Source organism: Lycium ferocissimum, chromosome 9 (assembly GCF_029784015.1).
Source record: "Lycium ferocissimum isolate CSIRO_LF1 chromosome 9, AGI_CSIRO_Lferr_CH_V1, whole genome shotgun sequence".
Classification (NCBI taxonomy): Eukaryota; Viridiplantae; Streptophyta; class Magnoliopsida; order Solanales; family Solanaceae; genus Lycium; species Lycium ferocissimum.
In genome coordinates this window covers 61,130,588-61,202,539 of record NC_081350.1, presented here as the reverse complement: position 1 = coordinate 61,202,539, position 71,952 = coordinate 61,130,588, and the positions used below count along the sequence as shown (strand labels likewise).

The following is a 71,952-nucleotide window of genomic DNA, read 5'->3' as shown; positions in this document are numbered from 1 at the left end:
AAGAAATTCCATTGGAAGTGAACTAGGGATTTGGCTCAAGTGAAGTATTTCCACTCAAAGCTCATTTCTACACTATCTAAGGTAAGTTTTATGATCATTCCATGTTGTTTAAGATATTGAGAGGTTGAAAGACTTAGATTATGAAAGGAAATAGAAAATGGGTCACAAAGATGAGAATAATGAGATTTTGGGTAGTAGCTTGGAATGAGTCATAATTCTTGATATGTTGTGATTATGATTATGTTATAAATGATATTAAGGACATGGGATAAGCATTATATTGTGAATAAATGTAATAGTACATTATGACCATGATTATGGATAAATTGAAGTGAAAGTGTGAAATGTGGATAATATGGATCAATGAAGATTGTTGGTTATAATGTTGTGAATGTTATTATAGATGTTTAGGAGTTGATATATGATATGAGGAAAGTCGTATAAACAAAGGAAATGCTGCCCAATTTTCTCTAGCTTTAGTAAGCACGTTCATATAATCGATTAGCTAATGTTAATACGAACTCTCTTGAAGGTAGAAACATAAGCATTGAAGGAGAACGATCAAGCGATAGAATAGTTAAATGAAAAGGTATGTGAGGCTAGTCCCTTCCTTCTAAGGCATGACTCCCATGGCATGAAATCTCCTATTTTCCCATGACTTTGTTACATTACGGTAATTATGAGCCTATGATTATAAGGAGCTTAGCATGAAATACAGAAACGAGATATGTCATACGTTATGATAATGATAATGATGATGAGTTAAGCTAATGATTCTAACTGTGATCCATTGATGATGCTTATTGTACACACTCACCTTATATGCTAATTCCTTCAAGGTGAGGCAGAATGCTTATGAATGCTCCATAATGGAATCGGGGGTTCACGACCTTATGTCACCCCGAGAAAGTATAGTTATCTTCGAGTTTCTATGCATGCATTATGATGAGTACATGATGATGATATTACCTCCTATATGGTAGGGTAGACACGCCTAGGGCGGGCGGCGAGGCCTACATGTCTAGATGGCATGGCGACACCACCAGTGGGCGGCATGAGATGTTTACACCCGGACGCGGAAGGCACAGACGCACGAGCTAATGATGATCACACCGTACCTATATAGTCGGGCGACTTATATAGATATGCATACATGATATGATGATGTATATGAAGTGAGTTAGCATGTTTTATTTCTATCGAATTGGGTGATCATGTTCTGAGTTGTTCTTCATTGATATCCTTCTATTTCATTGATGTATTATTGTTGCTTATGCCTTATATACTCAGTACAATGCTCGTACTGACGTCCTATTTCTTTGGACGCAGTGTTCATGCCCACAGGTAGACAGGGAGGTGATCCAGATTCATAGGAGCGATCAGCAGACTTGAGAGCACTCTATTGTTCCGGAGGTGCCATTGCTTATGATTTTGTGTATATATATTTTGGCACGACGGGGTCCTGTCCCGTCCATATGTCTAGTACTCTAGTAGAGGCACGTAGATACGTATGTGTGGGTAGTATGGTCTCACGATTTCCTCATTGTATATGTATTATTTTGATAGCCGAAGGGCTTATGTACATAAAGGTAAATATGTTTCAAAATGGAAATGGTTTTCTTATAATTTTGAGTGTGAGAATAATGAATGAACGTAGAATGAGTATGATGAGTATTAGAATGAGTGGTGCTCAGTGGTTAGCCCTGGGTACCCGTCATGGCCCCTAGTCGGGTCGTGACAAGTTATCATTCCAGTATCCAGATGGCCCTGTATGAAGCTTTATATGGCGGAAGTGTAGGTCACCTATTGGATGGTTCGAAGTGGGGGGAGACTAAGTTAGTAGGGCCAGATATGATTCAGCAAGCAGTGGAAAAAGTCAATCTTACCCAGGATCGATTGTTGGCAGCTCAGAGTCATCAGAAGTCTTATGCAGATAATCGCCGACGAGACTTAGAGTTCCAAGTTGATGACTAGGTATTCCTAAAGGTGTCGCCTGTAAAAGGCATTATGAGATTTGGTAAGAACGTAAACTTAGTCCTCGGCACATTGGACTTTATAAGATTGTAGGTAAAGTGGGACAGGTGGCCTATGAACTAGACCTACCATCAGACTTAGAGTCAGTCCATCCGATTTTCCATGTATCGATGCTTCGTAAGTGTATTGGAGACCCTTCCAGAATCGTACCTATTGATGATGTTCAGGTCACCGAGCAACTACCGTATGAAGAGGTTCCCATTGCTATACTAGATAGGCGGGTTTGGAGATTGAGGATTAAGGATGTAGCTTCAGTTAATGTCCTTTGGAGGAACAAGAATATGGAGGAGATGACTTGGGAAGCTGAAGAAGATATGAGATCCAGGTATCCGCACTTATTTCCACTTCCAGAGACATCATTTCCTTTAGGTGCATATCGTTCCATTTCGTATGATTACTGGTCGTGTGAGGCTATTATTTTTATTGCTTGTTGTGGCCCTATGTGGCGTTATCTATTTTAGGTTGTTGTAACAAATAGACAAGAAAATTGAAAGTCAGTGGACACATTTGTTTTTGGCCTATCAATTGATTTTCCACGACTTAGGCCTCATTTATTCACCAAAATAAATCTCTAGTGACCTTCTAATCTCTCTCAAACATCCATAAACATCCCAAATCAAATCAAGAGAAGATCAAGCCATAAATCCTCAACTAGTTCATAGAAAGTGTTGGTTCTTGCTTCTAGATGAAGTGTGGTCAATAGGCTTTGAGTAAGTTGGCGTGGCTAAAGTTCTTCGAGTATAAGGTACTTCATCTTGTTTCTTATGTTGAGTTGATTTGAAGATTAAACAAGTCTTATAAGTGAAAGCAGTCATGGAGAAAAGTCATAAAGTGTTGTGTTGTAGTTGATGGCTATGGATTGAATTAGAAAAGAAGTTTTGGATGGATTTGAGCCTAGTTTGAATGTAATTTCTTGGGTATGATATAATTAATGTTGTTATTGATGTTTGGGAGTTGTTTTGGAGTTTGATGGAAGTAGGTGATACAGGAGAAATGCTGCCCAAATTTCGTTAGCTAACCTAATAGCTTAGTTTAATCTTATAAGCGTTTCAATGACTTAACTTTAGTATAAATCATCTTGAATGTGGATTTGCAAGCTCAGGAGGATAGACATTGAGAGATTAAATAGAGGACTAGGTATATTAATGTTGTCCTTTTCTTTCTTAAGGCATGATCATATTGATACAAAACTTATACAAATGATGTCCAAAGTGATTCTATTCCTAGAATACTAGAAGCTCATGTCTCTTGATGTTCTTATTATATTATGGATTCTTGTCTCATATAAATTGATCTTGTCTTATAGTTGTTGATCTTGTTTATTGTTGTTAATCTCATCTTATGGTTAATGTCCCTTCAAGATGAGGTACGCTGATGAGGATAGTTCCATAATGATAATCGGAGGTTACCGACCTTATATATATATATATATATATATATATATATATATATATATATATATATATATGTAGCTATTTTCTGACACCAAGCCGCGCTATATTCGGCCGTGTATAGCACCTATTGTGCACACCACTGCAGTTAGATAGGGATAATATCGAGCCTATATGGCCGAGTACGGATGACAAGGCCTATTAAGGCCGGGTACTATATTATGATATATGTATATGTATGAATTTTTTTTTAAAGGAAAGCATGATTGGCATCCACCTTAAGAGGCATTCAGACGTACAGGTTATTTCGCTCATCTCATATTGTTTTCATATATTTATATGTTGTTATTCATGCCTTACATATTCAGTACATTATTCGTACTAATGTCCTTTTGTTTGTGGACGCTGCATTCATGCCCGCAGGTAGACAGGGAGATGGTACAGACCCTTAGACTACCATTTCAGTGCTTGTACAGGAGCACTCCACTTGTTCCGGAGCTGCAGTTCAGAGTGGTATGATTCTTTTGTGCATATGTGGACATGGCGGGGTCCTGTCCCGTCATTACCATGTTGTCTCTATGTAGAGGCTCGTAGACAGATGTGTACAGTTACTTGTCCTATGACCTTCTTGGTCTATATTTTGTATATCATTTGGATAGCCTTGTCGGCTTGTATACATGAGCACAGTTTAATGACGTAAGTATGTATGTATATATATATATATATATATTGGCATGTGTCCCTTACAGTTTATGACATCTATTAGTTAGTATTATGGCCCACTCACGTATGATTATGAGATGCATGTATGTCATGAGGTGCTCGGTAGGTTAGCTCCGGGTGCCCGTAATGGCCCTCAGGTTGGGTCGTGACACTCATATATAAATTGTTAAATATTGAACATATGTATATTTGCCCGAGGGCACGATCTCTCATGTATACGTATACTTGGCCAAGGCCATAGACTGACGCACTTACTTGGCCAAGGCCACTGATTTGTGCATTTATATTGGGCCGAGACCCTACTTATTATTAACTCAGTTAAATCATGTGATTTCATATTCAGGACAGGGATTACCTATTACTTTACTTCTCTTGTTTAGTTTCAGTTTCAGTACATTTTCTCTTTATTGATTTGGGTTGCCCTTTCCCGAGCACCCACAACTATTAATTCTTTCAGTTGGTTTTACATACCAATACAATTCAAATGTATTGACGTCCCCATTTTCCCGGGGCTTGCATTTCAAGATGCAGGTACAGATTTACTGGGCGACGGATCTACTCGTTAGGGTTCTTGTATCAGCTGCTTGGTGAGCCCCAGTTACTTCGAGGCGTTATCCTATTTTTAGTCATCACAGTATTTCAGGAAGTGAGGTATGTCGGGGGCCTTGTCCCAGTAAACAATCAGTACTTCAATGCTCTTTAGAGGCTTCATAGACTATTGTCGTAGTCAGTTAGAGTCACAGGCTTTGATATTAGCCATGTTGGGCTACAGTTTATGTCTTAGATTTATATCAGTGTTTCTGCACTTATGATTTATGTCATTAAGACTTTAGTAGATCAGCGTTAGTTCTATGTTCGTATTTAATACATTTTGATATCACATATAGATTCAGCCAACTAGTTGGTTCGCTCAATCACATGCAGTCAGGCACCGAGTGTCGTGTTACGCCCAGGCCATGGTTCGGGACGTGACAAAACTTGGTATCAGAGCACTAGGTTCAAGTGCCTTAGGGAGTCTATGAAGCCGTGTCCAGTGGGGTCACTTTTATGCGTGCGTGCATGCCATATATGTAAACAATTGACCACCAAGACATTCAAGATTATCTCACTTCTTTCATACTCTAGATCATGCAGTTAGAGTTGTACCTTCAAGAATTCTTCTAACTCGTGCGTATTACGTATTTCAAAAAATGCCGGCAAAAAGGAAGCACACCAAGAGAAGGTCAGCCACTAGATAAAGGGCTACTGTGGATGCTGCCCGAGAAGTGGACTCTCAGGCTTAGGGAGTCAGCACCAGTGCTCAGAGAAGTGTGTCGGATTCAGTGTCTCCGACTGCACCCCTACCTGCTACTGAAAGGCCTACAGAGGTCTATACTCCAGTTCCGCTGCCCAGTTCTACTGACATGGATGTTAGGGGAGTTTTCCAGCTGCTCACCCAAATTATTGCTACACAAGCTCACGATCAGGGAACGGCTCCTAGCACAGGTACTTATGGGAGGTCGGCCAGCTCCAGGACCTAGGAATTCCTGCGTATGAAGCCTCCAATGTTCACAGGGTCTAATAAGGTAGAGATTCCACAAAATTTCATTGATGGGCTATAGAAGGTGTTCATGTTATAAATGTTACCGAGATAGAGGCAGCAGAGTTGGCAGGTTATCGGTTGCAGGATATTGCTAGTATTTGGTATGAGTTGAGAGAACAGTCCCAACGGGAAAGTGCGTCTTCTGCGACTTGGGATGAATTTATGCATGTTTGGCAAAGGCCTTCGAATTCAAGAGGCTTAGGTAGAACAATATGAGTGTGAATAAGTACTACCAAAAATTTTTTTCTTTGGCTAAGTATGTTTCACAGATGGTCCCCGATATGAGGGCCAGAGTTAGGAAATTTGTGTTGGGTCTTACACCCGAATTGTATGGGGATGCTAATACCACTGCCGTAACAAAGATATGAATATTACCAAGATAGTTGCTTTCGTACAAGGTAGTGAGGACAGAATGAAGGAAAAAGAGGCGCAGCAGAAAGAGAAAGATAGGAAATTTAATAAAAGAGCTAATTCTGCAGGTAACTTCAATCAAGGAGGTGGAAATCATCGGTTCTTAAAGAATAGGTCATCAGGACCTGCTCTCTCTAAAACCAGTGCCCCAGTTCTGATGTCCAAGTTTATCAGAGAAGTAGAATTTTGGAGCAGCAGGCTCACAGTCACAGGCCAATGTGGGCCACTAAGGTCCTGCACACCTTGTTTGCAATAAGTGTGGAAGGAGGCACCCAGGGGCGTGTCGTTCAGGCATGGACGGTTGCTTTAGGTGCAGTCAGCAAGGACAATCTTTAGGGATTGTCCATTAGCAAGGCAAAATACTGGAGGTGATGTAGCTCAGTCCAAAAATTTAGCAACTCCTCGCAATTCTCAAGCCCAAGCAAGGCGTGGCGCAGCAAGGTCCAGTAATACGGGCGGAGGTCAGAACCGCTTGTATGCACTAGCTGGTCGTCAGGATATAGAGGCTAGTGCTGATGTCGTCACAGGTATGCTAATAGTCTTCACCTTTGATGTCTATGGTCCTATGGATCCCAGATCCACCCTATCTTATATAATCCCTTTTATTGCTAAGAAATTTGGGATAGAACTAGAAAAGTTGCATGAACCTTTTGAAGTGTCCACCCCAGTTGGAGAATCAATTATAGTTAGATGTGTGTATAGGGATTGTCCAGTTGGAGTCTATCACCGCAGTACTAAAGCATACTAAGTAGAATTAGAAATGGTAGACTTCGATGTAATCATGGGCATGGATTAGTTGGTGTCATGTTATGCCACAATGGGTTGTAGAAGCAAAATAGTAAGTTTCGAGTTTCTCGGTGAACCAGTTTTAGAATGGAAGGGTAATGCAGTGGTGCCCAGTGATAGGTTTATTTCCTATCTAAAAGCCCGAAAAATGATCTCAAAGGGGTGTATCTATCATTGTCCGAGTCAGGGATGCAAACTCTGAGGTCCCATCACTCCAGTCAGTATCAATTGTTAAGGAGTTGTAAATCTTTCCTGAAGATCTTCCCGGAGTTCCTCCTGATAGAGAGATTGACTTTGGAATTAATCTACTCTCGGTACTAAGCCAATAACTATTCCGCCATACATAATGGCTCCAGCAGAGCTAAAAGAGTTAAAAGCTCAGTTGAAGGACTTCTTAAAAAAGGATTTATTAGACCAAGTGTCTCACCTTGGGGCACACCGGTCTTGTTTGTCCGAAAGAAAGATGGATCCTTGCGCATGTGCATTGATTACCATCAGTTGAACAAAGTTACCGTCAAGAACAAGTATCCTCTTCCCAGAACATATGACTTATTTGATCAATTTCAGAGTGCTCAGTGTTATTCCAAGATTGACCTCATATCAAAGTACCATCAGTTAAAGGTTAAGTAAGTTGATATTCCGAAGACCACTTTCAGGACTCATTATGGGCATTTCAATTTTTGGTGATGTCGTTTGGGTTGATGAATGCACCAGCAGCTTTCATGGACCTTATGAACAAGGTTTTTAAGCCTTACCTTTATTTATTCATCATTGATTTTGTTGATGACATTTTGGTGTATTCATATAGTGAGGTTGACTATGCAGAACATCTCAGAATAGTGTTGCAGACACTTTAGGATTATAAGCTTTATCCGAAATTTTCAAAGTGTGAATTTTGGCTGAAATCAGTAGCGTTTCTATGCCATGTTATTTCAGGGGAAGGCATGAATGTGGATTTTCAGAAAATAGAAATAGTGAAGAATTAGCCCAGACCTACCTCAGCGTCTGATATAAGAAGTTTTCTGGGTCTAGGGGGCTATTATAGGCCTTTCGTAGAGGGTTTTTCCTCTATCTCAGCTCCGTTGACTAAATTGATTCAAAAGAAAGTCAAGTTCGAATGATCAGATGCTTGTGAGCGAAGTTTGAAGTGTTGAAGGCAAGGCTGACTTCTGCTCCAGTTTTGACACTGTCAGAGGGAACCGAAGGGTCTGTGGTGTATTGTGATTCTTCAGGATTTGGTCTTGGGTGTGTTTTAATGCGGCACAGTAAGGTAGTAGCTTATGCATCTAGGCAACTTAAGATTCACGAAAAGAATTATCTGACTCATGACTTAGAGTTAGCAGCTATGGTTTGCGCACTAAAGATATGGTGTCACCACTTGTATGGTGTTCACGTTGATATTTTCACAGATCACAAGAGCCTTTAATATATTTTCAAGAAAAGAGAGTTTAATCTCAGACAGAGGAGGTGGCTCGAACTGCTAAAGGATTATGACATGGATATCCTTTATCACCCAGGGAAGGCGAATGTTGTAGTCGATGCTCTTTGTCGGCGTTCTATAGGAAGTTTAGCTCACGTTGAGGCAGACAAGAGAACTATGGTGAAAGAAGTCCACCGCTTAACTAACCTAGGAGTTCGAATTTTGGACTCTGAAGATGGTGGAGGAGTTGTTCAAAATAGGGCTTATTCCTCCTTAGTAGCCAAAGTAAAGGAGAAACAGCTTAATGATCCCTACTTATTGCAGCTGAAAGAAAGGATTCATAAACAAAAGACGATGGCTTTTGAACAAAGGGGAGATGATGGTACCAAGGTACCAAGGCAGATTATGTGTTCCAGATGTAGATGGTCTCAGAGAGCCCACAATTCCAGGTATTCCATTCACCTAGGTTCCACGAAGATGTATCGTGACCTTAAGGAGATTTATTGGTGGAACGAAATGGAAAAAAAAACGTAGTAGATTTCGTGGCCAAGTGTTCGAATTGTCAGCAGGTGAAAGCCGACCACCAGAGGCCTGGTGGCTTGGCTCAGAACATAGAAATTACCATTTGGAAATGGGAGATAATAAATATGGATTTTATAAGGTTTACCTCGCTCATTTTGGAAGCATGATTCGATTTGGGAGATTGTAGACCGACTTACCAAGTCAGCGCATTTTTTGCCAGTAAAGACCACAGATTCAGCAGAAGATTATGCCAAGTTGTACATTAGGAGATCTTCTGATTGCATGGGACTCTATTGTTCATTATTTCAGATTGTGGTGCTTAGTTTACAATGAACTTTTGGAATTCCTTTCAGAAAGAATTAGGCACAAGAGAAAACCTCAGCACATCTTTTCATCCTCAAACACTTGAGGATATATTGAGGGCATGTGTCCTTGATTTTAAAGGTAATTAGGATGATCAATTACCTCTCATTGAGTTTGGCTATAATAATAGCTATCACTCTAGTATGAAGATGGCACTGTACGAAGCTCTGTCTAGGCAAAGATGTAGGTCGCCAATTGGTAATTCGAAGTCGGCAAAGTAGAGTTTCTAGGACCAGACTTGGTTCACAAGGCTATGGAGAAAGTCAAATTGATTCAGGAGCGGCCGATGATTGGGTGTTTCTAAAAGTTTCGCCCATGAAAGGCGTTATGAGATTTCGGAAAAAGGGGAGGCTTAGTCCCTATAATATTGGGCCATATAGGATCCTACAAAGGATCAGGCAAGTAGCTTATGAGTTAGAGTTACCACAAGAATTGGCTGCTCTGCACCCAGTGTTTCATGTATCTATCTTGAAGAAGTTCATGGGGGACCCATCTCTTGTTGTTCCTATAGAGATCACAGGGGTCAAAGATAGCCTGTCTTATGAAGAGATTCCAGTGGCTATTCTTGATCATCGAGTTTGCAAATTGAGAACTAAGGAAATTGCCTAAGTGAAAGTCCTATGGAGAAATTAAAAAGTTGAGGAGACTATGTGGGAAGCCAAAGAGGACATGAAGTCCAGGAATCCCATCTCTTCGAAAAGCAAAAAGAAAGTGTTGAAGGTAACTAACCTTTTCATTCAGACGTCAAGCTATAATTTCCATATTTTTAGTATTCAGTCAGTTCAGTGTCTAAGCTATTCAGCAATTATTCAGCTCAACATTCATGTATTCATACGGTTCAGTTTTCATATATTCATTCCGTTCAATACTCATGTTTTCTTTTGTCAGTTCAGTACCGCATTTTTGCATCAGACACTTTTAAGATCTAACGTTAGCCATATTTTATAACCAAAACCATCATTCAAGGACGAATGATCCCAAGAGGGGGATAATGTAACACCTCAAGTCTTCGGGGTAGTGCTTGACTCGTTCTAATAGAGAGTGTAACGGAATTTAGAAGGTTGCATGTTTTCACAAAAGTGGCCAAGGGGCCTACTTCAAGAAACCATAACCCCTTGATTAGTTGAGAATTTGGAAAAGCTTCCTTTATAAAAGTTGTAGTATGTTGAAATACCCTTCCATCCATATAAAGACCAGGCTAATCGGATATCAGAGCAAGAAGCGTTACAAAAGCGCTGCAGGAAAACAGCCACTCGAGATGGCCATGCGTAGCGCACTAGGCGCTGCACGATGGCTATGCGTCGCCCAGCCAAGGTACAAAAAGTGCCTCTCTGACCAAAATTCTGCACATCACCTAGCGATGGGCGTGCGCACGGGTCCATCATGGATTGGTTGGGTTTCGGGTCAAAATTTCAGATTTTCGTATTTAACTTATATTTAAGGATGGGGGTTATTTCCTTAACTCCCTAAAGCTCAAAAATTACCCTAGAGACATAGAGAATAAGTCTCAAGCCTGAAGAACCCTCCAAGGTAAGTTCTATGATTCTAAGTTGAATTCAAGTCCCTAATCCCTTACTAATAATGTATAATTCGAGGTTGAATTATATATAATAATGTATAATTCTCAAATGAGGAAAAATTAATCTACTCAAATGTCAATCCAAAAAAAAAAAAATATTATTAACTATCTCATTTATAAGTATAGTGAACTTTCATTTACATTATCAAACTCACTGTCACTTTCTTTCTCAAAACCTTGATCTTCTTCTGAAGATAATGGTGCATTTGAAGATGAAGCGATGAAACTCACATGCTTCATGCTACTAACTCTTTCATCATATCTTTATTTTTGCATTGTTTTTCTTGCAATTTAGAATAAGTTAGCGTTAAGTATGAATTTGGGATCTAATCATCTCATTGATTTTTTTTTCCCGATAAAACCGATGATGATTTCCTTAATACTTTTACATACTGACCTATGGAGCCTGCAACCCTTTCTTTTGTTCTTTCCATCAGCAATTTGCACCCAAATATCCATTTCACTTAATTGAGAAGGTAACCCTACCATGAAGTCCATATTAATCGTCTCCCATTTTCACAATGGAATATCAACATTCTGTGTCAATGCGTTGAAACTCACATGCTTCATCAGTGCTGGTAACTCCTTCATCATGTTTTTATTTTGACATTGTTTTTCTTGCAGATGAAAATACGTTAGAATTAAGTATGAATCTGAGATCTAATCATCTCATCGATTTTTTTTCCGACAACGCCGATGGTGATTTTTTTAATACTTTTAGATATAGACCTAAGGAGTCAAGACCAACAACCCTTCCCCTTTTTTTTTTCTTTCCATCAACAAATTGCACCCAGATGTCCATTTCACTTAATTGAGAAAGTAACTCTACCATAAAGTCCATATTAATTATCTCCAATTTTCACAGTAGAATATCAATATTCCATCCCAATCCACCAGACTTCTGGTATTCAACCTTTACCTATTGGAAATATACGCATCCAGACATAAATTCGGCGATTTCCATTTTCATATTATTCCCCATATATATTTCTTTCAAGTCATGATATATTTTGATGGACCCTAGGTGGATTGAGTACCTCGAACTGTGAGGTTGATCAATCATAATCATCTTTGTAATAATATCTACGACTTGAACAAATAATCAATCTTAATACCTCAAGGTACCATCACCTGTACTTTCACGATCTAAATCTAGTACTTAGGTCGTGATCAACACCCAACAAGCCTTTATCTACGCTAGGTGAATCGGTCCTCTGTACATTTCTTGAAAGTAACCACGTCCTCTTCCTCCTCTTTGTCCATGAGTACGACCTTTGACTTTTGGTGGTTCTTATTTCATTGTTGAAGTTGTTACCTTAACTTCACAACCTCTTCCTCGTCTATTCCCTCTATACCTCTTTTCACCTCCGTATTTTTTAAAAGGATGCCTTGATATATTTTAAGATGTTGCTCTAGAAGCTCTTCTTGTCTCTTGATCTTTTCCCCGTGAGCTTGTAAAGACCAATCATAGAACTATAATGAAATATACGATCAACCAATATTTATCGAATTTGAAAAAGAGTCAGAAGAAATTGTTCAAGTCTTTTTATTTGATTACCCTCCAATTACTCCACCGTCATAAAGTCTAAATCTTTAGACTCTTCAATAGCACACACCATATAATCACATTAAGTGTTAAAGAGCAAATTAAAATATCTTTTCTACCACACGTACATCGTCTATTTCCTCCTTGTATATTCTTAATTGGTTTTCAGCATCCATCACTTCTGGATAGTACTTCGAGTGCCGAAACTCACCCGTTCCCAATCCTACTATACCAGCAAGTCCCAAATGCTATTGTTAACTTATATGAGGTTTCAATATGCATACACTATGAATGTCGTGGTATTGTGTCTGTGAATCCCTTCTTTCAACTCTGCAAAATAAATATCCTCATACTGACGAGAGACTTCACTTGCTCAACTAATGACGAATGAGCTCCATTTTGTACCATCACTTCACCATCGTCAGCTTCAACACCAAATACGCCAAGCTACAGAGCTTCCTCATCATGCGTTGCTCGTGCGCTTTCAAGTACGCTAAGCTCTTACATTAATGAGGGATAGTTTGGTAAGTATAAATTTAAAACATACTTTCGTCTTGAATTTTTTTTCCGCATCAGACGTGTATAACTTTGTCCCAATAACAGAAAACCTTTTTCCGCTACCGCTCAAAAACATTTTTTTTTTATTGGCCAAACACTTCAAATAAATTTTTTCAGCCTCCTTAAAATTGGCCAAACATGCTAGGCATATGTTTGATTTAAGACAAACCGACTTAGTAATTTACTAAACAAATATTTTAACACAAAAGCTGTCTCCTTCATTACACATTTTAGTGGGGACATCTGTATTATATCATCAGAAACAGTGGATAACGATAGAATAGATATTACGTATTCTACTAGATCTACCGACCTAAAACACCATTTATAGTGGTATTTCACTAATCTAATTCTTATATTCTTATATATAATAATAATAATAATAATAATAATATATCCTCTGATTTCTTTCCTCCAAATTTCGTGTCAAAATCAAAGGGAGCTCGATTTTCTTCCCAAGGTAGAAATTCTATTCCATATATTTTATGTTTCTAATAACAGTTTTTATTTTATTTTTTATTTCCTTTTTAAATGTTAACTGTTGTTTGAATTATTAGGGTTCATTTGTGTGTTATGCTTGCTATGATTTATTTATCCGTCTTGAGGTATTAATTATGTATAATTAATCTCTTTGTGTTACTCTTTAAGCTCTCACCGTTTTAGGGTTTTGATTAATTGTGTATTTTGTGGAACTAATTTTCTCTTTTGGACCATGCACGTCCATTATTAGTATTCTAGGATATTCCTTTTTTGGCACAGCTTAAGTTTAGTGAGGACACGTCCCTATATAGGAAGGTATGAAGGTCGAGGATTATGGTAGAAGAGTAGTAGGTAGCTGAGTGTTGTCATTTGTGGGTCTTATTTAGTACTACTCTCTTTGTTTTAATTTGTTTATCTGGTTTTGACTTGGCATAGAATTTAAGAAAGTAAACAAGACTTTTGAATTTTGTGGTCTTAAACTAAAACATATGCAGAATGTATCAAAATGACTCTTAATCTTGTGTTTAAACATGCTATGTGAAAAGTTGGAATTAAAGAGTTATCAAAAAAGAAAAGAGACATTCTTTTTTAAACGGACTAAAAAAGAAAGTAAGACAGACAAATTGAAACGGAGGGAGCATTGCTTAGTATTCGCGTAATATCCTATTCTTCAGTTTTTACTACTGCTTGTTGCTTCATTTGCTTTGTGTATTTTGCTGTTGTTATTTTCCTTTCAATCCTGCTTTTATTACACTTCTTGTGTGCCGAGGGTCTATCGGAAACAACCTCTCTACCCCACAAAGGTAGGGGTAAGGTCTGAGTACGTCCTACCTTCCCGTACCCTCACTTGTGGGATTACACTGTGTATGTTGTTGTTGTGAATATTCCTTTTTTGTTGGGAATATAGTTTGAAGTTGGAAGCTTCCTTCTTTTTCTCATGTATCCTAGTTTGGGAATAGTAAAGTTCAATTTGTTTTAAACTTCCTTAGTTTTTCTGTACATGCAACTTTTAAATATTGAGTTTATTTCATTGATTGAAATCTGTATTTTGTTGAATATGTAATTGGAATGCTTTTATGTGGGCAACATCCAAATGTGGGAATTAACTTATATATACCAATAATGTAAAGAAACTTTTACACTACCCGTTGTTTTTTAACCAATTATTATGCAGCTTATTTACTTTATTTTCTAGTTACTAAATTATGCTTAGTGTAGACACTTGCTGATGTAGGTAACATTAACCTTTGGTGCTAAAAGTTATACATTGTTAATATATAGAAGCAGAACTTTTTATTGCGAGTCTATTTAGTATTAGATGGATTTTGAACCGTGACCATTCTTCAAGTATTGGAATTTAGTCCGCTATTGTGATTTAGGCTAAAACACTTCTCTACATTTTGAACCACACTAAAATAGAGTTGAAAATTCTATTTCAGCAATTGTTATTATACTTTTATTATCCTTTATGCTAATTGGATTAAGTAGATCCTTTTTGTTAGATGCCTGGATAGAGAGAAGAAAATGATATGTTGTGGATGTTGACATGCCTACTTAGTTCTTTGTATCTTCCATTTTGTTGATTTTATTTTTTATTTTTTATGGCACAATGCATGTAAAACTGCATTCGTACAATCAGATGATGTTAGAATGACAACTGTCTTCCATCGTATGGATGTCCACTCATCCTTTATACTAAGAGGCCGTGTGATGATCTGATGTCATCATTAGATTTGGATATACATATCCTTGCACATTATCTCAATTCTGGTGTGTTTAGCTTTCACCATTGTTGTTGTAGGTCATTTAATAGGGGGATAAATTTATGATAAACATACTTTTGTCTTGATTTTTTTTCTTTTTTGCGTCCGCTTCGCAGAAAAAATAGATGTTTGTAACTTTTTCCCAACAGTAAAACTTCTTCTGCTACTGCTCGGAAGTATTTCTTTTTTGTTGGCCAAACACTTCAAATAAAATTTTTTAGCCTCCTGAAAGTTAAGAATTTGAGATATAGGCATGGGAGAGGGGGAAATATATTTGATTCTAGACAAAACCGACTTGGTAATTTACTATATATATTTTTTAACTGCAACACTGTCCCCTTTCATTGCACATTTTAGTAGGGACATTGTATTATCATCAGAAACAGTGGATAAAGATAGATAGATATTACGTATTCTCTCTCTTCGAGACCTATCACGATCTACCGGCCTAAATCAGCATTTATTTCTTACTAATATTTCACTAATCTAATTCTTATGTATTAATATTCCCTGATTTTTTTCCCCCCCAAATTTCGGTTCGAAATCAAAGGGAGTTCCATCTCCATCTTTTCTATCATCTGTGTTCTCTTCTTCCCATCAACAGAAATTTATATTACTTATATATTCTGCAATAATGTCAATTGCTGTGTGAAATATTAGGGTTCATTTGTGTGTTATGTTCGTTATGGTTTGTCCGCCTTGAGGCATTAATTATGCATAATTAAGCTCTTGCCTCTTTAGGGTTTTGATTAATTGGGGATTTCGTGGAACCTGTATAGCTTTACTGTCTGGAACTAATATTCTCTTTTGAACTCTGCTTGTTCATAATCAGTATGATATAATGGTCAAAAACACACATGAACTATCAATTTTTCGCGAGTTTCACACCCCAACTATCAGTTGTTACTTTTCCCTACCCGAACTATCACCATCTATGTATTAAAACACACCTAGTTGAGTAGATGGTGATAGTTCAGGTAGGAAATATCCAGGTTTGTTTTGATACATACCTAAACTTGAGGTGTATTTTAATACATAGATGGTGGTAGGTAAGGTATGAAAAAGGAACAACTGATAGTTAGGGTGTGAAACTTGCGAAAAATTGATACTTCAGCCTTCGGGTGTGTTTTTGACCATTATCTCAATTAGTATCACAGAATATTCCTTTTTGGCTGGCAAGTATAGTTTAAAGTTGAAAGCTTCCTCCTTTTCTCATGTATTCTGGGTTTGGGAACAGTAAAGTTTAATTTTCTTTTAGACTTGCTTAGTAATTCTGTACATGCCACTTATCACTGTTAAATATTGAGTTTATTTCATTGAATATGTAATTGGAATGCTTTTATCTGGGCAATATTTAATTGCTTCCATGGAATTAACTTGTATATATCAATATTGTAACGAAGCCTTTACACTATCCATTATTTTTTAACCAATTATAGCAGGTCATTTACTTTATTTTCTAGTTACCAAATTAAGCTTGCTGTAGGCACTTACCTGGTTGATCTAGGTTGTATTAACCTTTGGTACTAAAAGATATACATTGTCAGTAACTCAGTATATAGAAGCTAAAGATTTTGAAGCGTGATGATTCGTCAAGTATTGAAATTTAGTCCGCTATTGTGATTTAGCTAAAACGCCTCTCTACTTTTCAAGCCAGACTAATATTTAGTTGATTTTTTATTTATTTCAGCAATGGTAGTATACTTGTTATGATCCTTTATGCAAATTGGATCAAGTATTTGTATTCCTGATGCTCACCTTTCTTGGAACCTCTCCTATGGCTGGTATTGAATTCGAAAAGTAGATCCTTTTGTTAGATGCCCGGATGGAGAGAAGAAAATGATATGTGTTATGTATGTTTACAAGCCTCCTTGATTCTTTGTATCTTCCAATTTTTGTGTGTAATTCTTTTTTTGTATGGCACAATGTGCGTCAAACTGCCTTCATACGATCAGATAATTTCAGAATGACAACTGTCTTTCATCATATGGATTCCTCTGATCCTTTATACTGAAAATCCGCATGATTATGATATACATATACTTGCGCATTATCTCAATTCTGGTGTGTTTAACTTTCACCAATGTTGTTGTAGGTCATTTAATAGGGATAAAACATGTCCCACCAACCAGGAGATGATGCTGAATATATGGCAGATGAATATGAAATGGAAGATATGGATGATGATATGGATGATGAGATCCACGGCAGAGACATGGGTGGCTCTGATTCAGATGTAGATGAGTATGATTACATGGTCTGTGCCCCTCCCTCTAAATCTATTTGTTGCATTTATACGGACTTGTTAGATTGCTGTAGTTGTGGTGAATGTTAAATGTTTTAACTTCAATATGTTATTTGTCTACTTGTGGATTAGAATAATAAAATGCAAGATACCTCTGCTGCTGAGGCAAGGAGAGGCAAAGATATTCAAGGGATTCCCTGGGAAAGGCTTAGCATAACCAGGGAGAAATACAGGCAAACGAGATTAGAGCAATATAAGAACTATGAAAATATTCCTCAATCTGGGGAGGCATCAGAGAAGGTAAATGTGTTTGTAATTTTCCTACTTTGTCAGCTTTGTGCACAATGCTGATACTGGGGTTTTTGTGTCATTTTGCTTTGTCAACAGGAATGCAAAGCCACAAACAAAGAGTGTTCGTTTTATGAATTTAGACGTAATTCACGATCTGTTAAATCAACCATTTTACACTTCCAGGTAACGTACTGGCCCTTTTCACATTTTGCTTTACTTTCGGTTTCCTTCATTGTATGCTAGGGGCTAGGCCTTTACGTGGGAAACAAAGTTCACACCATTTTTAAGATGATGTTTTTGTGGATTTACTGGCATAAAATCTGGATGTCAGAACGACAGGGATGAGCTCGTAATGTGTCTGTACCTATATCAGATTTGGTCTGCTGCATGATACTGTGACCCTTGTTGAGTCAACAAATGAGTTAAATTTGCATGTGTCTTATTAGCCTATACTTGTAATTAAAGTGGATGCTTTCTGGCAAGAACAAAACCTGTCCTGAAGTTTTTTGTTGTGTATATGTAGCTGAGGAACTTGGTCTGGGCAACTTCCAAGCATGATGTGTACCTTATGTCTCATTTCTCTGTCCTTCACTGGTCATCCGTGACCTGCGCCAAAAACGAAGTTCTCAACGTATCAGGGCATGTAGCACCACGTGAGGTGAGTTGTGTAGGACATGGAATCTACCAAACATTTATTGTGAGACGCATTTAGTTACAACCTTCTATATTTTCTTGTTTCTTTTTCCATTGTAGAAGCATCCTGGAAGCCTCTTAGAAGGATTTACGCAGACACAAGTCAGCACTCTTGCAGTGAAAGATAACTTGCTTGTCGCTGGGGGATTTCAAGGGGAACTTATTTGCAAGGTATGTCATTTCCTCTTTTCAATGGTTTCTTCATTTGTTTTTCTCGGATTAACTTTTGCCACCCGCAATGGCAGCATTTACTGTTCGCTTTTTGTTTGTGTACTTGTTTCTTTTAGAGTAGGATTAGATTTAAGATATATTTCTGTTGATTTAAGTCGATATATGGTTGCTAGACCCACACATTCATCTGATAGTAAATAGTACTTATAAGGATGTTTTTGTAGTAATTAAAGATATGATATAACAATGTAAAAAATATCAATTCATTCCGCTGAGTTTACTGCCTCGGTCTTCACCTTCAGAAACTGAAACTAATCAACTGAATTTTAAATTCTTGAAATATGCAGTATCTTGATAGGCCCGGAGTTTGTTTCTGTTCCAGGACAACATATGATGATAATGCCATCACTAATGCTGTTGACATTTATAACACGGCCAGGTATTGTGTTTATACTGCATACTGTCTAAACTCACTATCCTTAGTGAGAATGGAGCTAATAAATATGTCTTTTGCTTCTCAGCGGTGCACTACATTTTATAGCTTCAAATAATGATTGTGGAGTTAGAGATTTTGATATGGAGAAATTTCAACTGTCCAACCATTTTCGTTTTCCATGGCCAGTAAATGTAAGTTTGTGCCTTGTCTCCTCTCTGCACATGTGTGTGTATAGGATCATGGGCGTGCTTAAATGCATCTCTTATAGTGGACATTCTCAAGAATTTCTCTCCCTAAACATCTTATTCCATTCGACTGGCTACTTGCGTTAAATGATGCATTTTCTATCTTGATCAACCCTTTTTGTGGGGCTATTATCTTCATTTTGTATATTAAAGCATTGTTTACTCTGTTTTCCCATTTTATGATCTTAGCATACGTCGCTGAGTCCAGATGGTAAGCTTCTCATAATAGTTGGGGATAATCCTGAAGGTATGTTGGTTGACCCAAGGAATGGAAAGGTAAGTGCACATTATTTTCCCCTGTTGTGATGCAAATCATCGACATCCAATGTCTGATTACTGTCAGATAATGAAATTCGCAGGCTGTTGCACCTTTAAGTGGACATATAGACTACTCATTTGCATCAGCATGGCATCCTGATGGCGTAACTTTTGCAACTGGGAACCAGGATAAGACGTGCAGAATATGGGATTTACGGAACTTGTCCAAGTCAGTCACTGCGTTGAAGGGTAACCTTGGAGCTATTCGGTCAATCCGCTACACATCTGATGGCAGATATATGGCTATGGCCGAGCCTGCAGATTTCGTCCATGTTTTTGATGTAAAAAGTGGGTATGAGGAGGAGCAACAAATTGATTTCTTCGGTGAGATATCCGGCATCTCTTTCAGTCCTGATACAGAGTCGCTGTTCATTGGAGTTTGGGATCGGACATATGGTAGCCTCCTTGAGTTTGGACGTCGCCACAATTATTCGTACCTTGACACAATAATTTAAGCACTCCAGACTGGTTTGGGTGTGTGTGTGTTCGTGTCCCCTTCAAGTGGTTCTGAGTTCTGACACAACTTTGTAAACCAGTAGCATAGAGGTAGTAACAGATTTAGGTGTATATTTTGTTACATTGTGCTCTATAGGTATGTCTCATAAGGTGTTGTGGACCGTTTCGGTATAGGTATGTCTCATAAGGTGTGGTGGACCGTTTCGAATGTCAATATAAGAAGGAATGGCGGGATGTATAGAACGCTAGCTCCAGAAGTGAACAAGAAAACAAGGGTGGTTTCCTTGGGCAGACTACAAATGTGATCTGGTTGGGAATGCCATGTGTGGGCTTTGAGCATTTGGATGTTCATTGCATTTGTCAACTGAAGCAATTGAGAATTGTATTGAATATTGACTTTGTTAAGCGTATGCTGGTTTACTATCTTCAATAATGTATCAACCAATTGCACATAAATAAACTTAGATGGGTTTAGCAATTTCAATTGGCATTGTTTGAAGTGAAAACATGAACTTGGCCATACGTGATGCATCAGATTTGAGGAACATTAGTCACAATTGAAGTGAGGCCTCTGTTTTCTTCTAATTTTCTTATCTGGTTATGAACCATGGCTACGATTTTTAAAGTGGTTCACATTAATTTCTGAAATTGTTATTTTGCCAAATAAATAAGTGGCCACCAAAATTTCTCCATTTATTCTTGTTTCATACTGATATTGAAGTAAGTGATTTTTGTATGTTCCTTCCTTCCGTTTTTCTTCGATAGCGGCTGAACCAACTCCTTTGAGTTTCTTGAAATAAATTTTGGTTTTATGAATCGACGCAAAGGACAGTGATTCGTCTAAATTGATGTCACAAAGGACGGTGAATTTACAGATTGGACTGATTATTTGTCATTGTGGGAGAATTGCTTAACTAAAATATCATGGACACAAGGAAACTTATGTTGTCGATTATCGGTGTAAGACGAAGTAAGTGTGTGTAGTTGTAGTTCATACTTCTTTGTTCAGCGCTGTTACTGCCAAATATTTTTTGCGTTATTTGTTGTCTAGACATATTCATTTGTTCTTTTGGTGTTTATGGAGGAGAAATGTGGCGTCACGCCCCAAATTCTTGGTGAGACGGACTGACACGCAGTGTCTTAACTTTGATCGAGCAGATCAACCTTACATACATCCTTACATGAGACACAGTCATTGTCCTTCTTCAACCCTGACTGTACAACCTGAGAGCGGACATTCTTTCTTTGAAAAATCTGTTAGATGTAAGGCTGAGGACTAAACCCATCACTTTTTTTCATAAATTAAGGAAGTACCTGCCAGCAACGATATATCAAGGACCAAACTAACTGACCCTAATACATTAAGGACCATTTTGATCATTTTCTCAAAAGAAATACATTACTTAAGTAGGGTTTTTTTTTTTTTTTTTTTTTTTTTTTTAAGACCTTATAAAAGCAACTGTATCAGAAGGCTTTTTTCTGACATGGATAATCACTACGCAAACTCACAAACTGTACTCGATTTCCATCAACTTCAATGAAAGATTCAATATTGCCAATCCCTACCCTTCCACCAGAACTCATCACTGAAATTCTCTCGAGGCTTCCAGTGAAATCCCTCTTACGACTCAAGTGTGTTTCAAAATCTTTGCTCGCTTTAATCTCTAGCCCTGAATTTATCAAGACCCATCTTTGTATATCCACTAATAACAAAGACTACGCCAACCATAGGCTCTTGCTTAGGTATAAATGCCTTTTGAAGGACTGTTCTCTTAGGTCTGTACTTTATGAGTCTGTTATGGAAGTTTCACACTTGAATTATCCCATGACAAACCAACGTAAAACTTTTTGGACTGTTGTGGGTTCTGTGAATGGATTGATTTGTCTTTCCAATGAGGCCAATGTCTTGTGTTTATGGAATTCATCGATTAGAAAGTACAAGAAATTCCCTGATTTTATAACTCATTTGAGGGTCCGTGTCGTATATGGTTTTGGATATGATGAGTTCCATGATGATTATAAGGTGGTGCGTTGTGTTTACTATGATGGCAGTTGGCCTAGTGTCGATGTCAAAATATATAGTCTAAAGGATGATTCTTGGAGAAGCATTTGTTATGCTCCTCCGGATGGGGTGCGATTATGGGGTTCCGGTATGTTTGTGAATGGAAAGCTTCATTGGGCTAATAATACTGGTCCTGTTCGGGATAAGGGTTGGAATATTATTTGTATTGATTTGGCTGATGATAAATGGGAAAAGGTTGAGCAACCATGCTGTGGAGAAGAAGAAGGTGTTTTGGTGCTGGGAGTGTTGGGAAATAATCTTTCTGTGATAAGTAAGGATAATCATCTGAGAACCCACATAGATGTGTGGGTTATGAAGGAGTATGGGGTTAAAGAATCTTGGACAAAGATGTTTACCGTCAAGTGTCCTCATAGTCCTGCGTCGTCAGTGTTTAAGGCTCTCTTTTTAGTTTCAAATAAAGATGAAATTTTGCTTATGTTTGGACAAAATTTCCTTTTGTACAATCTGAAGGATGGATCAATCAAATATCCAAAATTTAATAAGTTTGTATCTGGTGTTGTGAAGGCAATTTACGTAGAAAGCCTCGTTTCTCCTGTTTTACAACACGAACCAAGGACACAATATGAATGAAGGGTGCAGAAGCTCAAATGGGCGCAATTTTTTAAGTAATGACTTGAAAGAGCTCCACTTTATATATTTTTAGCACGAGGGCTGTTCAATTTTGTTTTTTTCGTCAAATATGGAAATAAGACATTGCATATTTAAAGGACACATTTACATTTCATTTGTTTGGAGATCTTATTTGTCCTTTTACTTTTTACATATTTCCATGAAAAAGCAACTTTTACTAGACTAATTATTTGTTCAATATTGGCATGAGATGTTTAAATGGAGTAAGCCTGGACACCACCATCATTTAAAGAAGAAAGGAGTAACATGGTTAGCCAGGATTCATATAGCGGACCCCATCTTGTTTGAAATTGAGGCGTAGCAATAGTAGTTGTTGTTGTAGTTTCAGGTTTTTCCTTTGCAGCTATTACCGAACTGTTTATTTTGTTCTGAACTTGTTTTGTTTTTTTCCTGCAGCTAATCGGTAATAACTAACTGATTATTGTCTTCAGTATCATCTTCTTGAGTTCTTATTCTCTTACTCATCTGGTCAGTCAAAAGATGAATTAATCTTCTTTCACTTAGGCAGTAACATTGACATGAGCAAGAGTCCTTAAGTATCGGTTGAACATTATTAGGAAGCCAATTTAGCTGCTATGATCATGAGTGTGGGTGTGGGTACGAGGAACAGGAGAATATAGGATAAAGAGATTTTGCAAGTTTATCTAATTGGTGCAAGAGAGGGTTATGGTTTTATCCAACTACTCTCTTTGAGCAGCATGATCATGCGTATCAGCACTAGTACTCCTTGTGACTTGTTTTTATCTTTAAGTTCTTTCTGATATTACTAATAGTCAACATATACCGATTGAAGTTGCACCTGTTCTGCTGTGTAGACATCAGAGAAGTTAACTATGGTGTATTTGTTCATGGTCATTTCTTAAAGTTGAAGGGAAGCACTAAAGCTTGTCTATTTTGCTTAAACAAGGCAAGCAGTTTCTGATGAAAGTAATGTTTGCTATATGTTAACACAAACTTGCGTGGGACAAACCAGAATGTGGTGCTTCTCTACATCTACAGTGTTTTTACTTGTCATTTGACATACTGTGAGGTGCTTTGTTAATTGCTATGTAATAATGTACTTTGTGAAGTGAAAGCTAGCTAAGAAGCTGAAACCTATGTTGTTCCGACTCTTTCAAAAATGTTGCCGCACCAGTGTCGAATCCTCAAAAAGTACACTAATTTTGAAGTATTTGAGCTGCACTCTGTGGCATTTTTGAAAAGTCCAAGCAGCATCGGCTGAATACAAACAAATTATCAAGAAGTTGGAACAGTAAAGATTTCAATCATTAATAATGACGAACCAGCATTCTTCCTTCCATCAACTGTGCTAGTTATTAGCCTCTGCTAATACAGAATGAACAAGCAGCAAAATTATTTTATTAATCTTTTTCTTGTTAACTGTTCATGTTTCCAGAGTTTTACGGTTCTATAAATTGCAGCATTTTATAAGGCTTACACTCTGAGGTGAAGCACTTAACAAGCACCACAAAGATGCACAAACGCCTGTTTTGGAGAGCAAGCAAATGCCAAAAGTTATATTATTCTCAAAAGAGTCTTGGGCTAAGATTTTAAAAGATCAGATATCTCAATGATCATTGGAAGAATTTTGCAAAAGAAGCAACTTTGATGACAGTTTTAAGCCAAAATCTATACTAAAATTATAATCTGGCCGCTTGTGGAAGTCGATCAGGGGATACAACAACCATGAAAACTGCAAACTCTGTGATTATGTCCAGTCATTTAACCATCAACTTGTAAGAGTTTTGTTGTGTGAAGTCACCAGCGCTTGTTAGAAAATATTAGAGATAGTAACACTAAGAAGAATGTTTAGTTATCGATCAAGCACAAAATACTTGAAAATAAAATAATTGAGTTTTGGAATAGGAAAAATCGGTTCAACACAAGCTTTGGAAGACGCTGATTTCATAAATAGATTTTCGTTGCTACCTAGGTGCAAATAACAAAGTGACGTCATTCTCCCAAGATACAACGAACAGCTCAGAAAATTTCTAATATGCACTCAAATAGAAGTTTTGGAAATTCTTAAACCTCTCAACTGATTCGGTAGGAATTTAGAGTGAACAAGGAAAATGGGACTCTTGAAGAGAGTGAAAAGATGTACTACATTTTTTAGTGTAGAATTTCTGCAATGAGATCAATATTTATAGAGACTGATCAGATGTGTTCTTTTATAATAATTGAACATATTTTTTCCTGTGTGTCCTAAAACAGGTTGGACGCACTTTTTCATAAATTAAAAGAGGTGTTTTACCAAAAGGCACATTAATTTTTGAATCACTCAAAATAAATCAACAATTCTTCAGTCTAACTGGTAAAAGTGCATCGCATGATTGTGATAAGAGGTCAAACCTTATCGTAAACAAAAGCTTGCCGACCCATTATTCATCAAATTTCGAACGAATGCCAACTTGTCCTGTGGATATTTTTGGCCCAAGCAATAGCATTGTTACTAAAACTAACCGGAAAAGACACTATTTGTTAAGTTAAAATTCATAGAACAGTAAAGAACCCGTCGATTGGTGCGATTCCCCTTCTCCCAAAACTGTTCTACCTAAAATCTCTAGAATTTGGTGCTGATGATCGCTCGTTTAATGTTCACCCCAAGCTCGCTATCCGAAAAGTTCAATGTTTGAATTGAGGTTCAAACGGTAAAACTTATCTGATTTTACTTAATTTAGAATTTTTTTCTCGAATAAATTATGATTTGTTTAGAATATTATTAAAGATTTCATCGAAAATTTACAGCAACTTGCCAAATAAAGGCTAACGGAAGAAAAAAAAGAATAGAGGTATGATATGCATAATAACTACGATTGGATTTAAAAAAAGCATAGGCCTCAGGCAATTTGCCAAAGAAAAAAAACTACTCGAATAAAGAGTCGAATTAAGACAGATACCGATCAGAAAAAAAACTACTCGAATAAAGAGTCGAATTAAGACAGATACCGATCAAACTAAAGGTATTAATTAAGCATAATAGGCCTTTTATTCATGGAGATAATTGCATTTTGGTTGAGTTATTAATATAATAAAAAGGAAAATAAATATGGTTCTTTTGTAATGTGGTAATAATATGTTTTGTTTCATGACCAAAAGAAAACGCAAGGAACTCTAATCACAATGGATATGTGGATTCCATCAATTAATCGTGGAAGGATCTGATGCTCAAAGAATTGATGTTTTAATCGAAGGAAATACACATGAATATTAGGGAAACAAAAACGGACAAATATTTTAAGTTTTTACAGAGATAGACTAGTGAGAAAGATCATATTGTTTTTTATAATTTAAACATTTCATTCTTTTTATTTATGTAATAAAGGAACATAAAACAATCGTGTGAGAAAGATCATATTGTTTTTTATAATTTGAATATCACAATATCACATTTAAAGTATGTCCAATAAAAATATGTCATTTTATGTAAAACCCTAAAATGATTTATTCAATGGTAATACTCCTATAAAGTCAAACCTCTCTATAAATTTCATGGCTGCTATAATGAGGTGCTGTTATGTAAGTATACTGTTGATGTTTAGATATCATATAGCTGTTATAAACAAAAGTGCACAAAAAATATTTTTCTGTACTTTTTATGTTATAAACAAAAACAAAATACGTATTAATTTAAATTCTCAATCATATTTCATTAATTAAAAATTGAAAAGACAAATAAATTAAATCTAAGGAACATATCATTTAAAATTAACTGAAAATTTAAATACTTCAAGTTTGATGTAAGAATTTTACAATTGTAAGTTGTTTAGTAAATTCTAGTCTCATAGTGATAATATAACACTTGAATTGATTTTAACATTTTGCAAGACTAAATCAGAATATTATGAGAAATATAATTTTTTTCCTTTAGATATTCATACTCGAAATTTACTATGTGTATGCCATAAATAGTGATTACTATAAATAATTTAATATGTTATTTTTATACATAATATATATCTTACAAAATATTATTATACAATATTGAGTATGACTATTGTAGAGAGGTAAATGGCCAAATGAGCCCCCAATGTTTGGCCGAAATCCCAACTGGACACTCAACCTTTGCGGGGATGCTATTACCCTCCTGGACATTTTAAAAGTGGAATATATACACCCTTAAAAAGCTACACCCACATATGTGTCGGTTGTGTGAAGCACACGCGCTTAACACGTGTAAATATCAATTAATACTTTTTTTTCAATTTTTTTTTCCTGATTCTTTCCCTTTTTTGATTTATTAATCTATTTTTTAATTTCTTTTTCTTTTTCCCCGCCGGAGCACCACCTCCAACCACCCCAATGTCATTTCAGCCCCAGACACTTGATTTTTTATTACACAAAAAGAGGGCAAGATCAGGTTTTATAAGTATTCTTTTACATTTTCCTCTCTCATTTCGCTTTCTCTAACCTCTCTGTTGCCACTGCCAAAGAGCTACCGTGCTGGAGCTCCGGCAAACTCCATCTCCCCACCGCCACCGCTGCCCCTTCTCTCTTCTCCCACCTCCGTTCTCAACCTCTTCCCCTCCCCTCCGTTTACCACTGTGCCCCACGAAAAACGGCCATGGCCGACTGAAATTAGTGAGAACCGATCAAATCTGGATGGATTTCTTAAGATCTGGCCGGATTTTTGGTTCTTTAAAGACTAATTGAATTATCCTTCATCAACTAAAAACCCTAATTGAATTATTCACATAATAGCAATGGCATCACAGAAGAAAGAATCGAATGGCGTCGCTTTACTGTCTATCTACGGCGAACACGAAGATGACGAATGGAAGAACATGAAGAAGAAAGGGAAGAAGATGCACTAATCTGGTATAACATTGTTTAGCTATCTACTTATCATAAAAATGAAATGAAAAAGGGATGGAGAACCAGATAATATACATTAATTTTAGCTAACTTGTTGGAAATCCTTTTGATCTGGTTGAAAATTTTGTTCCCCAGAGATGGTTGTTAATGATCGGATTTCTCCCAAAAAAAAATAATTTCAATTTAAATTAAGGGATTAAAGAGATAATTAATTAAATCTAATTAATTGTATATGTACGAATTAAAAAACAACACGTGTATGAATTAATCGCTTTTTTAAACTTATCTTTTGCCTCTCACAAACACACTTTCTTTGCCACCTCAGCGTTTAGGGAGCAACATATTCCACTTTTAAAATGTCCAGGGGGGGTAATAGGACCCCCGCAAAGGTTGAGTGTGCAATTGAGATTTCGGCCAAACGTTAGGGGCTCATTTGGCCATTTTCTCGTAGTTTTACAAAGAGTGTACAAATGTAATGAATGCACTATTGTTATAGGTAATATGTTATTATAGAGAAGTAAAATATAACATGAAAAATCGATTCTGGAGAAAATCAGATCGTTAGAGTGAAATATTGTTTAACAAACGACAATTATAGAGAGGTTTGACTGTAAATGCTACTCTTTCTTCCAATTTATGTTATACAGTTCAGAGTTGGAGACTCAAAAAAGAAAATATTTGACCACAAATTTATTCATATGCCTTTTAAATATTTTATTGTTAATTATTTTGACTTATTGTAATTTTATATATTTTCTAAATAAGTAAATTAATTTTCAAAAAATTTAAAATTGTATGTCTGAATTCACGATCAAAATAAAAAAAAAATTGACTCTCTGAAACCCTAAATGTACAAAAATTGGGACTAAGGAGTAATATAAAATAATAAATAAACTCAATAGCCAATTAATATTGCCCTGAAAATCAAGAATCTCGTAGTCTTAGAACTGCAGAACTCAGGAATGGAATATGAAGACTTCCATCAACACCCAAAACGAAGCAAACCTATTAACAATTCTCAACTTCCATCAACTTCAATGAAATATTTAGACTTTAAAATTCCTTTTCTGCCAGCAGAACCCATCAGTGAAATTCTCTTTAAGCTTCCAGTGAAATCCCTCTTGAAATTCAGATGTGTTTCAAAATCTTGGCTTTCTTTAATCTTTAGCCCTGAATTTTCCAAGACTCATCTCAGTATATCTGCATAACAAGGACTATATTCACCATAGGCTTATATTGACGCAATACAAGTTTGTATATACTACTTCAAGACATGAACACCAATACAATCTCGAGAGTTGTTCTCTTAGTTCTTTACTTAATAACGACTCTCACCCTGTGGCATTTGACTTGGATTATCCCATGAATAAACCCCACAAAAATGTTTGGGTTGTGGGTTCCCTCAATGAATTGATTTGTCTCGCCGTTGGGTTTACTGACTCGTTTTTATGGAATCCATCTATTAGAAAGTTCAAGAAATTGCCTGATTCTAGACCTATCGGTAGACCTATTTGTTTCAAATATAGTTTTGGATATGATGAGTCGCGTGATGATTGTAAGATAGTAGGTATGTTTTGTTACAGACTTGGCAGTTCGGATCATGTTGATGTCAAAATATATAGTCTAAAGAGTGATTATTGTAGAACTGTTGATCTGGATTTTCGGGCGTGATATGATTCATTAAGACAGGTAAGTTTGTGAATGGAAGGATTTACTGGGCTAATAATTATGGTCGTGATTTGCATAAGGAGTGGAACATCATTTTTATCAATTTGGCTGATGAGAAAGGGGGAAAGGTGAAGCGGCCATGCTATGGTGAAGGATATGGTTTTTTGCTACTGGCAGTGTTGGGAAGTGATATTTCTATATTTTGTAATAATCAGAGAACTCACCCAGACGTGTGGGTTATGAAACAATATGGGGTTAAAGAGTCTTGGACGAAAATATACACCATCAAATATCCTACTTATCTTGAGAATTTCTTTTCTTCTGTTGTTCCTTCAACACTTTGCATGTCAAACAAAGGTAAAATGCTGCTTCTGTCTGGATCAACTTTTAGGACATACAATCCAAAGGATGAATCGATCAGATATACAAAGTTTGGCAACTTTAGTACCAGTATTGCACCAAACATCTACATTGAAAGCCTAGTTTGTCCCCTTTCGCAAAACGAACCAAAATCACAACAAGATTGAAGGTTGCAAAAGCTCATATGAATGACAATGGTGTAGCTAATGACTTGGCAGTGTTCAACCTTATACATTTTTCTGTTCCTTTGTCAAATATAGAAAAGGGCATTTCATATTTTAGGGACATCTTTATACCATATCTGCTTGGAGATTTTATTTGCCCTTTTCCTTTTTACGTATTTCCATAAAATAAATTTTTGTGACGACAATTATTTGGATGTGTTGTTTGGTGTCTTCTACTATCAAAGTAAATGACTTTAGACATTGTAGCTCTTTTTGAGCAGTGTTTAAGGGGACGTATCATGACTTAAGAACAGAGTAAGAACAAATAGCATAAGAGCGCCAGGGATATAAAAAAAAGGAAGGACGGAGACCATTCCACAAGAGTGAATTGAATTAGCAGCGGGTGACTAAACTACATGGATTTATATTGTTGAGCCAATTGAACTACCTTGATGGCAACCTGGTAGTCCTTACTCCTTATTATTGATACCAGAGGAAATAGAACTTCACCTTCTCCTCGGTGGATTAGATTAGTCAAAGGACTTCCTTTAGCTCTAAGAATAGGGGTCTAAGGAATTGGTGGAAAATCCAAAAAATGAAAATCCACTCTAAGAACATTGTTGAAAGAGGAGAGTCGGTCCTGCACACTAAGTCATGAGTAAACCTAGGCGCTTCAAGACCAGCCTTTCACTCATGGTCGATAAATACGCCAGTAACACTAGGTTTAGCCTTTGCTAGGATATTATTTGATCTAGAGCCCTCATTACTAATCCTCTTTAAAGTGAAACTTGATCAGGAAACAGGAATCATGTAATTGAATTTAAGGTTTAGTATCTTGTTTTGGTGCTTTTTCCTTGTTGCTTACATCTAAACTGTTTTGAGTTGTCATGTGACATATCATGAGGTGCTGCATTAACTGGTATATGCTTTTGAGATTTTAGGAAGCTGATGTCAATACTTTACACAAATATGCCCTTACCGCCCAATACTTGGTCCAAATTTGTCCTTATTTTAACTGCACCCGAACCTAATTAGATGATTAATAAGAGAAAAAGGAAAAATATGCCATTAAAGTATGCAAAATTGAGCAGATATGCACTTTATTAGTAGTTAATATTTTTTTAGCATGTACAAATATAACCTTTTTTTTTTCTACTCATTTTATGTAACACCAAATCCGAACACTAATTTCTAAATCTGAATGTAAATATTTTAGATTAAGTTATATTGTTACTTTTTACATACTAATGGTGTAAATAATATATCGAAGTAACAGACGTTCATATCTTTGGTGCTGAAAATTGTAATTTATAAATATATTTTTATTTTGAAGTTTCCTGATTTTTTTACTATCCATTCACGCATTCTCTACACAACACTTGTATCCTAAAATAAGGACGAGATAGTTTCCATCATGTTATTCCGAAGAGAAAAAAACAGCGGAGCTTGCATTAAAAGTTTAAGCGGCAGCTTTAAGAGAATTTCATTGGTGAGATCTGCCGCAAGAATAGGAAATTTAAAGCTTGAATCTTTAATTGAAATAGAAGAAAATAGAGCACTTCCAGTGGGTTTTATCCATTTTAGTTGTCAATCAGAGGCGTAAAGTTCCTCAGATTCCATTGTGCAGTAGAATATTGACCTTTTGGAGAAGACAATAAGGTGTTTGATGTTCTTCTATGTAATTGTGCTCTGAAAATGTATCCTAATTATACCATCTCCAAAAGATATTTTATATATTTTTTTCCAAAAAAAGATAAATGTGGTCCTTTTCTTTGGTAATAGTTTCAAAATGGTTCCTTAAGTATCCTTTGAACATTTTTGCCCTTCAAATTTCCCAAAAAATGAGCTATATTATTTTTGCCTCTCTGAACTATATTATTTCTTATTTAAATCCCTACTAGAGCACATTTATGTTTTTGCGTGAATTTCACACTCAAAAGAGTCTCTTTAATTTCACCATTCAAAAGAAATCTGATCTATTTCTTTTCGAAAAAATGATAAACGTAGTCCTTTTCTTTGGTAATAGGTTCAAGAGAGTTCCTTAAGTATCACTTGAACATTTTTTGTCCTTCAAATTCACCAGCGTGTACCATAATTCCAAGGAACTGATACTTCGACAATGATTTCCAAGAAAAAGTTGTTATCGGCCAAGCTGAAGGCCGAGACCCTCTGGTCGGTGACTTCCGGTTCAGAATCTGGACGACCATTTACCTTACGTGAAAGCTGACTACGGGTAAGTAAAAATCAATGCGATCGTCCCCAGGGAGGACGAAAGAATTAGCTCTCACCGAATGGGGTATTCCTATGTTTACACATACCTATTTTTTTTATGATAATAGTGAGACTGTGGATCCGGTCATCCTGTACATCTATAGGCACTACAAGGTCCGGAAGGCCCAAGTGGGACCATCCATTTGGAGGGCGGTTGCTAGCCTCCGATACTTCGCCACCTTGACCGATGTGGATTTTACCATTGACCACCTGATCCGACTGTACTCTCGAAGCTCTTCCGGGAAGGCGTGATTAATTTGGCCAAAAGGGGTTGTAAGGCTATCTCACCAGCCTAGATGATGACCATGACAGGGGTTGGACTAAATAATTTGGGGTTGTTGCCACAATTGATTTACTCTCGGCCGGTAGCTGATCCATACTGGAGCTGTGGAACACTACTCGTAACCTTTTCGCCGGTGCTCCCGATAAATCAATCTCTTTTCCCTCGTTATTTATCTTCTAGTAAATTTATTCTTCCATCCTCAGCTACTCCTTAGGAACTCTCAGAGATTGAGAGTTACGTTAATTGGATCAAGAATATTCTGGATATCTCCACTCTGGAGTCTCGGACATGGAAGGAGCTCTCCATAGACCGCAACTGGATGCCTAATGACCATGGTAACTTATCGCTTCACAACATAATCATTTCCATTCCATTTTTTATCAAACTAGAGATGGTTTCCCATGAGGTGCACGGGACCAACATTAAAATGCACATGAATTTCACGAGTGATTTCATCGGTAGCTTTAAGAAAAGTTCATTGGTGAGATCTGCCGCCAGAATAGGAAATTTAAAGCTTGAATCTTTAATTGAAGTAGAAGAAAATAGAGCACTTCTAGTGGGTTTTCTCCATTTTAGGCGTCGATCAGAGGCGTACTCTCCCTCAGATTCCATTATGTAGTAGAATATTGAGCTTTTGGAGAAGACAACAATGTGTTTGATGTTCATCTGTGTAATTGTGCTCGGAAAATGTATCCTAATTGTATCCTCTCCAAGAAAAAGTTGTTGTTATCGGCCAAGCTAAAGGTCGAGACTCTCCGGCTGGGGACTTCTGGTTCATAGAATCTGGCCGACCATTTACCTTATGTGAAAGCTGACTGCGGGTAAGGAAAAATAATGTGACCGTCCCCAGGGAGGACGAAAGAATCAGCTCTCACCGAATGGGGTATTCCTATGTTTACACATACCTATTTTTTATGATGATTATTAAGACCGTGGATCTGGTCATCCTGTACGTCTACGCTGTGCGTTACAAGGTCTGGTGGGCTTATCCATTTGGCGGGTGGTGGCTAGCCTCTGATACTTCACCATTTTGACCGACATGGATTTTACCATCGACCACCTGATCCGACTATACTCCCCGAAGCTCTTTCGGGGAGGTGTGATTAATTTGGCCAAAAGGGGTAGTAAGGCCATCTCATCGGCCTCAATGATTACCATGACAGAGGTTGGACTGAATGATTAGGAGTTGTTGCCACAACTGATTTACTCTCAGCCTGTACCCGACCCATACTAGAGTGGTGGAACACTACTCGTAACCTTTCGTTGTGTTCCGGTAAATCAATCTCCTTTCCCTTGTTATTTCTCTTTTGGTAACTTCATTCTTCCATCCTCAGCTACTCCTTGGGAACCCTTGGAGATTAAGAGATACGTTGATTTGATCCAAAATGTTCTCGATGTCTCCACTCCGGTGTCCGACACATGGAAATAGCTCTCTATAGACCACAACTGGATACCCAACGACTATGGTAACTCATCCCTTCACAACATGACCATTTCCATTCCTTTTTTTATCAAACAAGAAATGGTTGCCCATGAGGTGCAAGGGACCAACACTAAAATGCACATGAATTTCACTAGTGATTTCACTGTTAGCTTTAAGAGAATTTCATTTGTGAGATCTGCCGCCAAAATAAGAAATTTAAATCATGAATCTTTAATTTAAGTTGAAGAAAATAGAGCACTTCTAGTGGGTTTAGTCCATTTTAGGTGTCGATCAGAGGCATAATCTCCCTCAGATTCCATTGTGCAGTAGAATATTGAGCTTTTGGAAAAGACAACAATGTGTTTGATGTTCTACTGTGTAATTGTGCTCTGAAAATGTATCCTAATTGTAACATCTCCAAGAAAAAGTTGTCATTATAGGCCAAGTTGAAGGCCGAAACTTTTTGGCCGATGACTTCCGGTTCAAAATTTGGCAGACCTTTTACCTATCGTGAAAGTTGACTGCGGGTCAGAAAAAATTAGAGTGATCGTTCCCACCCCTGGATGAAAGAATTACCTCTCACCGAATGGAGTATTAGTATGTTTACACATACTTATTTTTATGATGATCATTGGGATCGTGGATCCGGTCACCTTGTACATCTACAAGCACTAGAAGGTTCTGCTAGCCCTAGTGGGCCTATCCATTTGGAGGCCAGTGGCTAATCCTTGATACTCTTCCAGCTTGACCAATGTGAATTTTACCATCGACCACCTGATCGGACTTTACTCCCTGAAGCTCTTCCGGGGAGGCGTGATTAATTTGGCCAAAAAGGGCAGCAAGGCCATTCTCACCAGCCTGAATTATGACCATGATAGAGGTTGGACTGAATGATTTGGGGTTGTTGCCACAACTGTTTTACTCTTGCCCGGTAGCTGACCCCTACTTGAGCAGTGGTACACTACTCGTTCCCTTTCGAGGTGTTCTCGGTAAATCAATCTTCTTTCCCTCATTATTTCTCTTTCGGTAACTTCATTCTTCCACGCTCAGTTACTCCTTGGGTACCTCGGATGCTAACGACCCAACCCCGTGGGCCGCGACTAGCGCCCGAACTGGGCACCCATACGTACTATCACACAAGATGCACGTACCTAACGAGAAAATCAATAAGATAATTACTCAATATTTTAGAAAAATCGGGCGTAGTTTCCTCTCGTTTTTCCTACCAACCAAAAATTTACCTGCGCTAAAAATACCAACAAAGGCCACACACGGCCATCATATTACATAAATACATACATAGGCGGCGACGGGGGGGCGCGCGTAAATAACCGCCCAAACGTATATCGCATACATATACCGTACGAGACGGAACTATAACCCACACTTATGTCTACGTGCCTACATACACAAACGAACATACGGATATATATATATATGACGGGACGGGGGCCCCGCCGTGCCACGAACAAATATACATGAACATAGCAAAGAGCCGTGGCCACAAAATGGAGCTCGGGAACAAGGGAGCTCTCTCAAAATAGGTCGAACGGGGACCTAAGCTTCGGCGGCTCGCCGGACGTATATCCGCACACGCGGCATGAACGCGACCCCGAAGAAAGGGGTCGATGCAGAGATAAGGTGCGAGTATGTAAAGGCAAGAAACACAAATATATAAAACCGTAAACCGAACTAGACTATATCGAGCTAAGCATAGGAGTCGGGACATCGAAACTTACTGTGAAGCATGTACCATATATACCCACATCATATCATTAAATCCGTATGCACATATAACGTACCCGGCCCTCGAAGCAAGGGACTCGGTAGATAATTCATGCAAACATCATGTATGTAATCATATAATCGTGTGCATATGCGGTACCCGCCCATCGGTGAGGGACTCGGTAAGTAAATCATATATGTATAAATAGCGTACCCGGCCCTTCGCGAGGGACTCGGTGAACAATGCAATAGTATGTGCACGATTTCATACCCGGCCCGGGACTCGGTGGAAGACATAGCATAACATGCACGGCAAAGTGTAGTGAGAGGTTATACGTATAACAAGTAATTAAGCGTGACTCTTTTCCAAAACTCGGGGACCAACTTATATTCATCGTCATTTAAAAGCGCATAAACATTTCAAGTTGACCGGGATTAATAAGTAAAAGTTATGAACTTCCGCGAACACTTTACGTATCAAACATATCATACAACTCAAGGGAACCATCAAACAACTATTGTATAGTAAATAAGACAATAGCCAAAGCATTCCCTTCAATAGAATTGAATGAATAGTAGCCATTTTCAATCTCGTATAATACGTTTCATAGAATTAGGAAGGGGTCCCCGAGGCGTGAAATCAAACCTACACATTCCCTTCAATGAATTGAATGAATAGTAGCCATTTTTCTCGGATTTCTACCTTACGGACGTCTTACGCTCGCTTTATCTTCCAATACCGTTTCGTCAAAAATGCCAAGAAAATGGTCACCTTTACCTCACGGACGCTTACTATTCATAAGAATTAACATTTCAATCTGAGACTTCACGTTTGGCTACCGAAATTTCGCAAGTGAGCGGCACTTCCCCTATATATATAACATCCCGAGAATCATCTCGGCCCAAATATCAACAACAACAACCAACCAACATTACAATCTGACACCAATAATCGCCATAAACACATATTAACACATATAGTCTTTCTTTCCACATAATGTCACAACTTCTAACTTCCAACTTCATACTTCCAACTAGTATCACATTTTCATATTCACGCACCAACTCAAAACCATTCAAATCATATTCAAGAACATTTAAACAATTGACGCAATATTTCTAATCACAACTCAAATGCTCCAAACCACCCGAGAGATTAAATCTCCCAAAACCGACGGCGACACTAAATACACATTCTTTCCTTCCAAATTCATGATTACATCATTAATCCACACATTAACAACACAACATTCATAAATGTAAAAATTACATAAAATCACATAAATTCTCAAATCATGTAACCAATATAACATCATTCTAAGTCATCAAACTTGAAATTTTTCCATATAAAATCCATAACGACAACACGAAAACACTAACAACAATTTGTTCACCCAAGAATACCTAAAAGGGCCATTCGGCCAACACACTTTATTACACAAGGGATGATTTCATTCTTTTCTTCACACCACAACAAATAAAACATGCCAACTAACATGATACATGAATATACCACAATGTCTTATACCTGACGGCCCACTCCACCATGCACGGCCAACTTCAACTTTTCTCCTAACATAATTTTCTTCCATTTTAGCATACAACAACACATATACATCAACCATAACACAAGGAAACAAGATTAAACTCACCTTTCTTCTTCAACTCTAACTTAGCCAAGGTTAACGTTGAGAAAACGAGCGAACTATCTTCTAGAAATAACAACGCCACGTCGCTAGCACCCTTGAATTAGTAGGTTTGCATGAAGAAATGAATTTTTCGGTGGCTAATTCTTGGTCCTCTTTTTTTTTCCCCATGGCCGAATTTGCTTCTTTCTTTTTTTTCTTTCTTTAGTTCTTGAGTTCTCTAGAAGTATTGGCTAAGTGATGAAGATGACTTAGTCATCTTTATAAATATAACACATGTTCCTTGTGGCCTTGGCCCACCATGCAGCGGCCGGCCACCTTGCCTCAAATTTCTTTTTTTTTTTTTTGAATTTCAACTTTCCCAAAATAGTCCACTTACTAAAAATGGAAAAAGTTCCTCCATTGTTGTTCTAACCTTTCCGAGACATTAAAATCATACACAATTTAAACCTTTAAAACAATCGAAAGTCTCTCGGGATAGCCTTGCCCCTAACCTCTCATAATTCGCACAAGTTGTCCGTTGTTCAAAATACGGGATATAACATCCCTTCCCCCTTAAGAACATTCGTCCTCGAATGTTCAATTAGTCTTATAGAGTCTTAGGGGGTCTCGGAGGTTCACTTTCCTTGTCACCATAATACGATCTCACTTGCATCTTATTGATTATATTTTTTTAGATTGAACATCGTCTTATCAATTAGTGCCTCCGATGCATCGCGCATTGTCCGCGGAACCGAACACTTTCCCATTAGTATGGTCACGCACGGTATTACTCACTAACCTTCTATACACATATATAATCGTTAGCACCCCACTCGCAAAAGATCCTCCTACTAATGCTACTCGACCCCAACTCCAATGCTGGACGCACGCACTTCCTTTTCCTTTACCCGGTTTATTTCTCCGGACTATGTGACCTTTCCAAATTTTTGCACCTCGCTCGGATATTCTAGATCCCCTTTAGAATACTCTAAGCTTTCCCATAGCTTCTTATGACTCGTTGTGAAACTTCCGGAAACTTCCAGGGGTCACCCGTCTTAAAATTTCCTCGCCCTAGCACGCTTAACTTCAAAACCTCGATGGTATACGATACTCTAACGTAAGTATAATCGCGTTCAGCTCACTATAGAACCTTTGTCACGTAATTTGGAGTAAAATACTGTCTTGACAGGTTTCCGGACGTCTTCGCCGCACAATTACCGTTTTGCCCCTCTCTCGATTTTCCTATTCAACCACACTTATGAATATTACCACTTTCCATCCTAGACTGTGGTCCGTAATAACAATAACACACGCTTAATCCTTCTTTGTTTATAAATACCGATTACTAACCCTCGAGTTTTTCCATCCCCCACCATTACGCACAATTATATCACGCACACACATATATAAGAAAATAAATTCTAGTAAGGATTCATGTACCCGTAGCCGCGTACGGTAATACCTCCGGTCTGTTCACCGCTAATGCGTACAAAAGCGGTTCGATGGACCCGGAACCGGGGCTCCGCCGCGACCTACCTGCGGCCGGCTGGCCCCCGGTGTGCCTGTCCGTAGGCGCATAGCGGCCCCTGAGAGGGACGAACGGGCGACCGACCCGATGGGCCAGGCCACCCGAACCCTCCTATGCGGGCACTCCCTCGCATGTGCCCCGGCGGCCCAAAGAAAAACGAGGGCACCGGTGCCGCGGCAGCATTCCCGAAGCCAAGGGCACCTTGACGAAACCGGGGCGACGGGGGCCTCGTCGGCCAGGAACCTCTGTCCGTACGGCAGGGTCTGAACCTGCGGAGCTCGGACGGGCGGGCCTGCACGTCAAACCTCGCCGATCGTGAGGGTGCGCTGTGCTGGTGGGCCGAATACCCGGGTGCTCTGTGGTGTCCCGCCTCGTAGATCCCGAGTACCTGGCGACCTAGCCCTCTTGGGTGGCGCCTATCATCGGTCCGGTCGGTGGCGCCTGGTGCGCTCACTCCGTCCATGCCCGGGCGTACGCACCGTGCTCGCGCGATGTCGCGCCCGGCGAGAAGCGGCTATCGACATACGCGTTGTCAATCAAATAGTCATCAACCGGCGGCATGCTCTTGGTGTGCTCGATCGGCCGTATAAAAACTGCTACAACGTGAGGAGCGTGTCGCTAAGAGTCAAACTCCGCATCTCTCGCACGCTCTGTCTGCCATCTGTCTCAAATGTATAACCTTTGTGAATCGGCGCGTCTAATCTCGGGGGGGTAGAAAATGGGCGAGAAAAGCCTCCGCGAACTCATCCCACACGCGGCCGGGGAGCCCCGCCACCTCCTAGATAGCTCCCAAGACCATACCAATTGGCCGCAATGTCGTGCGGCCGATGCGACGCGAACTCGCCGGACTCGGTCTCGGAGGCCTTAACAAGTCGCAACGTGCGTCGCATCTCTCTCGACAAACTCCGAGGGTCCTCGGGCTTTGACCCGAAGAACTGCGGCGGATTGCAAGTCGAGAAAATATCGGGCCCTGCTCGTCGTCGCGTCCCCAGCCAAAATCATCTCCAGCGCCCTCGTCTGGGACGTCCCCGCTGCCGTGCGGTCGACGGCCCATCAGCGTCCCTCGTGGCCACGGCCTCCGCCTCGGTCGCGGGAGGCTGAGGCTCGGGCACTCGAATCTCGGGGGCGGGCGGTGGGGCCGCCTCGTGCCGCGAGCTGGCCGTCGCTTCCGTGCTCCTCGGACGGTGATGGAGTGGCGAACAGCCGGCCGACCGGCACATCCGGCTCGGGGCGGCCATGGGCCGAGTAACTCTGGGCCGACCGGCCTCTCGCTGCAACTGTAGTCTTGCCCTTCTGGGCAATTGTCGCCTTTCTCGGTGGCATCGCTGAAAACATAACAGATTATTAGAACAGAAGTCATCCTAATAACACCGCTCTATCGCACGATCTAAGATCAGAAAAAAAGACAGTATCCTAAATGTCCTGTAGCCTCCTGTTTATAGATGTGGTGCACAACACACCGATAAACAAGACTCTACTAGACACGGCTGCGTACATTCCGAGGACTGACCGCTCTGATACCACTTTTGTAACGACCCAACCCCGTGGGCCGCGACTAGCGCCCGAACTGGGCACCCATACGTGCTAACACACAGTAGCGCATACGTTAACGAGAAAATCAATAAGATAATTACTCAATATTTTAGAAAAAAATCCGGGCAGAGTTTCCTCTGTTTTTCCTACCAACCAAAAATTTACCTGCACTCAGAAAATACCAACAAAGGCCACACACGGCCATCATGTTACATAAATACATACATAGGCGAGCCGGCGGGGGTCGCGCGGTAAATAACCGCCCAAACGTATATCGCATACACATATGCGTACGGACGGAACCATAACCCACACTTTAATGTCGCGGTGCCTCTATACACAAACGAACATATGGATATATATATATGACGGGACGGGCCCCCGCCGTTCCGAACAAATATTCATGAACATAGCAAAGGTCGTACCAAAATGCGGGCTCGGGACAAGGGAGCTCTCTCAAAATAGCCGAACCGGGACCCTAAGTCGGCGGCTCACCGGACGTATATACACACGCGGCATGAATGACCGAAGAAAGGGGTCGACGAGATAGGTGCGAGTATGTAAAGCGATAGAACACAATATATAAAACCGTAACCGAACTAGACTATATCGAGCTAAGCATAGGAGTCGGGACATCAAGACTTACCTGTGAAGCATGTACCATATATACCCACATCATATCATTAAATCCGTATGCACATATAACGTACCCGGCCCTCGAGCAAGGGACTCGGAGATAATTCATGCAAACATCATGTATGGTAATCATATAATCGTGTGCATATGCCGCACCCGCCCTTGAGAGACTCGGTAAGTAAATCATATATGTATAAATAGCGTACCCGGCCCTCTGGTGAGGGACTCGGTGAACAATGCAATAGTATGTGCACGATTTCATACCCGGCCCGGGACTCGGTGGAAGACATAGCATAACATGCACGAGCAGTGTAGTGAGAGGTCATATGCATATAACAAGTAATTAAGCAGACTCTTTTCCAAAACTCAAGGACCAACTATATTCATCGTCATTTAAAAGCGCATAAACAGATTTCAAGTTGACCGGGATTAATAAGTAAAAGTTATGAACTTCCGCGAACACTTTACGTATCAAACATATCATACAACTCAAGGGAACCATCAAACAACTATACATAAGCATTCCCTTCAATAGAATTGAATGAATAGTAGCCATTTTCAATCTCGGATTTCTAGAATTAGGAAGGTCCCCGAGGCGTGAAATCGTTTCACACGACATTCACAAGACATGCCAAAGAAGGAAGGGGTCCTTTACATACCTTACGGACGTCTTACGCTCGCTTTATCTCCAATCCCGTTTACAAAAATCTGAATAAACGGTCACCTTTTCAATTCTTATTCATAAGAATTAACATTTCAATCTTAGGTTCACGTCTTTGGCTACCGAAATTTCGGCGGCCTTCCCTATATATATAACATCCCATCTTTAGAATCATCTCGGCCCAAATATCAACAACAACAACCAACCAACATTACAATCAACTCAACGACACCAATAATCGCCATAAAACACATATTAACACATATAGTCTTTCTTTCCACATAATGTCACAACTTCTACTCCAACTTCATACTTCCAACTAGTATCACATTTTCATATTCATGCACCAACTCAAAACCATTTAAATCATATGCAAGAACACTTTAAACAATTGACGCAATATTTTTAATCATCCGATAAATGCTCCAAACCACCCGAGATTGTCTCCAAACCCGACGACGACACTAAATACATTCTTTCCTTCCAAATTCATGATTACATCATTAATCCACACATTAACAACACAACATTCATAAATGTAAAAATTACATAAAATCCACATAAATTCTCAAATCATGCCATAACCAACATAACATCATTCTAAGTCATCCAACTTGAAATTTTTCCACATAAAATCCATAACGACGACACGAAAACACTAACAACAATTTGTTCACCCAAGGCTACACAAAGGAGGCCATTCGGCCAACACACTTTATTACCCCAAGGGATGATTTCATTCTTTTCTTCACACCACAACAAATAAAACATGCCAACTAACATCGATACATGAATTATACCACAACACATATACCCACGGCCCACTCCACCATGCACGGCCAACTTCAACTTTTCTCCTAACATAATTTTCTTCCATTTTAGCATACAACAACACATATACATCAACCATAACACAAGGAAACAAGATTAAACTCACCTTTTCTTCTTCAACTTCTTAACTTAGCCAAGGTTGGTCGTTAGAGAAAACGAGCGAACTATCTTCCGAAATAACAACGCCACGTCGCTTAGCACCCTTGAATTAGTAGGTTTGCATGAAGAAATGAATTTTTCTATGGCTAATTCTTGGTCCTCTTTTTTCCCCCTTGTGGCCGAATTTGCTTCTTTTTTTTTTCTTCTCTTTAGTTCTTGAGTTCTCTAGAATTATGGCTAAGTGATGAAGATGACTTAGTCATCTTTATAAATATAACACATGTTCCTTGTGGCCTTGGCCCACCATGAGGTGGCCGGCCACCTTGCCTCAAATATCTCTTTTTTTTTTGAATTTTCAACTTTCCCAAAATAGTCCACTTACTAAAAATGGAAAAGTTCCTCCAAGTGTTTCTTAACCTTTCCGAGACATTAAAATCATACACAATTTAAACCTTTAAAACAATCGAAAGTCTCTCGGGATAGCCTTGCCCCTAACCTCTCATAATTTACACAAGTTGTCCCGTTGTTCAAAATGCGGGATATAACATCGGAGATTGGGATATACATTGATTCGATCCAGAACATTCTGGATGTCTCCAGCCCGAGGTCTCGGACATTGAAGAATCTCTCCATAGACTGCAACTAGATACCCAACAACCATGGTAACTCATCCCTTCACAACATGACCATTTCCATTCTATTTTTATCACACTACAATTGGTTGGCCGTCATGTGCACAGGACTAACAACAAAATGCACATGAATTTCATGAGTGATTTTACCGGTAGCTTCAAGAGAATTTCATTGATGAGATCTGTAACGACCCGCTTGGCCGTTACGGTACTTTTGACCCAGTTGACCTTTTCCCGAGCTTCGTTAGCATATATTAGACTTGCGAGGACGAGTGGTATGATTTCTGAGGTCATCGGATGAGTATTAGATTGGTTTTTGTGAAAATAAGCCTTTTAAGAGAAAAATATTTGACTCAAAGTTGATTTTTGGGTAAACAGACCTTTTTTGAAAATTCGTCAATTTCGAGAGGTCCGGATGGACGTTTGTAACTTGTGGGTATGTTCGGTTAGGTTCCTAAGGCGCTCTGGTGCGTTTTGGGACTTGGGTAGGAAAGTTAGTCTTAGGCCATTAGGGGTTGACTTGGTCAGTGAGACCTCTTTTGAGAATTCCGAGTGCGCGGGTGAGTTCATAGTACGTTTTTACATATGTATGCATATTTGATTTGTGTCCGGGAGGTTCCTGGGTGGTTCCGAGTGTCGATTCCAAGTTTTGAAAACACTAGAAATTTCTAGTGTCTGGTGGCCACCATAGCAGTGGGGTGACCGCCATAGCGATGGTTTGACCGCCGTAGCGGCTGACAGATCAGTTTCTGATTTAAATGCGGTATGGAAACCTTTATTCCTCCCATACCTAATATTACATTTCATTAGCATCTTGGAGGCGATTTGAGGAGAGTTTGGTCAGATTTCTCATGAGGGTAAGTTCCCTAGTCTCAATTCCTTTCATGTATCTTTCCTAAGTAAGAATTTATGGTATTAAATTTATAGAACATGAAGAATAAAATAGGTCTTTTATGGTTTCTTCTTTAAAGGGGTTGAAGTCTTTCTTGAGGAGTTATAATTGATGAATTTTGCTAAGTTAAGCATGGAATTGGTTATGGTTTCTTCTTTAAAGGGGTTGAAGTCTTTCTTGAGGAGTTATAATTGATGAATTTTGCTAAGTTAAGCATGGAATTGGTTGGATTAATGTTGTTAGGCTCGAATTTATCCATTGATTGGGATGAAATTGAAGAGGGAAAGTTGGATTTTATGGAAAATTCCCATAATGGATTTTAGACTTCCTAAATAGATATTGTTGATAAAATTGGCTAGTATAACCTTAGATTCTGATTTATCCATTGCGTTAAGCATAAATTTTTCCATTAGTAGAGGTTAATTCATGAATTGGAAAGTTAGGGTTTATACCCAAATTTGGGATTTTCACTTTAAATACGAATTTAGCTTAATCTTGAGTTAATCTAGGAATTGATTAATGGGTTTTGATCATCTAGAATTGAACTGCATGATTCACTTTCAAATTTCCTGTTTTACCCTTGTGGGCCCGTTTCCCCAAATTTCATAAGCTAAATTTGACCTAACTAGAAGCTATGCAGTATGGGTATCATTCTTCATGATTTCTAATCTAGATTATGTTATAACTATACTTTGAGAGCAAAAGGAAGGGCAAGGCTTTGTTGGGCGGTTCGTGACTTGTATTCGGCCTTTGTGTAGGTTATGGCTTACCTCCTTGGTTAGACTCCGGTTAGCGACTCATATGTAGTACTAGGAAATTGTTGGAGACATCATGTGAACCTTCAGGCATAAGGTTTGGGATGGAATTCTTAGGTTGGTACTATTGTGTGACTTGTGTGTTCGGGCTCGTGGCCAATTAGAATCTCTAGGTTTATGCTTGGCTTTTCATATGTAAATTGGTGGTTTCTATGTATTATGGGAGACTATTTGAAAGGAAAGGATTCATGTGATATTTGTACTATGATGGCTGTCTTTGTGTGAATCGACTAGAATTCATATGTTATTTGTGATATCCTCATTGCATGACATACTTTCTCTTATCCATGATATATCTGTCTTGATCTTGATATTGGAAGATGGTGATGATGGAGGTAAGTATGATTCATGTGACATTACTACATTTCGTAGCCATCTCTATGCTGTGTGATACAGAGTGGCTAGTGAGGAGTTGGATGAGTCATTCTAGGCCGTGTGATACAGAATGACAGTACATGAACTTAGCGGTCCCCCATGGGTCATGGCTATCAAGAGGTGGATATCGTCCCCCCCGGAGGATGTGTGTATCATTGCATTGCATTTCATTTACATACACATCACATGTTCTTGTTGTTGGTTGGTTTGATACTGATCTGTTGGTGATTCTTAGTTATAGTGATTGTTACGGTTTGTTCAGACTTATGGAATATTCGTGGTGAGACATCGGTTTTGGTATTGGAGATGCATTATTTGGACTTATTGACTTGTATCTTTTTGTGAGGATGCTTATCTTTCGGTTTTCTTGTTTTCATATGTGATCTAACTATTGTCGGCCTATGAGGCCTACTCAGTATGTGTTGTTAGTACTGATGCTACCTTACAACACTCCTTTTTAGGGTGTAGATTTTGATACAGGTTCCCTTTCCATTTCCAGAGTTTTGAGGGTGAGCTATTAAAGATCCATGCAGCCCGAGACTCTATCTTACTTATTGTCCCATTTCTATTTTGAGACAATATTTATATTCAGATGATATATTGACTATTCAAACTTGTAGTGGCATATTAGTAGCTCTTGTACTGATCAGACTAGGTTTTGGGATATTGTTTATCTTCCACACCTAGTATTTGTATATTACATCAGACTTATCGTATTATTCTTGGGAGTTTCATTTATTTACTTATTGTCGGTTGATTGAATAAGGGACGGGTTTGCCTACTAAGGTGGGAATTAGTAGGTGCCTGCACGTTCCCCGAGTTGGAGTGTGGCAAGATCTGCCACTAGAATAGGAAATTTAAAGCTTGAATCTCTAATTTAATTAGAAGAATATAGAGCACTTCTAGTGGGTTTGCTCCTTTTTAGGTGTTGATCAGAGGCGTAATATCTCTCAGATTCCACTGTGCAGCGGAATATTGACCTTTTGGAGATGACAACATGGTGTTTGATGTTCTTCTGTGTAATTGTGCTCTGAAAATGTATTCTAATTATACCTTCTCCAAATGTGTTTTTTTTAATCTATTTCTTTTCCAAAAAAATGGTAAAAGTGGTCCTTTTCTTTGGTATTAGGTTCAAGAGAATTCCTTATGTATCACTTGAGCATTTTTGTCCGTCAAATTTGCCATCTCGTTTCATAATTTCAATGAAATGTCACTTCGACAATGATCTCAACAAAAAGTTATTGTTATCGGCCAAGCTGAAGGCCGAGACTCTCCGACCAGTGACTTCCGGTTCAGATTTGGCCGACCTTTTAGCTATCGTGGAAGCTGACTGTGGGTCAGAAAAAATCAAAGTGACCTTCCCCAGGGAGGATTAAAGAATTACCTCTCACCAAATGGGGTATTCGTAAGTTTACACATACCTATTTCTTATGAAGATCAATGAGACCGTGGATCTGGTCTTCATGTACGTCTACAGGCAGTAGAAAGTCTAGTTGGTCCATCCATTTAGAGGGCAGTGGGTAGCTCCTGTATTTCTGTACCTTGACCGACGTGGATTTTACCATAGACCACCTAACAAGACTTTACTTCCCAAGCCCTTCCCTAGAGGCGTGTTTAATTTGGCCAAAAAGCGTAGCAAGGCCATCCATACCAGCCTAATTGATGACCATTATAGAGGTTAGACCAAACGATTTGGGGTTGTTGCCAAAGCTGATTTACTTTTAGCCAATAGCTGACCCATAGTAGAGCGGTGGAACACTACTCGCAACTTTTCATAGTGTTCACGGTAAATCAATCTCCTTTCTCTCATTATTTCTCTTTTGGTAACTTGATTCTTCCATCCTCAGCTACTCCTTGGGAACCCTCAGAGATTGAGCGATACATTGATTTGATCAAGAATATTCTGGATGTCTCCACTCTAGAGTCCCGGACATAGAATAAGCTCTATAGACTGCAACTGAATGTCCAACAAACATGGTAACTCATCACTTCACAACATGACCGTTTCCATTCAATTTTTATGAAAATAGAAATGGTTGCCCGTGATGTGTATGGGACCAACACTAAAATGCACATGAGTTTTATGAGTGACTTCACCGGTAGCTTTAAGAGAATTTCTCAGTGAGATCTGTCACCAGAACAGGAAATTTATAGCTTGAATCTTTTATTGAAGTAGAAGAAATTATAGCAATTCTAGTGGGTTTGCTTCATTTTAGGTGTTGATCTAAAGTGTGTAATCTCCCTTTGATTCCCTTGTGCGGCAGAATATGGGTCTATTGCTGAAGACAAGAATGTATTTGATGTTCTTCTGTGTAATTATTCTCTGAAAATGTATCCAAACTATCCCATCTCCAAGAAAAAGTTATTTTTAACGGCTAAGCTGAAGGCCGAGACTCTCTGACTGGTGACTTCAGGTTCAAAAATCGACCGACCATTTACCTATCATGAAAGCTAATTGTGGGTCAAGAAAATCAAAGTGACCATCCCCAGTGAGGATGAAAGAATTACATCTCACCGAATAGCGTATTCGTATGTTTACATATATCCATTTATTATGAAGATTAGTGAGACCGTGGATCCGATCATCCTGTACACTACAGGAGCTACAAGGTCTACCTGGCCCAAATGGGGCCATCCATTTGGAGGGCGATGGCTAGCCTATGATACTTCGACACCTTCACCGACGTAGATTTTACCATTGACCACCTGATCCGACTCTACTCCCGAAGCTCTTCCGGGGATGCGTGATTAATTTGGCCAAAAAAGGGTAGCGAGGCCATCCACACCGCCTCAGTGATGACCATGACAGAAGTTGATGAGCGATCTGGGGTTGTTGCCATTGCTGATTAACTCTCGACCGATAGCCGACCCATACTGGAGCGATAGAACACTACTCGTAACCTTTCGAGGTGTTCCCGATAAATCAATCTCCTTTCCCTCGTTATTTCTCTTTTGATAATCTTATTTTTCCATCCTCAGCTACTTCTTATTGATTGGATCTAGAACATTCTGGATGTCTCCACTTCAGAGTCCCGGACATGGAAGAAGCTCTCCATCGACCGCAACTGGATACCTAACAACCATGGTAACTAATCCCTTCACAACATGACCATTTCAATTCCTTTTTTATCAAACTAGAAATGGTTTCCTATGATGTGCACGGGACAAACACTAAAATACACATGAATTTCGAGAATGATTTTACCGGTAGCTTTAAGAGAATTTCATTGGTGACATCTGCCGCAAGAATAAGAAATTTAAAGCTTGAATCTTTAATTGAAGTAGAAGAAAATAGAGCATTTCTAGTGGGTTTGCTCTATTTTAGGTGTAGATCAGAGGCCTAATCTCCCTCAGATTCCATTGTGCAACAGAATATTAAGAGTTTTAAGAAGACAACTAGGTGTTTGATATTCTTGTGTGTAATTGTGCTCCGAAAATGTATCCTAATTCTAATATCTCCAAAAGATGTTTTATCTATTTCTTTTCCAAAGGATGATAAAAGCAGTCCTTTTCGTTGGTAATAGGTTCCATAGAGTTCCTTAAGTATCGGTTGAACATTTTTTGTCCGTCAAATAGACCAGCGCATTCCATAATTCCAATGAACTAACACTTCAACAATGATCTCCTACAAAAAGTTATTGTTATCGGCCAAGCTAAATGCCGCGACTCTCTGGTCAGTGACTTCCGGTTGAGAATCTGGTCGACCTTTTACCTGTCATGAAAGCTGACTGTGGGTCAGAAAAAATAAAAGTGACCGTCCCTAGGGAGTATTAAACAATAACCTCTCACTGAATGGGGTATTTGTATGTTTACACATACCTATTTTTTATGAAGATTAGTGAGACCGTGGATCCGGCCATCTTGTACGTCTACAGGCACTGCAAGTTCTGGCTGGACCAAGTGGTCTCATCCATTTGGACAGCGGTGGCTAGCCTCTGATACTTTTCCACCTTGACCGTCGTGGATTTTACCATCGACCACCTAATCCGAGTCTACTCCCCGAAGTTCTTTCGGGGAGGCGTGATTAATTTGGCCAAAAGGGTAGCAAGGCCATCCTCACCAGCCTTCAGGATCACCATGACAAAGGTTGGATTGAATGATTAACGGTTATTTCCATAGCTGATTAACTCTCGGCCGGTAGCCGACCCATACTGGAGCAGTGGAACACCACTTGGAACCTTTTGTGGTATTCCAGGTAAATCAATCTCCTTTCCCTCATTATTTCTTTTTCGGTAACTTTATTCTTCCATCCTCAGCTACTCCTTGGGACCCCTCACAGATTGGGCGATACGTTGATTGGATCCAAAATATTCTGGATATCTCCACTCTGGAGTCCCGGACATGGAAGAAGCTTCATAGGCAGCAACTTCATATCCAACAACCATGGTAACTCATCCCTTTACAACATGACCATTTCCACTCCATTTTTTATCAAACTTGAAATGGTTGCTCGTGATGTGCGCGAGACCAATACTAAAATGCACATGAATTTCACGAGTGACTTCACCGGTAGCTTCAAGAGAATTTCATCGGTGAGATCTGCCACTAGAATAGGAAATTTAAAGCTTGAATCTTTAATTGAAGTAGAAGAAAATATAGCACTTCTAGTGGGTTTGCTCCATTTTAGGTGTCGATAAGAAGTGTGTAATCTCCTTCTGATTTCCTTGTGTAGCAGAATATTGGGCTATTGGAGAAGACAACAATGTGTTTGATGTTCTTCTGTGTAATTATAAACTGAAAATGTATCCTAACTATACCATCTCCAAGAAATATTTGTTTTTAACAGCTAAGCTGAAGGCCGAGACTCTCCGGCCTGTGACCTTCTGTTCAGAAATCGGCCGACCATTTACCTATCATGAAAGCTGACTGCTTGTTGGAAAAAATCAACCTGACTATCCCCAGTGAGGACGAAAGAATTACCTCTCACCGAATAGTGTATTTGTACGTCTACACTTACCCATTTATTATGAAGATCAGTGAGACCGTGGATCCGGTCATCCTACACGTCGTATGCCTAGCCCAAGTCCGCCCATTCATTTGGAGGGTGATGGCTAGTCTTTGATACTTTGCCACCTTGATCGACATGGATTTTACAATCGACCACCTGCTCCGACTCTGCTCACCGAAGCACTTTTGGGGAGGCGTGATTAATTTGGCCAAAAAGGGGTAGCAAGGACATCCTCACAGCCTCAATAATAACCATGACAGAAGTTGGACAGAACTATCTATTTTTTTTTTTTTGGGAACCACCCAGTTCCAAAATCAGAACTTGGGTGGTATTTTATTAATTTGAAAAATAATACATGAAGGGGACATCATAAACCTTACCCCTATGCTATATGAAACTGGACATATCCAGTTTTTATGCATGATGTCAAAGCCTTATTACATGATCCTATAATGCCTAGATGCATGACCTAAGGGGAGGAAGAAATTTCCTTTTCAGAAATGGGAGGGGATCTCTATTTGATGCATGCTGTCTAAGTACAGTGGTCATCAATCACTTATTTTTAATTAGTGACTGATGACTATTGTATTACAATAATCCTAATACACCTAACTTACTATAAAATAACCACGTCAAGGAGGATCAAACTGATATAACATATTGTTCTTTGGCCTACTTCTGATACTTGGAAGACCCTATTTGTCAATGTTGAGAATTCATTTCACATAAATTGGCAAGATACTGAGGTCACTATAAGTAGTAATATCTTTGTGCAACTGGCTAATTTGGGCTAGTTTGTCAGCCTTTGATTTGCCTCCCTCATACAGTGGTTGATCTGAATACCATTCTTAGTCAGAAGGGATTGTATCCAGCTAACTATTTGACAAATGTTCCATAGAGCACTGATTTTGCCTTGAATTGCTTCTACCAGTAGTAAGGAATCAACTTCAAGTATGATATTCTTCTTCTTTTTGACATGCTCCATTTTACTCCATGTTGCAAGGCTTTAGCTTCAGCCCAGTTGCTGGTGCCCTTCCCTAAGTTTATATTATATGCATAGATCAATTTCCCTTTGTCATATCTAATTACACCCCCCCCCCCCATAATCCTCCCTTCTAAAGCTCCCATCACTGTTTAACTTGATGAAACTAGGTGGTGGTGTGTTCCATTTAACAAATTTGATCTGCTTAGCAGTATTGCTACTTAACTTGTGACAGAAAGTTGGCCAATTTGCTTGTATGTTTATAGGAGGAAAATGGGATTTGATGATTTGAAAAATGTGAGTAATAATGTTACTTACTGAAGTGTTACTGTTGAGATTGATCTCATTGAATTTGATAGTGCACCTTGCTTTCCAGATCTCCCAACATATAACTTGTGGAAGAATCCCTTTTACTAGCACTGCAACTAGGTTTCTGGCTTTCAAGTTCTAGCAATGAACCACAATTTGTCTAAACGGGGTGTTTTGAATTCTAATACCTAAGGGATGACAAATCCTGGTCCAGATATTTTGAGTAATTGCACTTTGACCAAAAAGATGTTCTACTATCTCAATTTTATGATTACTACAATAACAACAAATTAAAGGTCCATGGATTTTGAACTTTCCTATGTTATTACCAGTAGACAGCTTGTTTTGGAGTATTCTCCAAAAATGAAAGGTAACCTTCAATGAGCACCTCTTATTCCAGGTTCTCTTGTCATGCCAGTCTCATACAGCTCTCTTTCTTAACACATTCCATGCAGAAGATATAGTGAATTTACCTTCAGGATTTGGGGCCCAAACAGGTTTGTATTTTTGTTAGGAGTGAAATGGATCTCAAAATGTTAGATAGCCATTTTTATAGACCATAGGACTCTGTAACCTTCTATATGCCAGTTCCATATGCCATTTGCAAAGACGTCATTCAATTTCTAATTGTAGGGGTTGTAGTCATCTGGTAGAAGTTTGTATAGTACACCTTCCTTAGTACTGTTTTCATACCAAAATGATAGATTACCTTGCCCAACATGCCATATCATACTATCTTTTGCTTGATGTCCGATGTTACATATAGCTCTCTAAGTCTGAGACTGGGCATCATCAACTTTTCTGATTACAGGATTTATTCTTGAATTGTATTTGGCAATCATGTAATCCTTCCAGAGACAATCTTTTGTTCTTAAATTACACCATTGCTTTGCCATGAATGATTTGATCCAATCCCTCAAGAACCTGAACCCCACCCCACCTTCCTCATAGGGTAAGCACATTTTCACCTATTTGCACCAATGGTACTTTCTTTTGGACTCATTTCCACTCCACAGAAATATGGCAATAGCCCCTTCTAATTGTTCAAAATTTCCTTTAGGTGGTTTTATAGCAGCAAGTAAGTGAACTGGCATGGCAAGTAGGACATGTTTAACCAGAATAATTTTGCCTCCCATAGATAGAAGCTTAGCATGCCAAGTGTGTATCCCTTTTGTTATTGAATGCACTATTTCAGAGAAGTAGACTATCTTCATCCTCCCCACAAACACCAGACAACCCAGATACTTGATTGGCTATTACTTTCTTTGCATTCCGGTCAAATTAGAAACTTTGGGTTTTAATTATAAGCTTGCTTTTGGTGCTACTGCTATGCAACTTTTATGTCTATTAATCAGCTGTCCTGAAACATTTTTCGTTAGTATCTTCAACTTCAATCCGTTGCTTATATTAGAAGGTTTACCTGATGTGAATAATATGACATCATCAACAAAAGCAAGATGAGTGATGTTGGGCCCTTCATTTGGCTGTAGTAACCTGAATAATTCTCACCAACACTTAAGTTGTTAAGCAGTCTAGATAGTAAATTAGCATATATAATGAAAAGGGCAGGGGATAAATGATCCCCTTACCTGAGGCCCCAAGGGACCTAAAGAAGCCATTTCTAGTTCCATTGAGGACTATGGAGTACCAATTGTTAGAAATATGCTACGCTATGTCAATCCACGTCTTATTGAGACCAAAGTTTCTCATGGTTTTACATAAAAAAGGCCAAGACCCCCTATCGTAAGCCTTGGTCATGTCTAGTTTTAAGACTATGTTATCTTGAATGTTAGGTTTCGAAATGTCTTGAACAAGTTCTTGAGCTAGCAATATGTTGTCAGTAATAGATCTCCCTTGCATAAAGCCACTCTGGTTGGGGGATATTATTATGGGGAGTATGTTACTGATCCTGTTATTGAGAATCTTAGTAATAATCTTACTAAAGATGTTGCACAGGCTTATAGGCCCAATATCTGAAAAGGATTGGGGTTGGGGACATTTGGGAAGCATCACTAAACACGTATGAGATACATACCGTAGCACAAGTGTTCCATCAAAGAATTCAATAATTGTATTGTGTAAACCAGTGATGATGATATCAATGCATAATTGGAATTTTTTTGCTCCATATCCATCTGGACCTGGAAACATTGTCTGGATCCATATCTTTCACTGTATTCCTTATTTCTTGGCTAGCTGGTTTGGATGTGAGAGTAGTGTTCATTTCTTCGCATTACTAGTTTAAGGAATTGATCTAGAATGCTGTAGTTTCCCACACATTCCTGGTAACTAAACAGTTCTTCAAAATGTTTAATAGTTCTTTGCTACAGTGTCTTATGTCCTTCCAGTCTCTGTCCTTCATTGTTGGTTATATTATGGATGTTCAACCCTTTTCCTCTATCCTTTATAGCCTTGTGGAAATAAGAAGTATTTTTGTCTCCATCTTGAAGCCATTTAGCCTTAGCTCTTTGTCTATATATGGCATCCTGGTTTTTTAGCAGTTTTGTAAATTCAGCCTTTGCTTTGTTCAGTGCACACCTATATGCCTCATTGGTGTCATACGCATTCTTTTTTTTCCAACCTATCGATGTGTTTTTCGCTTCGCTTTGCATTTCTGAATATATCTCTAAATGCCTCCCTAGACCAGGAGCTCAATTTAGTTGACAAAGCCTTCATTTTACAGTGAAATTGCCATATAGCATACACCATATATTTAAGAACCTAAAAGATTTAATGGTGTTAATTTGCTGATTCTCCATACAGACCCAGAATGGTGCATGGTCTGATCCTGTTCTGGAGAAGTGTTGTTATACCTCGAAAATTCTAGCGTCGTTTACGTCGTGCGTAAACTAACGTAAGTTCAGAGACATCATAAAACCCTTATGAGGTTAAGGAATACTCTTAACAAGTGCTAAGCAAGTGTCTAAAGGTTCTGGGATCAAGCAAATCGAATAAAATAAGTTTGTCGAAAATTTGGAAAAATTTGGCAGAATTTTGAACAGAATTTTGGGTCAACTTCAGAGAGGTATATCTCCTGGTATATCAGGAGTTTTGAGGCTTTTCAAGAGCCTAAAATGAAGTTCGTCGAGTGTAGTTTCCAACGCAATAAACTGTTCATCAATACGACATCGGAGTAGGGAGTTATGGGGATTTTAAAACGGACTGCTAGAAGCCCGCGAACCTACGCCGAAATTCTAGAAGCCACTTAAAAAGGCCCACCAATTTTGGCCCATTAGCCCAAACCGAATTGGACTACTATATATACCCTCTTAAGTAATCTAAATCACCTCATTTCTCACTATTTCTCATCTCCACACCTCTCTAGAACCTCCCACAACATTCATCTAATATCCAAACCCCCCCAAACATATCCCAAATCCTCTAGAACATTCCTCCAACTTCCACAACATGCACACATATTCCTACAAGTCTATATGACAATTTTTGTCATTTTTAACATAGCCCCAAGTCCTAGGAAGTCCTAGAAACCTCTCCAAACATATTCCAACATATTTCCAAGCTCAAACCAAGGATCAAAGTGAAGATTAAAGTGGTTAAGGGTTCCAAGTGAGGTCTACACTTGTCTCCTCTTCTTGAAGATGTTTGGGTTAGTATTTTTAAGGTGGAGTAACCATGGAATCAAAGTGTTCTTGAATTTTGAGGTAAGATTTCATGTTAGTTTCATGTTTATGAGTTTGTTTGGTAATTATGTTAAGATTTGAGGAGAAGAAAATTGGAGGAAAAGTTCAAATATGCATTTGATGATATTTTGAGTTGTGAATTAACTTGAGTTATAATGATTAGTATGTTGTGAGTATAATCTTGTTATGAGGGATAATAATGATGTTAAGGAATTGTCGTATACGAGTGTATAAGGGGTTGTATGAAGTTGTTGTTATGGATTGGTTATGAAAAGAAGTTTTAGGATTAAATTGAGTATAGTTTGAATGTAATCTTTTGATTATGGAATTGTTGATGTTTTATTGTGCTTTGGGAGTTGTTTTGAGGATTGGAGGGAGTAGAAGATATAAGGGAGATGCTGCCCGAATTTCGGCAGATTCTAAAAAGGGTTTAATTTGAAGGCTTAAGATAAGCATACGACGATAAGCCTAACAATAGTATGAATGGTCTTATATGTAGATTGCGAGACTGGAAGTAGGTTGGAAAGTCGAGAAGTGAACTTCCAAGTATATTAAGGCTATTCCTTCTTTTCTTGGCATGATTCCATATATGGTAGGAGCATAAAGAACCTTATGACTAGAGATTTGTCAAAGTAGAGCTTGTCAAATTGTGGCATAGTTTCCGAGTGTTATGTTATTCTTTCTGAGGTGCCATATCCCCTTCCTATGTCCTTGAGTCCATAGAGAGACAGAAGAGACATGTATAGTATCAGTGTTTTTCAGTATATGCATGATATACATATATATTTCTCTTTAGCCTGGCCACTTGGTCAGTGAGACATTTTCATTAGCCTGGCCACTTGGTCAGTGAGACATTTTCTTTAGCCTGGCCACTTAGTCAGTGAGACAGATTGCCTGGCCTACGGGTCAGTGAGACAGATTGCCTGGCCTACGGGTCAATAAGATAGATTGCCTGGCCTACGGGTTAGCGAGGAGACAGACACCGGCGTCGGCCTAGGTCCAGACAGATTGCCTGGCCGACGGGTCGGAGAGATTTTTCAGTTGCCTGGCCACGTGGTCAGTGAGATATATAATAGCATTATATTGCATTTCATATGAGACCGGTTAGGTGAGATATTCAGGGCATTCTTTGGCCTCCAGATTTTATTGTTTTCAGTTCAGTTTCAGTTATCCTTTGCCTTACATACTCAGTACATCGTTTCGTACTAACGTCCCTTTTGCCGGGGGGTGCTACATTCATGCCCGCAAGTTCAGGTAGCCAGACAGGCGATCCAGCTCAGTAGGCCTTGCTTTCGGCACGTACGATGCGCTCGCACTGGCTCGGAGCTGATCCCCTTTGGTATGCCATTTTGACATGTATATATAGGTATGACGGGGCCTTGTCCTTTCTACAGCTCGTACTCCATAGAGGTCCGTAGACAGTTGTGTGTTGTTGAGATGTTATGTACAATTCTTACTTTGTTGTACAGCATATGTAGCGGCCTAGTCGGCTTGCACTGTTATCCTCAGCACGTATGTATACGTATATATATACTGGTTGCGAGTTCTTGATGCATACAAGAGTTACTATAGATCAGTTATAAATATATAGGTCACCATGTTTCTCAGCGAGATGCAAGTACGAGTTTAGGGGTGCTTGGTCAGTAATGGTCGAGCACTCGTCACGGCTCATCGGCTCGGGTCATGACAGGTGTGCTACCTTTGTATCATTGAAATTGCCTAACGAGTCATCATTGTATAGCAGTCTATCAAGCCTTTTCCATATTGTTAGTAGATGACCCCAATTGTTACACCATGTGTATTGAACTCCTATAAAACCCGCATCAATTAGGCCACAGTCGGTTAAACATTAAAGAAAATCTATGCTTATGTGAATATTGTAAGGTGCACCTCCATATTTTTCCTCAAGACATGTGATCATATCAAAATTGCCTATCACCCCTCATGGACCCTTAAGTTGGTAAGCCAAAATTTGGAGTTCTTCCCAGAGGGGTTTTCTAAGGGGCATAGTACACTCAACATATACACAACTAATATAGAAACTGAAACCATTCTGTGGACAACTAATTTGACAAGTAATATAATAGTTAGAATTATCTATGATAACTACAACGAATGCACCATTGTTGAAATGCCAGTTTCATCATATATTTAGTGATATGCTTAACTTTTCTTTTGGGTTCCCGAATGCAAACAAATGGGAGTTAGTGCTGTTGTTTGAGGCTTCTCAACCTCTCCTAAGCACCCATGGTTTTTATACTCCTTGCATTCCAAGATAAAAGCTGGAACATTAATGAGATTTAGAGGGGTGATTCTGATTCCTTTACTAGAACCAGCTTTGTCATCCTGGAGGATTTTGGTTCCTTTAGTATATAAGTTGATTGAGCTTGTTAGCTCAGTGCTACCAAGCTGCTCATTGTCAAAGTTAAGTCTTCTTCTCACAGTGGGATTTCCCTCCTTATCAAAGGCAATCTTATTGTCACTATGATTAAAGATATCTTGCTGATCAGAGTTATCCTCTCTGTTGTCCATGATAAGACTTTCTGCTGGCAATTCTATGTAGTTTTCATCAATTGCTATGTTGTGCTCCATGGGTTCCTCTGAGCCTTCAGGAGCTATAAGCAAAGGGGAACTGTTATACATCAAAGTGATTAGACGTTGTCACTTCTCCTTTTTCCTTGGCTTTCCTTCCTTGGATTTTGGGTGACTTAGGGGCAGTAATGGTGACTTTAATCAACAATAATTCCTTTTGAGTATGCATCCAAGCATCATTGTCATTCTCCAAGTTAAAATGCACTTTCTTCTATTTTTTTATGGTATGGTGGTCTCATTCTTGTGGGTGAGGGAGGGGAGGGGGGGTGTGTTTCTATAGTCTGGATTTGCTTTGCCATGACCTCTCTTTCCCTTTTTCCATCTAAATGTTTTATTTTCTGAGATCATCTATATCCTCTGTAGTGAAACCATTCTGTCTAATGCTGTTATTAGCATAATTTTCTTTTGTAATATCCATTTGTTCCTCAGAATGTGATTCATCAAGGTTCATATTGCATTGTTCCTCCTCTTTTCTAAGATGATATCCATATTGTCAGAATGTAGTGTGTTTCTTTCTTTTGGTTCCTGATCCTTGCGGGTTTGATTTTGTCCAATTCTTACTTTGGCATTTTGTCGAACACTTTGAGTGTTAGGTTTTTGGGTTTGAGTGGTGTTAGTTTTTCCATTCTTCGATTGGTTTCTTCTACAATTCCATACATCGTGTACATCATACATTTGAAACAATAATCTTGGACCCCTTCGTATTCAATAGGTTGGTTAATTTCTTCAGTTTTCCAAGCGGCTTGGTTCATGACTTAATTTTTATCTCTGTTAATCTAGGTTTGGCTAAGTCGATCTCCACCCTCACTTTGGCTACAATGGGTATGGTTTTTGAGTTGGTTGCTTTGTCAAGTGCTAGAGAATAGCCTGTAGGTGTAACTAATCTGCAAATGGCTTCCCAATGGAAGTAATGCCATTTGAGACCTGGAAAAATTACCCAAGCTGGCGCTAAAGTTGTTTCCTCAAATGGTTTAAAATTTTTAGTCCATCTATGTAGTTGAATCGCCGACTCCATATTGAAAGGGATGTAATGTCTGTAATAAATATTCTTCTAGTCCTCTTCGTCGATGAAATCCAAGAAGACATGTCTTGAATCGAATAATCCAATGGTTAAATCACCCTTTAAAGGAAATCTTCTTTTAATCTCCTTTCTGATGGTTTCAATTTGAGGTTTGTTCCTTGACAATTTTCCAACCAAGGTAAGTTGACAATTGTGATCCAGAGAGGCTTCATCTTCTGCTGTTAAAGAAATAGTGGGAATTCCGTTCTCAATTTCATATGGGCGATAGGGGAGTTTGACGATTTTAGGAGTTTGATCTGTGGATTTAGTGATATGCATGGCCTGTATGTATGATTCTTTATATTGATGGTTTTCCGTTGACGGTGCATTAGGATTGGGAGTAGTTGTGATGGGGGAGATGTTATTGGTGGAGGTTTGGAAGGTAGATGTGGCGTAGCCATTAGCATCAATATTGGGCGGGATACCCAAATCCGAGATGGTTATCAATAAGAAGTTCTTGGAGAGAAAGATTTTTAGAGAGAAAAAACATCTGGGGTTGGTTCTACTGCTAATTTACTCTAACCCGATAGCCGACCCATACTGGAACGGTGGAACACTACTCATAACCTTTCATGGTGTTCCCGCTAAATCAATCTCCTTTCCCTCATTGTTTCTCTTTGGATAACTTTATTCTTCCATCCTAGCTACTCCTTAGGAACCATACCCTCAGAGATTAAGAGATACGTTGATTGGATCAGGAACATTCTGGATGTCTCCACTCCGGAGTCCCAGACATGGAAAAAGCTCTCCATAGACCACAACTAGATATCCAACAACCACGGTAGCTCATCCCTTCACAACATGACTATTTCCATTCCATTTTTTATCAAACTAGACATGGTTGCCCGTGATGTCCAGGGACCAACACTAAAATGCAAATGAATTTCATGAGTGATTTTACCGGTAGCTTTAAGAGAATTTCATTGGTGACATCAGTTGCCAAAATAGGAAATTTAAAGTTTGAAACTTTAATTGAAGTAGAAGAAAATAGAGCCCTTCTAGTGGGTTTGCTTCATTTTAGGTGTAGATTAGAGGCCTAATCTCCCTCAGATTCCATTGTCCAACAAGATATTGAGATTTAGGAGAAGACAACAAGGTGTTTGATATTCTTCTGTGTAATTGTGCTCTGAAAGTGTATCCTAATTATACCATCTCCAAAATGGGTGGTGACATCATCCCTTCACAACATGACCATTTCCATTCCATTTTTATCAAACTAGAAATGGTTGCCCGTGATGTGCATGGGACCAACACTAAAATACACATGAATTTCATGAGTGACTTTACGGGTAGCTTCAAGAGAATTTCATTGGTAAGATCTGTTGTTAGGTTTGGAAATTTAAAGCTCTAATCTTTAATTGAAGTAGAGGAAAATATAGAACTTCTAGTGGGTTTGCCCTGTTTTAGGTGTAGATTAGAGGCCTGATCTCTCTCAGATTCCAATTGCAATAGAATAATGTGATTTCAGAGATGACAACAAGGGGTTTGATATTGTTATGTGTAATTGTGCTCTGAATGTCTCCTAATTATACCATCTCCAAAAAATGTTTATCTATTTATTTTTCAAAATATGATAAAAGTGGTCCTTTTCTTTGGTAATAGGTTCAATAGAGTTCCTTAAGTATCACTTGAACATTTTTTGTCTGTTAAATACAGTCGCACGTTCCATAATTCCAATGAAATGACACTTCGACTATGATCTCCAACAAAAAGTTATTGTTAACTGAAGATCGAGACTCACCGGCCAGTGACTTTCGGTTCAGAAACTGGTCGACCTTTTACCTATCGTGAAAGCTAACTGCAGGTCAGAGACAATAAAAGTGACCGTCCCCAAGTAGGATGAAAGAATTATCTCTCACTGAATAGGGTATTCATATTTTCACACATATCCATTTTTTATGATGATCAGCGAGACCATGGATCCGGTCATCCTGTACGTCTTCAGGTTCTACAAGCGCTGCCTAGAACAAGTGGGCACATCCATATTTAGGGCGGTGGAAAGCCTCTGCTACTTCACCACCTTGATTGACGTAGATTTTACAATTGACCACCGGATCCGTCTCTACTCCCCGAAATTCTTTCGGGGAGGCGTGATTAATTTATCCAAAAGGGTTTGCAAGGCCATCCTCACCATACTCAATGGTGACCATGATAAAGATTGGACTAAATGATTTGCGGTAGTTGCCATAGCTGATTTACTCTCAATCGATAAACGTCCCATAGAGGAGTGGTGGAACACTACTCGTAACCTTTCATGTGGTTCGCAGTAAATCAATCTCCTTTCCTTAGTTATTTCCCTTTTGGTAAATTCATTCTTCCATCCTCAGCTACTCCTTGGGAACTGTCAGAGATTTAGTGATACGTTGATTGGATCTAAAATATTCTGGATGTCTCCCCTATGGAGCCTCGGACATGGAAGAAGCTCTCCATAGATAGCAGTGGGACACCCAACAACCATGGTAACTCACCCCTTCACAACATGACCATTTCCATTCCATTCCATCAAATACGAAAAGGTTTCCCGTGATGTGCACGGGACTAACATTAAAGTGCATATGAATTTCATGAGTGATTTTACCGGTAGCTTTAAGAGAATTTCATTAGTGAGGTCTGCTGCAACATTAGGAAATTTAAACCTTGAATCTTTAATTGAAGTGAAAGAAAATAGAGCACTTCTATTGGGTGTGCTCCATTTTAGATGTCGATCAAAGGCCTAATCTCCCTCATATTCCATTGTGCAGCAGAATATTGAGCTTTTGGAGAAGACAACAAGGTGTTTGATATTCTTGTCTGTAATTGTGCTATGAAATGTATCCTAATTATACCATCTCCATAAGATTTTTTATCTATTTCTTTCCAGAAATTGATAAAAGTGGTCTTTTTCTTTGGTAATAGGTCCAAGAGAGTTCCTTCAGTATCACTTGAACATTTTTTACCTGTTAAATTTGCCAGCGTGTTTGATAATTCCAATTGAACTGACATTTCGACAATGATCTCCAAAAAAAAGTTGTTGTTATCGCCCAAGCCGAAGGTCGAGACTCTCCGGTTGGTGACTTCCGATTCATAATCCGACCAACCATTTACCCATCGTGAAAGCTGACAGCGGGTTGGAAAAAATCAAAGTGATTGTCCCTAGGGAGGAGGAAAGAATAACCTCTTACCGAATAGGGTATTCGTATGTTTACACATACTCATTTATTATGAAGATTAGTGAGACCGGGGATCCGGTCTGTCACGACCCAAACCGATGGGCCATGACTAGTGCCTGAGCTGGGCACCCGTATACGACCCGCTAGATATAATCAGACTGAAACTGAAAACAATATGGCACTCTGTAAAAGCATGATGTGAACTCATCATATCATACATCAGAAAGAACCTGTCTCCCCGAGAAGTCACGGTTAACCAAAACATAACAAATATAAGCGACAAGGTCGCTACTATACACGGGAACATCCAAGACGAACTACATCGATATAGCTCGACCAAACCGTATATACACAACCCACATATGTCTACGTAGACCTCTAAGAGTATAACAAAGTCTACGTCAAAAGGATCTGTACCAAAATAACTCAAGCTCCGGAACAATGGAGCTCTCCAAGCGGCTGGGCAGAAGTCTTAAGCCAGAGGATCACCAAACTGAGTGTCTGTACCTGCGTAATGGGAGCGTAAGTGAGGCTCCGAAGGGGGACATGAGACTTGTATCACTCGTCGACTTAGGATCAAGGATGTCAAGAGGTATAAGAAAGAGAATCAGCTATTCCATTTAGACGGACCCATCGGAGAATGTGGCTCCAGTAGTAGGAGACTCGACTGAGAAATCATATGACAAAGACCCGTTTAAGGGTTCACGAGACTCCTCTGGACGAAGACGTAATTGAGGAAGTACAGAGTTTGGCACATCTAGATTTTCCTTACGTTTCAGTATTATGTTAGGCCAGACTAGTAGACAGTGGGAAGACAAGGATGAAGAGCACACTTCACTCTATAGCCCACCAGATCAGGCTAAGGACCGATCGGCTACAGGTATATGAGTCTTCTATGGAAATTTCATATGTGTGTATGTAATTACTTCAGGGTAATACTGAATAGTGATGAGCGAAAATCCTAAAGGGGATCAGTGACTTAAGTATTTGGAGGTAACTACGATTAAGATGCTTTCGCCACCATTGGGAATCTTGAAAGTTAGGATGAAAAGTAGTCATACATGCAGATTGAAGGTGATTATTGAGGATTTCAAAGGCCAAAATAGCATTTGCTTAGTCGGAAGAGTAAGAGATCCTTTTAATTCGGAGGTAGATGCATTACGAGGATTTATTGGGGCCCGTTAGAACTTCAACTAGTTCTAGGTCATGCGATAAAGGTCACGCAGTAGGGTGGATGTGATCGTACCGGCACTAACGCACCGGATCCCATTAGCACTCCAAGGTTAAGTGTCTTTGGGGTGAGAGAAAGACTAGGATGGGTGACCCCCTGGGAAGTATATTAAGAGTCCTACAAATTCATGACATGAACATGAAGTGGCAGAACATTGGAAGAACTACAACGTATAGGGGGGTGCCAAGCTTAGCCACTAGTCACGGCCCATCGGTTTGAGTCGTGACATGGTCATCATGCATGTCTACAGGCCTTACAAGGTTAGCCTGGACCAAGTGGGCCCATCCATTTAGAGGGCGGTGGCCAAACTCCAAAAGTTCACCACCTTGACCGGCGTGGATTTTACCATTGACCACCTGATCCTAGTCTACTCCCCGAAGCTCTTTCGGGGAGGCGTGATTAATTTGGCCAAAGGGGTAGCAAAGCAATCCTAACCAGCCTTAATGATTACCATAACAAAGGTTGGACTGAACGATTAGGGGTTGTTGCCACAGCTAATTTACTCTCGGCCGGTAGCCAACTTCACTGGAGCGGTGGACCACTACTCATAACCTTTCGTGGGTTCCCCGTAAATCAATCTCATTTCCCTCGTTATTTCTCTTTTGGTAACTTTATTCTTCCATCCTCAGATACTCTTTGGCAACCCTTGGAGACTGAGCGATACGTTGACTGGATCTTAAAAATTCTAGATGCCTCCACTCTGGAGTCCCGGACATGGAAGAAGCTACATAGACAACAACGGTATACCCAACAACCTTGGTAACTCATCTGTAATGACTTGTTTGGTCGTTATTGCATCTCTAACCCTTTTGACACTTTCCCGAGCTTAGTTAGCTCACTTTTGACCGGAGGGGACCGTTAACATGCTTCTCGAGGTGTTTAGATTTGATTCGGGTGACTTTTTGTGAAAAGTAGGCTTAAAGCGAAAAATAATTGACTCAAACTTGACTTTTGGATAAATGAACCTTTTTAAAAAATTCATCGATTCTGGAAGGTACGGATGGTCATTTAGAACTTGTGTGCATATTTGGTTTGGTTCCCAATGCACTCGGGTGTATTTTGGAACTTGGGTTGGAAAGTTAGTTTTGAGGTATCAGGGGTTGACTCCATCAACGAGACCTCCAATGGGAATTTCGAGACCACGAGTGTGTTCGTAGCGTGTTTTTATGTATATCTGCATGTTTGGTTTGTGTTCGAGGTTCCAGGATGGTTCCGAGGGTCCATTTCAAGTTGGGAAGACACCAGAAAAATCTGGTGTCTGGTGACCGCTTCGGCGCCAAAGCGGTAGCGCGCACGAAAGCAAGGCCTAACAGCTGAAGTGGGGGCCGAACCGCTGAAGCGGTCACAGAACCATTGAAGCAGTAGCTCGAAAGTGCTGGCCGAACTGCCAAAGCGGTAGCGCGAAAGTGCTGGCCTGCCGTAAGCGGCCGACGGACCGGATTTTTTTTAAAAGGCCCTAAGTCTTTCATTCATTATCCACTCCGAAATTAGAGCTGTTGGGAGCATTTCAAGGCATTTCTTAGGGGAGAATAATTGCGGTAAGTTCTTCCATCTTCATTACCATTCCTTATTACATTAATTATCATAGGAAAATTTATAAAATATGCTAGTTTCTTTAAGAGCTTGTGGATTAAAAGAGAATTTTTATGAGTTCTTCTTTCTAGGATTTTTAATGATGAAATTGATTGGGTTTATGCTAGATTATGATGTATCTAAGGTTGTTAATCATATATCTTCCATTATTAGTATTGGATTCTTAAATTTAAGAGTTAGGGTTTATACCCAATATTGGGGTTTTTGCTTGGATTTTAAAATTAGATGAATCCTTGAGTTAATTTAGCAATTAGTTGATGGGTTTTGATCACCTAGTGCTTAATTAGATAATTTACCCCCCGAATTTCCCGTTTTTCCCTTGTGGTCCTGTTTTTCCAAATTCTAGGGTTGGTTTTGACCCACTTTGAATGATGGCAATATAGGTATCGATCTTCATGATTTCTAATCTAGATTTCAAATATGACTAGACACTCTTGATCTTGAGGCTCAAAGAAAAGGAAAAGCTAAGGTGTGATTGTTGGTGATATTCATTGTTCAGCCTTCCAGGTAGGTTATAGCTTACCCTTTGTGAGACTTCGTGTAGCGAAGCATATATTTAGATTTTATCATCGGAGAGAGCATGTAAACCTTCAGGTATAAAGTTGGGTTGGATATTGTATTAGGTTGGGCCCTGTTGTATGATTGGGGCTAGCCACCCCGTTGTGTTGTGGTTGAGTTGTCCTATTGTTGTGGGCTTGATGCCGTATAGTGATAGTGGATATTGGAGACTATTGAGATATCTTGTTCATGATATTGTGGTGCCCCATTTGTTGGCATTTGATTTCGGGGATAGCGTCTTTATATGATCGGTGTAGTCTTTCATGATATTGTTGTCGTACCCATGTTTGGTACTTGTGATATTAATCAGATTATTCATGTTGACTCATACATCGCATGCATTCACATCTCTCATGATGTATTGTTGATACATTATGTATACTTGATGAAACACTGTGATGAGCTGAGCTCAGTTTGCATGAGAGTGATGTGAGTAGTCCAATATCCGATGGTTGTCCTGGAATTGTGGATTATGTGCGAGTGATGTGAGTAGTCCGATGTCCGATAGTTGTCCCGGAATGGTGGATTGTGTGATGTGAGAGTCCGATGTCCGATGATTGTCCCGGAATCGTGGATTAGTGAGTATATGGACTTCGCGGGTCCCCTATGGGTTGTGCTACCAGGACATCGATACTTCCGTCCGGAGTACATGTGTACACTGCATTGCATTGGAATTGGCATTCTTACATTATTGCATTGCATTGCATCTTGGCTTATATTGTGATGATCCGGTGTTTTACTTGTGTTGTTGATTTCAGATTGGATATACATTGAGACTTGGGATACTTGGGTTTAGATGCTTCAACCTATGTGATGACGGATACTTGTTTCTGATTGTATTTGACTTATACTTGTTGATTTATCTGCCTATCCTACTTTATTGTATGAATTATGTTTGCTATACTTAGTCGGCCGATGATACCTACCATCGTAGTTTTGTACTGACCTGCACTTGCTGCATTTTTTTTTATCAATGTAGAGTTCTAGGTTAAATCTGCTTTCATCTCCCGTGGCTGATTGTCGCCATCTGTACAGCTTCGAGTTTCCAGGGTGAGCTTGAGGCGTTTGCTGCCTTGAAGACTCCTCTTATTTTGTCTTAGCTTTCCATTCTGAGACATAGACAGATTGATTTATTATTATATTCCAGACTGGTATATTTTCATTTGGATGCTCTTGTATGGATTAGACCAGACCGTAGGTGTATTTTTTATTTCCGCACTTTCTTCTATATTATTATCGTAAGACTTACATGCATTATTCTCTTTTGCTTAATTGATTTATTTATTTATTTATGCCTTTATTATCGTTGGATTGAGGGTTCACTTGCCGAGGTTGGAAAGGTAAGTGCCTGCGCGACTTAACCAAAATGGGCCATGACAAGTTAGTATCGGAGCCCTAGGTTACCCGGTCTGTAATACAAGAGCATGTCTAGTAGAGTCTCGTGGATCGGTACGATGAGCTCCGTACTTATGTGCGAGAGGCTATACGACATTTAAGAAATCTCACTTTCTTTCATTCTTTCGTGTGACTTTCTTCAAATTGGTATCTAGTCGATTCCAATTGGTATCTGAACCTTCTTATCTTAATCACTCACGGTGGGTGGACACTCGTCCTTGAATTCTTATGTGAATGTTTGATCTATGACGTGTGGTGGTTTGGTGCGAGATGTGTTACTCTGATTCGGGAAAGTGATCAAGTTCAGTCGCTAGTTATGGCCTGAGGTTTCAATTGTGTGGAGTCGCGATTAGACTCGGTTCTTTGTGTGGAGTTGCGATTAGACTCATTTATTGTGAGAGTTAGTGAGAAATGGGAAGATAGTTCAGAGGGTTACAGGGTCTCCATGTTTCAATGTTGGGTTGCTCAGAAGTGACAAAGTGCAATTATGGCTTAACCATAGTAGGTTGCTCGATGATATGATCGGTTTGACTTCAGCTTCGTCAGTACTTTATGATAGTGTGCGTGACACTGGTGAATCAATAGCGGGTCGACGATTTAGCAATGGTAGAGTATTAGACTTTAGTATATGAGAACAAGTGTAAGTTCGGTGATGACCATCGAATGTGGGCAAACGTATTGTGATCGCGGGTAATAAAGAAAAGAAGTTGACAATAAGGACATGAAGGAAGCTTTTGTGCAAATGTGTAGCGAAGTAAGACTTCTTGGAATATCTTGGATATGAGTACTTCTCATGATATTGGGAAAGAAAAAATTGGTATCTGACATGGTTGTCAGGATAAGGTTGCAATTAATGCGAGGGCGAATTTCGTGTTCGGTTGTGAAAGGTAAAGGGGGGTCAGCATGAAAGAACGGTACCGACGGAGGTGATTGTGTGAGTTATGGTTATTATAGAGTGTTGAATTTACTTGGAATAATTAGGCATGGGTTGGTAACGGTCGTACTTACAGGTTCACATGATATCTTGGAGATATGGTACTAAAAGTCATTCTCGATATAAGCTTGTTAATGTTAAAGGATTACTCGATTATTAAGTGAATACTATGGGCACATCATTTGATCGGTGAATTGACTGGGTTGTAGACTTCTGAGAAGTTAGTAATCAACGGATAGAAATGACTTTAATTAGGGGCGAATGCGATGAGTTAATGACTTGAGGAGTTACTGGTTGTTCCACTTAGATTTGAAGAGAAGTATGGATATTGTTTTGTGGTTTGTCAGACTTAATTGGTTGATTAGTTTTGAGGAGTGAGTGGAATTGAGCGGTTGTTGGTTGATAGTGATAAAAGTGATCTGAAATGAAATACGAGGATTGGAATATTATAATGAGGCAACTTGCTATCGGGTTTAGGAGATTAAGGTTTGTAAGACTTGGGGTGAGGTAAAATGGGTACTTGAGTCATTTTTGGACTGCGGGGACATTATATCATGATATACAGTAAGGGGCGTGACCGATGAGGTCAATTGATATCTTGAGGTTAGAGTTATTCAGATTCGATGACTGAGGTAAGAGGTGATTCTTCAAGGACAAGCAACGTTAAGGATTTAAGTAAGGGATTAGTGAACATGGATACTTAAAATGGTAGATCGATGATGGGTTAACTGAGTTGAGTTCGGGATAACATTTTGGAAATTAAGTAAGGCAATTCGGGCAAGGACGCTTCAGTGAGATACATGAGGATATTAGTGAGATTGTTGTGTGATACGCTGGATTTAGAGAGTGTCAATTTCAAGTTGTAAGTGTTACGAAAACTCTAATTTGCAGAGTGTATGGTATGATCCTATCTCCCAGATTGATTCGGCTAGCTTGCCGAACTTATGAGTGTGCGGTATTCGATTGAGTGGATTCGAGGATTGACTACGGTATTGATGATCATGAATTGATTAGAAATTGGGAAATTGACGAGTCGAGAAAAGGTAGGTAATCAATAAGAAAACGGTACATCTTGGGGATTTCTTGGGTCAGTATGGATCGTGGTGTCATTTCCTTGCACATTCCAGTTGAGGTGTGATTATTGTGTAAGCTTAAGAAGGAAATCTGCAGGAATGGACTATGTGATATGACAGAGATCCGTGAGGTTCGTGATCAGCGACTAATGAGAAGCAAATTTCAGTGAACCAACATGTTGAGGTTTATAAGAAGTGGCTTGGTGGTACACCGTTGGATAAGTTTCGTAACATTATATAGTGGATGAGTTAGAATGCTTTAAGAGGGAAGATTTGTGAAATCCCTATCAAATGAGGACTAGAGTTATATTTTCGAGGTTAGACCTTACTAGTGGTAGTATGTTATGTTGCAAGTAATATTGACTGGACAATTTAAGCACTTTTGGTTATTAAAGAGTTGGGGGTAATTGCGTGAGATTTAGAGCGGCAGCGTAAGATTGGATACTTTCGAAGAATTTATGAGCATATCGAGGTGATACTATGAGAGGTTCTATGGTTATATAATTACTATATGAGGCTTCATGTTTTGCGTCGAAAAGTTCGGGGTTGTATCGGATTTGCGCATGGGTAAGGGTTGAGAAACATGAAGATTGAAATCGTAAGGTATAACTCTTCGATACCAAGTTGATAACTTGGATAGGACTCAACTTGTGGAGCCAAAAGTGATAGACATGGTTTGTTATGCATGAGGAAAAGCTTAGAATTGACCGCCAGAGAGGTGCGATAGGACTGTGATTGGTTTCGGGAATTTGGATCCAGTTCAAATGACTAATTGGTGATATTCGAGAGTCGTGTATTCATTCAAGGTCAGCATGGTTCGAGTTAAGCTTAATGGTGTATGATTATAATTCTAATAAGATATTTAAAGATTCAATACGTTTCGGCTAAGATTTGAGGTATGACAGATTCACTGAGCTTTGTCAGGGTTTCCTAGAGGATTTGATGATATTTTCTGAGAACAGTTACTTGGATAGAATAATGGATTACAATGAGGTTACTATAAATTTGAGGAGCAACTGTTGTACGAGAGGTCTTTATAGTGACCAGTTGAGTTCCGACGGACTTTGCTCGGTGAGATATTCAGTGGTATGGTTCCTGTATTGTGATTTGACAATTTAAGAAGACTTGAAACTGGCCAAGTTGGCTGTCGATAAGATCAGTTTGATGTAATTGCGTAGATATTGCAGATGATTCAAGGATTCTTTCTGGCGAGATTAAGTTATGGTTTGTAATTTTGGTATGTGTGTTCGTATATTTCTAAGAAATCGTGGTGCGAGTAAACACTTCAGAAGATGTGGGAGAAGGAGTTAGCGCAATCAGAGTATTTATGGGTTCGGAATGGGCTACGGTTTGTGACCATGTTTCAAAGGATTGCGTTGGTTTGGGAAAGTACTTGTGGGGCCTATTAATTGCGATTAGAGCTGCGGTTATATCCAAACCAGAGAATTCGAGTAAAACGATTTGTTTATTTGAGGATTAGTTGCGAGGGAAAGCCGAATATAGAGATATGAGAATTGGAGCTTGAGCTAAGCTTAGAGAGTTGTGACTGGCACATGAGCCAAGGTGCTTTAGCCTATTTGAGGTTACTTGTTGTTGGACCCCTTTTACTATGAGTTAGTTTTTGACCAGATTTGTCAAATGTTCATCCGGTTTTCCATGGTTCTGTGTTGGAGAAGTACTGCTCTGGTGGTTTCTGTATAATTCGTTGGGATTCAGTTTTGTTGGATGAGAATCTTTCCTCTAAGGAGAAGTCCGACATGCGTAGCTGATGTCTTCAGTTATTGCCGATTTGAGCATTTTTCCCTCCTCTGTTTCTTGTCGCTCGAAAACGAGCGATTGTTTAATTGGTATCCGATGTAACGACCAAATTTTGCCGTTATTGCATTTCCGACCTTTTCTCGAGCTTGATTAGCTCACTTTTGACCCGAGGGGACCGTTGACACGCTTCCTGAGGTGTTTAGATTTGATTCGGGTGACTTTTTGTGAAAATTGGGCTTAAAGCGAAAAATAGTTGACTCAAAGTTGACTTTTGGGTAAACGGACCTTTTTTGGAAATTCGTCGATTCCGAGAGGTTCGGATGGTCATTTAGAACTTGTGTGCATGTTTGGTTTGGTTCCTAATGCACTCGGGTGCATTTTGAGGCATGGGTTGGAAAGTTAGTTTTGAGGTATCGGGGGTTGACTTAGTTAATAAGACCTCCAATGAGAATTATGAGGTCACGAGTGCGTTCGTAGCGTGTTTTTATGTATATCTGCATATTTGGTTTGTGTTCGGGAGGTTCCGGGATGGTTCCGAGGGTTGATTTCAAGTTGGGAAGACACCAGAAAAATCTGGTTTTTGGTGACCGCTTTGGCACCAAAGCGGTAGCGCGGAAGCGTGCACGAAAGCACTCCAGAACTGCTGAAGCGGTAGCGCGAAAGCGCGGGCCGAACCGCCAAAGCGGTAGCACGAAAGCACTATGTAACATCCCATAAATCCATATAGAGTGTGAAAGCATTGTATGAGTCCTTTGGAACCTTATATGTTGGGTTACGTGCATGACTTTAGGCTAAAGACCCAAGAGGAGATGGTCAAAATGAAAATTCACTACAGTTTCACGAAAAAGAGGTTTGACGGTCATCCTTTGTACCGTCGATCTATTCGACGCTCCGTCCTTTGCACCGTAGAAAATAAGGAAAGAAAGAAAGTTCGACGCTCCGTCGTTTGTACCGAAAATTTGAACTAGCACAAAGACCATTCGACGGAGCGATGACGCTCCGTCGATCCGTTCGACGCTCCGTCGTTTGTACCGTCGATTGTGCCTGACGGGTTGAAATTATATAAGTTGCAAAATTTTAGTTTTCTTCCATTCTTTTCACTCTCAAAAACCCTAAGGATGAAAATATCTCTCTAGGGCTCCAACACTAAGGTAAGAACATCTTAATCATTGATTATCAATCCTAACATCAAACCCATGATTCTTAACATGATTCTTGTGACTAAAACCTAGGGTTTGCAACATAATTCTTCCTAAAGTGATTCAAGCTAGGGTTTGGGTGTTCTTCACTAGAAAAGTGAATTGTTAAACTTTGTTTAACATACTAAGGTATGTCTCTCTTTTAAAAACCTCATCTTGGATATATGTTTTTTTCTCAAAGATTCTTTATTGAATAAAGATGTGAACTTCTCATACAAAACCCTAATTCACGTTTTGATTGTGGTTGGTGTGCGTGAGGTGACAATCCCACATCAAACCTTGATTGTGTTATCCTCTATATATGTATATGAAATCATAATTGTTTTCTTCCGTAAGAGATGATCAATAATGATGGTTAATTGTTGGCACTGATGTTATATAATGAACTATGACAATTGAATCTTGTTTAAAGAAGTTGAAACGTTTTCAAGATTATCTATGAAATTATGGATCTTTGTAATGGCA

General features: G+C 39.1%; 2 protein-coding genes across 4 annotated transcripts; both read left to right on the top strand.

The window, feature by feature from the left end:
- Positions 1 to 13,211: 13,211 nt before the first annotated feature.
- Positions 13,212 to 20,497, top strand: LOC132031434 (uncharacterized WD repeat-containing protein C2A9.03-like). Of its 3 annotated transcripts, none has more exons than XM_059421402.1 (10): positions 13,212 to 13,375; positions 17,254 to 17,415; positions 17,536 to 17,703; positions 17,791 to 17,877; positions 18,218 to 18,352; positions 18,451 to 18,558; positions 18,906 to 18,997; positions 19,080 to 19,185; positions 19,429 to 19,515; positions 19,599 to 20,497. In XM_059421402.1, the coding sequence occupies exons 2-10, from the start codon at positions 17,275 to 17,277 to the stop codon at positions 20,010 to 20,012; spliced, it is 1,338 nt and encodes a 445-aa protein (XP_059277385.1). In that variant the 5' UTR covers positions 13,212 to 13,375; positions 17,254 to 17,274; the 3' UTR covers positions 20,013 to 20,497. The 3 variants fall into 3 exon arrangements, with proteins under 3 accessions (XP_059277385.1, XP_059277383.1, XP_059277384.1); XM_059421400.1 differs by having other exon boundaries at positions 18,448 to 18,558; XM_059421401.1 differs by lacking the exon at positions 13,212 to 13,375 and adding an exon at positions 16,529 to 17,011 and having other exon boundaries at positions 18,448 to 18,558.
- A 985-nt stretch (positions 20,498 to 21,482) lies between these two features.
- Positions 21,483 to 22,892, top strand: LOC132031433 (F-box/kelch-repeat protein At3g23880-like). Its single transcript, XM_059421399.1, has one exon. It carries the CDS (start codon positions 21,551 to 21,553, stop codon positions 22,664 to 22,666), a length of 1,116 nt encoding a protein of 371 aa, XP_059277382.1. The 5' UTR covers positions 21,483 to 21,550; the 3' UTR covers positions 22,667 to 22,892.
- Positions 22,893 to 71,952: the final 49,060 nt, after the last annotated feature.

Bases quoted from the DNA above. Each gene is read 5' to 3' on its own strand.
- LOC132031434 (XM_059421400.1), top strand. From the start codon at position 17,275: ATGTCCCACCAACCAGGAGATGATGCTGAATATATGGCAGATGAATAT. The intron at 17,878-18,217 runs GTAACGTACTGG...GTGTATATGTAG, and splicing joins CAACCATTTTACACTTCCAG to CTGAGGAACTTGGTCTGGGC. The intron at 18,998-19,079 runs GTATTGTGTTTA...TTTGCTTCTCAG, and splicing joins GACATTTATAACACGGCCAG to CGGTGCACTACATTTTATAG.
- LOC132031433 (XM_059421399.1), top strand. From the start codon at position 21,551: ATGAAAGATTCAATATTGCCAATCCCTACCCTTCCACCAGAACTCATC.